The sequence below is a fragment of the Camellia sinensis genome, chromosome 4, assembly GCF_055761805.1.
Source record: "Camellia sinensis isolate YWXY chromosome 4, ASM5576180v1, whole genome shotgun sequence".
Lineage (NCBI taxonomy): Eukaryota > Viridiplantae > Streptophyta > Magnoliopsida > Ericales > Theaceae > Camellia > Camellia sinensis.
Window position 1 is genome coordinate 175,384,622 of NC_138964.1, and position 72,089 is coordinate 175,456,710.

General features: G+C 35.8%; 1 protein-coding gene and 2 non-coding genes across 4 annotated transcripts; 2 read left to right on the forward strand and 1 right to left on the reverse strand.

The window, feature by feature from the left end:
* Nucleotides 1-27,676: 27,676 nt before the first annotated feature.
* LOC114269685 (small nucleolar RNA Z103) lies at nucleotides 27,677-27,773 on the forward strand. Its single transcript, XR_003631702.1, has one exon. It is a non-coding gene; the product is annotated as a small nucleolar RNA Z103 (small nucleolar RNA).
* Nucleotides 27,774-27,910: 137 nt separating this feature from the next.
* Nucleotides 27,911-28,008, forward strand: LOC114269686 (small nucleolar RNA Z103). The gene has a single exon (XR_003631703.1). It is a non-coding gene; the product is annotated as a small nucleolar RNA Z103 (small nucleolar RNA).
* A 2,127-nt stretch (nucleotides 28,009-30,135) lies between these two features.
* On the reverse strand, nucleotides 30,136-39,974 carry SDG40 (SET domain group 40). 2 transcript variants are annotated; one of them, XM_082866976.1, is made up of 7 exons: nucleotides 39,704-39,974; nucleotides 39,452-39,599; nucleotides 38,882-39,013; nucleotides 38,591-38,731; nucleotides 37,929-38,240; nucleotides 33,301-33,903; nucleotides 30,136-30,493 (listed from the first exon to the last, which is right to left on the reverse strand). In XM_082866976.1, exons 1-7 carry the CDS (start codon nucleotides 39,934-39,936, stop codon nucleotides 30,464-30,466), a joined length of 1,599 nt encoding a protein of 532 aa, XP_082723102.1. In that variant the 5' UTR covers nucleotides 39,937-39,974; the 3' UTR covers nucleotides 30,136-30,463. The 2 variants fall into 2 exon arrangements, with proteins under 2 accessions (XP_082723102.1, XP_028066833.2); XM_028211032.2 differs by lacking the exon at nucleotides 30,136-30,493 and having other exon boundaries at nucleotides 33,224-33,903.
* Between the last annotated feature and the right edge of the window lie 32,115 nt (nucleotides 39,975-72,089).

Sequence of the window (72,089 nt, forward strand, 5' to 3'; positions counted from 1 at the left end):
TTTGCTACTGGCAAGTAGGCTAAAACACGGGTTTCGACGAATTATTCCAACTCAAGCAACCCAACCTTCACCCACAGGCATTCAGGCAGTTATATCACATAAACACATAGCTTCATGGTAAGCATGCTATCATGGCAAGCATGCTATCATGGCAATCACTCATACACATGCAAGGATGCTAAAGCATAAACACTTACCGAGTACTCCGAGCCAAAGAAAGAAACTAATTAGAAATCATGCATGGATCCTAACTATACTAAGAATGCCTAATGCAACACATGCAAAAATGCAACTACGATAGGCTCGGCTATTCTAAGATGGCATATGAGATTCAACAATCGATACATGTATTCAACTTGGAACTGAAATACAATGCAATTAGCATGATGCGCCGAGCCCGGTGCATGCAAAATAGATGAATGGATACAAGCATACGAGCATAAGGATGCTAATTTAAACGTGCCCTAAAACTAACCATCATAAGCTGGTAAATAAAAGGGAGAAAGACGTGGGGTTGGAAGACATACATCACACACACACACACACACTTATTACAACATTGCCCTCCTCGGAGGGTCCGAATAAATAATACACAACCGAATGAATAACGAATTACAGCTAATTATTACACAATCCTAATTAATTAACAAATTAACTAAAATAAATAAGCTAGCATACAAAACATATGAAATGGATTGCCTTAGCTCGGTCTTGAATGATAAGGAATGCATGCATGCTCGAGCCGCCTTGCCGGAAAATCCATCGCAATGTCCCGATTTGCCTCTGTTTGCAACTGGTCCCAGAACACCTTGTAGCTCAGCAACTCCAGCAGCTTCTGGACCAAAAATGTAGCTCCTCAACCTCTGAAAAAGGCCTCCAAGAAGCTTAGGTTGGTGTTGGAGGGGTTAGGCTAGGAGATGATGTGCAAAGGGCCAAAAACTTCACACTTTCTAAGCCTAAATGTAGAGATACAAAGGGAGAGATATATATTTGCCTTAACCAAAATCTGAACCTCCTGCAAGGAAGGGAATGCCTTCCTTTATAGCCAAGAGGGTCCAAAGCTTCTCAAAGAAGCTAAAAACAAGCTTGAAGATCCTTCATACACGTGTATGGAGGATCCCTTCTGTGTCTTCCAGCTAGCACAGCTGGCAACAACTCACAGAGACAAGACTGAGGGAGGCAGGCCGACCAGTTCAAGTGGTCGGCTGACTAGTTCAAAAGGTTCAGGTGGTCGGCCAGCCAGTTCAAAAGGGTTAGGTGGTCGACCAACCCATTTGGTGGTCTCCCAACTGAATGCAAGCTAGTGGTGTGGTGGGAGACCATCAATTGTGGCCCAAAAATGAGGGAGACCAGTTACCTGTCAAGGAAACCGGCCGGTGGGGGAAAAGTGGTCTCCAGGAGAAAAGGTGGTCTCCCACCCTTGTACCACATTCCAAACAATGAAAACAAGGTCCATGCCAAAAATGAACCAAGACGAATGCAAAACAAGGGTTCGGGGGTCAAAATGTGCAGCCGAAGGCCCCGAAAACTGACTGTTAGGCATTGAAAGTGGCCTGCGACCACGAAAGTGGTCTCCCGGGCTACAGTGTCCCTCTAGAGAGAGGAAACAAGGTGTGTGCCAAAAATCGGAGCAAACGGAGAAAGTTAAGCGGTCCTGAATCGAGGAGCACGGCCGACGGCTCCAAAAATCGAAAACTGGTCTCCAAACGGGAATAGTGGTCTACGACCACCAAAAGTAGCCTACGGCCACTGAGAGATGGTCTATGAGACCTCTCCCTCCCTTCGGGAAGAGAAAACAAGACCTGGTTCGCAAATCGAGGCGAAGCACAAAAGGGTCCCGACGTCCGGGGGTAAGGCTCTCAGTAGAGACTTTGTAACCTCAAAACGAGCACAACATGCGCAATCACTGAGCGCTCAATCGATGACGTCTGAGTCTTAAGGTCGGTGTAGACACCCCATTTTTGACCGACCTTAAGACTTAGACGTCACCAGTTGAGCGCTTGGTGATGTTGCATATCGCGCTCGTTCAGAAGTCTCAGAGTCGCGGCCATGAGCCCTGCCTCCGGACTTCCGAACCCTCTTCTGTGCATTGTCTCGGTTTGCGAACCAGACTCGGTTTTCTCTGTTTCTTTTCCTGAGGGGAGGGAGAGGTCCTGTAGACCATCTCTTAGTGGCCGTGGGCTACATTTTGTGGCCATAGGCCATTTTGCCCATTTCGGAGTCCGGTTTCCGATTTTTCGGGACCGTTGGCCGTGTGCCTCGGCTCGGGACCGCTTAACCATCTCTGTTTGCTCTGAATTTTGGCACACTTCTTATTTGCTCCCTTTTGAGGGACACTGGGGTCGGAGAAACCCATTTCGTGGTCGAACGCCACTTTCGGTGCTTAGCAGCTCATTTTCGGGATCCCGAACTGCGTGTTTTGGCTCCCGAGCATTCATTTCGCATCGATTTTTGTTCATTTTTGGCAGGTACCTCTGTTTCATCATTAGGAAGGTCACTGAAGGGTGGAAGGCTAGTAATTGTTGCAGCAACCAGTTATCTCTCCTCCGGAGCCTCCCGGCGCCCGTTTTTCCAACTTCCGGGCTAATGTTGAACACCCTAGGGTTAGTGTTGCCAACTTTCAACCACATATCTGTGATCTACACACATGAGAGGCCACTAAAAGTTGGTGGCCGGCCATTAAGGTTTCCTGACCCTTTTGACCCCTTTCTTCCGGGCTAATGTTGAACCCCTTGGGCCCACATTCTTGAACTTTCAACCACATATCTGTGATCTACACACATGAGAGGCCCCTAAAAGTTCATGGCTGGCCAGTAATTCAACTTGACCCTTTTGACCCCCTCTTTCCAAGCCAATGTTGAACCCCTTGGACCCACTTTCTCGGACTTTTAACCACGTGGTTGTGTTGTACACACATAGGAGTACCTCCCCAGTAGCTGGCCGGCCAGAAAATGTGATTGAACCTTTTGACCCCTAGCCGGCCGGCTAGGTGGTGTGGCCAGCCGGCCACCTCCAGCAAAAGTGATAGGCCGGCCGTGCTCCTCTCTCTGTGCACTTTACAGCTGTATACCCCTTTCCCCCAGAAAAGATCTGTATCCGGGGGATATTTTGTGGGGAAAGCTTACCTCCTTTTTGCCCCACCTTTACACCCTCTTTTTGTTCCTTTTAACCAGCTGCAAACATGCATTAGAGGGGTTAGAAAATTTCACCTTCAAGCCTCCATACACAACTCCATCTCCAAACCTCTCAAATCCTTAAAAAACTCTAAGTCCCTAAGCACCATTTCTTCTACACCACCAAGCTCTACCACCACCACCTCTTTTCCAGCAACAAGGGAGGCTTCTCAAAGGCAACAGAAGCTGCAAATTGGTCCAAGAGGCAAGAAAAGTCTTAGTTTTCAAGGGTGAGTAGCTTTTCTTCACTTTGACCCTTTTTCTTGATACATTTGTAAGCCATCCATGCTTTTTGTTTCAAGCTCCGGCCCTAACTGAGAAGGGCCCTCTTTTGAGCTCATTGTCACTTTTCATTAAGGGCTCAACCCTGTTTGAGCCCTCCATATGCTACTTGCTTCAATACCCTTCGTAAATACCGTTTTCTTGCATGCAATGGCAACCTACCATGCTTTTGTTTTTGGCCATTTTACAGGCCTAGAAAAGGTCTTATTTTGGCCCATTCTACATGTCTTATTAAGGGTCTTTGGCCGTTCGTGGATTATTTTGCATACCTCATGTTATAGCCTCTTTTGAGCCTTATTTTGCATTGCATTTCTAGCATGTTTTTACACTGTTTTGGCCATTTTACAGTTCTGGAAATATGCTTATTTTTCGTCCCTCTTCAATGTTGTAGAAGGGAATTTTTCAGTTTGGGCATTGTATATACCACTTGCCTCTTTGGCCACCTTTTGGTCCGTTTTCTTGCATGTTTTGTTATCCTACCATGCTTTTGTTTTTGAGGTTTTTACAGTTCTGTGATAGTGCTTATTTTTGGTCCCTCTTCAACATTGTAGAAGGGCCCGAACCTGTTTGAGGACAGTAGCTATGAGTTACTTCTTAATCTCATGTTTATTCTCCATTTTTGCATGCTTGTTTTGCCCTGTTTTTGCCCACTGTTTGGCCATGCTATAAACTGGAAAAGTGCTTATTTTGGGACTGCCTTGCTTCTTTATTTACATTCCATGTGCCAATTATGCATGTTTGGCATAGCTATAGGCCATTTCGGGTGCCTAAATTCGCATTTCGGGACAATTCCTTGCATTTCATGTCATTTCGTCTCATTTCGGGGCTGTTTTACCCCATATTTCATTGCTGAAATTCCATTACCATGTTTGCATGTCTTTCCATGTCATTGGCATTGCGTATGCCATTGCCTCGGTTTGCGTGCCCGTGTGCACGCATTTCGAGGCACTTCATTTTCATCGCTGGCATCTTATGTGAGTGCGGCTGAGGCTCTCTCATGTTAGTGTAAGCCCATATCGCATTTTCATGTCATTGGCATTGCGTATGCCATTGCCTCGGTTTGCGTGCCCGTGTGCACGCATTTCGAGGCATCTCATTTTCATCCGCTGGCATCTTATGTGAGTGCGGCTGAGGTTCACTCATGTTGGTATAAGTCCATATCACATTTTCATGACATTGGCATTACGTATGCCACTGCCTCGGTTTGCGTGCCCGTGTGCACGCATTTCGAGGCACTTCATTTTCATCTTCCGGCATCCTATGTGAGTGTAGCTGAGGCTCATTCATGTTGGTATAAGTCCATATCATGTTTTCATGTCATTTGCATCACATTCTGCCATTGCCTCGGTTTGTGTGCCCGTGTGCACGCATTTCGAGGCACTTCATTTTCATCAACCGGCATCCTATGTGAGTGTGGCTGAGGCTCACTCATGTTGGTATAAGCCCATATCATGTTTCCATGTCATTTACATCGCATTCTGCCATTGCCTCGGTTTGCGTGCCCGTGTGCACGCATTTCGAGGCATCTCATTTTCATAGCATTGTGTATGTTAGAATTGTATCTTAGTTGCATTTCATGCATGTCATGCATATTGCATCGTGTTCGGGATAGGAGTTAGCCCGGACACGGGAAACGAGGTACATTTCGTACTCCGAGTGACGAAATGTGTCTCAATTCCCCAGTCACCGACACTCCGGATTATCCATGATGGAGTTAGGTTTTAGCTGTAGTTTCATGAGCATTCATTTTATATTGAGTTGTGCATTTCGACTCCTCGGCCATCATGCCTCGGTATGCGTGATTGGTGACACGAGGATCGAGACATGCATATATCTGTGCAAATACATTGCTATGCCCCTTTCCTGCTCTCTGTTGCAGCAAATGAAGAATCAGCAAACTTCCGGAGTTTGGCACGCATTTCAAGAATAACTGCTAAACAGAGGCTAATTGGGGCATTCCGATGGATTTCCGCGCAAGACAACCCGGACATGCATCATCCATCAGAAGCAAGGCAGTCCCTGGCTTGCATGCCAGTTTTATTAAGCTTTCTTAGTTAATTTGTTAATTAATTAGGATTTTGTATATTATTCAGACTGTAATATTTGGACTGTAATATTCTTTTATTCGGGACTGTATATTTATTTGGACCCTCTGCGCGAGGGCACAACTGTAATAAGTGTGCGTGTGTGTGTTGTATGTCTTCCAACCCCACGTCTTTCTCCCTTTTATTTATCCGCTTTTGATGGTTAGATTAGGGCATACTTAAATTAGCATACAGTATGACAGCATGTTTGCATCATTCATCTGTTTTGCATGCACCGGGCTCGGCGCATCATACTAACTGCATTGTACTTTCAATTTCAAAAGTTGAATACATGATAGTTGTAACATTTCGTATGTCATCTTAGAATAGCCGAGCCTGCTATAATTGCATTTTGCATGTGTTGCATTAGGCATTTCTGTATACTTAGGATTCATGCATGGATTTCTAATAAATGTCTGTTTTGGCTTGGAGTACTCGGTAAGTTTTATGCCTTAGCATCCTTGCATGCGTGTGAGTGAATGCCATGATAGCATGCTTACCATGAGGCTAAGTGCTTACATGATATAACTGTCTGAATGCCTGTGGGTGAAGGTCGGGTTGTTTGGATTGGAATAATTCATCAAATGTTTGTTTTAAGCCCACTAGATAGTGGCAAAACCATCTTTTCTAAGCCCACCCGAGGGTGGCAAAATCTGTATTTTAAGCCTACTTGCGAGTAGCAAACCATCTTTCAAAAAAACAAACATGAAATGTTTTGTTTCAATTCGGGCGACCCGGTCTATACTTATATGCTGTGCGCATCACATAGTAACCTAGGCTAATAAACCGGAATAAGAACTCACAAAGTTTTCAAAAATAGATATCATGGTTAGTAGAGGCCGATCTTTGATCGGGCGAGCGGGGGTGCTCACGAAGTGACCTTCCCCAATCGTACCCAAGTTCCCGAGCCTAGGCAACTTTGGTGATGACGGACACGTGGCCTTTGGCACCGAGTCAGGGTTTCCTAAATTTCCCATTAAAAAAACATTTAGGTGGCGACTCTGTATCTGGCAAAGCAGTCCATGTTTGGCACTTCTTTCAAAAATCTGTTTTCTCAAAACGATTTGCCGAATTTTGGACTCTTTGGTTCAGACTTAGAACCGTGACAAATTTGAGAGTCCTGAGCTATAGTGACCCCAAGTGAACGGAACGGGAGCTCGTTCCTCCCGGGATGCGTTCGGGGACGTCTACAGTTTCTGGCGACTCCGCTGGGGATTTAGAGAACTTGACTCGAACTCATGATATCTGTTTTTGACTACACTTGTGTGTTTCTTTGCATTGCATTTTGCATTGGTGCGCCTAGGACACCGTGTTTGCCATCTGCTATTCCTGAACGGTTTGCCGGAGGCTTGTCTTGTCAAGGCATGACCATAAGGCTGACCGGTTGTGGGCTCTGCCAGTATGGGAACACAAACCCCGGTTTTACCGGGGCACCCTCTTTGACCATTCGACCTAGTGCATATTCGGATCCATAGTGACCATTCCAAACTAGGACAGGTTGCTTACCCGTTTATAGGTTGTTTGAAACCGCTGTGTGCATAGTGAAACCCTAGCTCCTGACAAAATAGGACAGGGAAACCCTACCCCTTCATAGGGGTGTTTTGGCTCTCACTTATCTGTTATGTGCTTTAGAGTGCGTCTCTACAGGAATGCATGTATCAGTGTATGAGTTTGGGCATCAGGCCTGCGGGCACCAGTTTGCGAATTTGGGCATCAGGCCTGCGGGCATTACTATCAGTATTTGGGAGTCAGCTTTACCTGTGGGTATCAGACTCAGACTTTGAGACCGAATTTTGGGGCAGAATTCAATAGAGGGCACACTCATTCAACTATGCTTGTACCCGTTCAGATGGAATCAGGCTGAGATGCTGTCTGTTTTCTCTTTTGCAGGGGGTAGTCTGGGAACCATAGCTTCAGGAGGCTCCGATATCCCCCGAGGTTCATCGAATTTGTGCTGATAGATTTTGCTAGATCAGAGATTCAGTTCAAGGGCAATCAGTGTTCCTTCGCCAGAGGCAAGGGATAGATACCGATCAGTCAGATGGATCAGCAGAACATGTCAGGGATGGAGGCCATGATGCGCCAGATGCAAGAAAGTATGAAACTTATGCAGCAGGATGCTGCCCGTCAGGCGGAATTTGCCAAACAGCAGGCTGCGATCATGGCTCAGCAAGCCGAGCTCATCACCAAGCTGCAACAGCAAAGCGACGCGTCCACTTCGCAGCAAGTTCCTCCCCCAACAGGAGCTCCAGCACCTGGGGAGACGCCAAATGTCCAGGAAGGTACGGACATTCCGGTAGGGCCGGCTCCGCCCCCAATTTTACCTCAACTATCCAAAACACCTACCAATCACCCGGACTCTCCATTCGAGGTCGAGGTTGATCATACAGCTCTGAAATTGAGCAAGCTGGAGAAGCTCTTCAAGAAATCCCAAGGGGCCAAGGCTATGCCGGATATCGGAGACGTATATACCGAGGAGGCCATAACACTCCCCGATAGGTTCAAAATGCCACCAATCGACCGCTTTGACGGGACCGGCGACCCCATGGTCCATATTCGACTGTTTGCAGACGTCTTGCGGCCAATGGGCCTAACACGACCACAGAAGCTCTCACTATTCGGCCGAACCCTGTCGGGTGTGGCCTCCCATTGGTACGCAAGATTACAAGATGAAGTGAAGAAGAATTGGGATGAAATGGCTGAGGCCTTTGTCACGCAATATTCATACAACACTCAGATCGAGATCACAACTCGTGATCTCGAAACGACAAGGCAGGAGCCGAAGGAGAGCTTCTCAGAATTCGTGACCCGGTGGAGGGCGAAGGCCTCGATGATGACTCTAAGGCCTACTGATAAGGATCAAATTCGGATGATTGTGCGCAATCTCCAGCCTAAGCTAATGCAGAGAATGATTGTAATCCCCTTTCCCACTTTCTCAGATTTACACGATATGGGGGTACAAATCGAAGATGCAATGAGGCAAGGTCTGTTTGACCAGGATAAGGAACAGCCCAGGAGGGCGTTTAACCGCAGTTCGAATACGACCACCAGTGGTGATGCCGTTGCAAGATCTTCTGAAGTGGGCATGGTTACCACCTCCCCATCCAAAACAGCTACCCCATTCACCGGTGCGTCCGGAAGTAGCTCGCAAGGAACCAAATACCCACCTCGAGTCAAGAGGGTTTTTACCCCACTTCACATGCCTTTGTCAAAAGCTCTGGAGGTCTTAATCCGGGAAGGGCATCTGAAACCGTTGGAACAACGCCCCCTACCTGATCCTATCCCTGCGAAGCATGATCAGACTAAGTACTGCGCCTACCATCAACAAACCGGTCATGACACCGACAGTTGCTTTCGTCTGCGCCATGATGTACAAGATCTGTTTGACAACGGGGTCATCCCTGCACCAAGTCCTGCAAAGTCGATCCGCACTTGATCAGTGAACTTGTGGGGGATAATGTGATGTGATCAAGGGATGAACCACCTGCGGATGGCGCTCAGATTACTCCAGCTGTGGTAGATGGCATGCACTGTTCTGAGCAATATGCAAATACCAGTTTTCGTGCTCTTCTTTTGACTTGGGTATTGAGTCAGTCTTGTTGTCCTGTATAGAGTCAATCTTTTCTTTTGTATTGAGTCAGTCTTTTCATACTGAGTCAGTTGGGTCTATCTTGTTGTATCGAGTCAGTCCTGTTGTATAGGAGTCGGATGATTCCGGGGGGGTGTTACCTCGGACGTCACCATTTTGTTTTATGCTTGTCTTTTCGTTTTGTTTTGAGTCTGTTTCTGCCAGGGAGCCAGTTGTGCCGACAGATTTAAATGAAACAGCAGTGGTTTTTCGCGCTCTTGTGTTTGCCTCGGCCATGTGCCAATTGTGCCAGAAAGTTTGAATGAAACGGCAGTACTTTTCGCCTACTCTTCTGCACCCCAGAATCATTGCGTCGACCTAAGTTTTCCAAAACCTTTTGAACACTGCAGTGAAAACGAAGAGGAAGGAATTCCTCGGGATTTGCAAAACTTTGATCATTTGAGAGAAAGAAAGGCGTGCTAAGCCCTTAATGAATGAAATCATGCTTGTTAGCGTGAGTACTGAGAAGGACCCTGGCTTGATCCAGATTGGTTCTACACTATCTTCAGCGCGAGCGATTTGTCGCTTTCTTAAAAATTTTCAAAAACAAAACATTTTGCGCGGTCCTGTGAAGACTTGTGTGGAATCACTCTTGAGACTGTGCAGCCTAGGATCGCTCTCGGCCTCGAGACTCAACCCCTTCGCTTCCAAACCTTGAACTTGAATTCAAAAGGTTCAACGGTCAACCACAATGTGAGGCCTGAGTGGCCGGATTCAAAGCAGCCCTCGAACAGGAGGCACCAAGGTCGGATCAGGAAGATCAGAAGATCAGAAGACGCTTACAAAGCAAAGCAGCAGCCATTCTCATGGATTCAGGTGACTCTAGGATCTCAAAACCATTCGACATGGACAAAGCTACACTTTTACCCTTGAGAGGCTCGCTGGGCCGAAAACCCGGAAGGGCGACCCAGGCAAAAGTTAGAGCAAGAGAAAAAAATACAAAAAAGAAGCAAAAAAAAAAATGCAAAAAAGAAAATCAAAAAAAAAAGGAAAAGAAATGAAAAGATACAAAAAAGAAGAACAAAGCTCGCAAGGTCGAAAACCCGCAACGGGCGCCTTGGCAAAAGTTAGAGCCTAAAAAGGAGAGGTTAATACCCGAGTGTACCTTAACCCCGAACTACGTGAGGCTTGATTCCCATATTTGGGATACGTAGGCAACTTCATTCTGAAGTCCAGCCGTAAAACAATTCGATTATGTCCATGCGATGGTTCTGGTCATCCTTGTCTTTTCTGTATCCGGGAGTTCGGTGGCAATCATCGCCCTGAGGACTGCCATTCAATGCGCTGCGGTGCCATTCAGACAAGGGGCAACTTCCCGTTGCCATTCAATGCACCGCGTTGTCATTCAAACAAGGGGCAACTTTCCGTTGCCATTCAATGCGTTGCGGTGCCATCCAGACAAGGGGCAACTTTCCGTTGCCATTCAATGCACCGCGGTGCCTTTCAAACAAGGGGCAACTTTCCGTTGCCATGCAGCGTCCTTCAGGCAAGGGGCAATTTTCCTTCGAACCCGAGGTTGTGCATCTCGAGAGTAGATTCCGTACTTGTTGAGCAGTGGTCGTTCGCAAAAATAGTTTTTGAGAATTTTTACTAAGGTTGACTAACCTTTTCGAAAAGTATTCCATTTTCAAAACTGGACCATTTCTTGGACCCAAAAGAGGAAAATTTTCAGTACTCACAGCCTAACTCGCATGATTTTAAATCAGAAAAATTGAACAAGCATGTTAATCTAACTCTCATTTTGGTCAAAAAAAATTTTTAGGAGAAAACTAAAACAAAAAACGGTCAAAATGATGAACTAAGGGCACAGTTGAGTCAGGCTTCCTGTCTTTCCCATTGTCAACATGCTTGCCAAGAAGGGTACTCTACTTGCCAGAAGAGGGCACAACTGAAGTTAACAACAAGGGGCTGAAAGCTCTCTCATCCTCCAAGCAACGAGGTATCAAGCCAAGTGCGAAGCACGAACCGGAATGGATCAAGATATTCCATTCCGTCATATGGACAGATCTTATCACGTCCAAACTCCCCAACAAAGCATCATCAACTGATGTTAGCTGCATATTTGCTACACACCCAGTTATAGCGTAACCTTTCCGTGGGAAGAATTCACTAACTGTGAGCGAAAGAAAGAGAATCTAGCAGAATGCTAAGGACACGAGCCCACAATTTGCTGTTTATCCATCAACCACCCAGGGGAGGGATGAAAAATGAGAGAATGAAGAATAGAGAGATGTGCGATGAGAGAAAAAGTGAAAAAAGGGCTTTTTCAGAAAAATAGAGCTTGAGGGCCGAGTGATGTGAGAACCACAAATGAGAAAGGGTGGGAAACACTACCCGGTGAAACAGGCTCCCTGTGCACGTCTGAGTGTCGTGTCTTTTTGTTTTACCTCGATTCTTGTTTTGAGTCGTTTCGAGTGTTTCTCGATGTGTCTAGGCTGTGTGCCTTTTATTTCCTTGTTGAGTCGCTTTGCTGTGTTCTGTCGTAGGCTCGATACCCGGTCAAAAGCTCATTTGTCAATTCAAAAATAAAATCGTTTCGTGCTCAGAGTGTTGTGCCATTCTTCATAATTGTGCAAAACAAGATTCGTTCTTTCATAAAACCGCAGGGTTCAACCCAGGTCACGTCAGAACAGTAAAACCAGGACCTATTTGAAGCTATATGGGTTCCAGACTGCAAAGCAAAAGCAAAAGAGGAAATGTCGAGCATCTCAGTTTGTTTCAACTTCTGTAAGTTCCAGGACTACATTCCGTGTGTACCTCTTCAAGTCTTGCCAAAGCTCCGAAGTATGAGTGTGCCTCTACCTCAAGCTCAAGATCAAGTCTGCTTCAAGCCAGAATGGCGATCGAAAGTGCTCTCCCTGAGTACCATTCCCTGCCAGAGGCATCTTGGCTGTGTTCACAATGAGTTCCTAGGAGACCAACTGCGACGGTGGAAACTAGAGTTCGAATGGCTGATGCCTAGAACACAAAGGTTCGGAATTTCCGAGACTAAAGTCTGGTTTAAATACCCAGAGGCGTGTCCTCGGCTTGAAATCTGTATGGAAGCTCCATAGGTTGAGATAGCGTGTATGCACCTCAATTCTGGATACTGAATCAACCTAGTCTGTCACCCCGTTGGAGAATAGGGAAAGTTGTGAATATGATCAGGAAGAAAAGCGACGTCCAAAGTGTTCTACATGAAGAACCCTTGTCAGTATTTCAGAGCCTTTGTGCTGTAAGTGAAGGTAAGTGTTCGAAGAGCACAGGGGAAGATCCCTATCGGAGCGAAGCGGTTCACCGCCACTCACCTCATGAGGTGCTTTCTAAAAAACGCTGTTTTATCTATTTATTGCTTTTCTTAAGCATCATGCATTGTATTGCATTGTACCTATCAAGTTTCTTTCTCATTCATGCACGATATTGTATGTACGGTTCATTCAAAGAAGTTCCGTTTGAGATCGTTTATTTAGTGTATCAATCACACTCTCTTCACACTTTATTCAGTTAGTGTATCAATCACACTTCATTTTCAGTATGTCAATCATACTCTGCTCACATAGTGCATCTATCACACTTTGTATTCATTTTCAGTATATCAATCATACTTGCTCACATAGTGCATCTATCACACTTTGTGTTCATTTTCAGTATATCAATCATACTTGCTCACATAGTGTATCAATCACACTTCATTTAATTTTTAGTGTATCAATCACACTCTGTTCACATAGTGCATCTATCACACTTTGTGTTCATTTTCAGTATATCAATCACACTCTGTTCACATAGTGCATCTATCACACTTTGTGTTCATTTTCAGTATGTCAATCATACTCTGCTCACATAGTGCATCTATCACACTTTGTATTCATTTTCAGTATATCAATCATACTTGCTCACATAGTGCATCTATCACACTTTGTGTCCATTTTCAGTATATCAATCATACTTGCTCACATAGTGTATCAATCACACTTCATTTAATTTTCAGTGTATCAATCACACTCTGTTCACATAGTGCATCTATCACACTTTGTGTTCGCTTTCAGTATATCAATCATACTCTGCTCACATAGTGCATCTATCACACTTTGTATTCATTTTCAGTATATCAATCATACTTGCTCACATAGTGCATCTATCACACTTTGTGTTCATTTTCAGTATATCAATCATACTTGCTCACATAGTGTATCAATCACACTTCATTTAATTTTCAGTGTATCAATCACACTCTGTTCACATAGTGCATCTATCACACTTTGTGTTCGCTTTCAGTATATCAATCATACTCTGTTCACTAAGTGCATCTATCACACTTTGTGTTAATTTTCAGTATATCAATCATACTTGCTCACATAGTGCATCTATCACACTTTGTGTTCATTTTCAGTATATCAATCATACTTGCTCACATAGTGTATCAATCACACTTCATTTAATTTTCAGTGTATCAATCACACTCTGTTCGCATAGTGCATCTATCACACTTTGTGTTCGCTTTTAGTATATCCATCATACTTGTTCACATTGTGCATCTATCACACTTTGTGTTCGCTTTCAGTATATCAATCATACTTGTTCACATTGTGCATCTATCACACTTTGTGTTAATTTTCAGTATATCAATCATACTCTGTTCACATAGTGCATCTATCACACTTTGTGTTAATTTTCAGTATATCAATCATACTCTGTTCACATGGTGCATCTATCACACTTTGTGTTAAATTTTAGTATATCAATCATACTCTGCTCACATTGTGCATCTATCACACTTTGTGTTCATTTTCAGTATATCAATCATACTCTGTTCACATAGTGCATCTATCACACTTTGTGTTCGCTTTTAGTATATCTATCATACTTGTTCATTAAGTGCATCTATCACACTTTATGTTCACCTTTAGTGTATCAATCACACTATGTTCACATAGTGCATCTATCACACTTTGTGTTCACTTTTAGTGTATCAATCACACTCTGTTCACATAGTGCATCTATCACACTTTGTGTTCACTTTTAGTGTATCAATCACACTCACATAAGTGCATCTATCACACTTTGTGTTCATTTTTAGTGTATCAATCACACTCTGTTCACTAAGTGCATCTATCACACTTTGTGTTCACTTTTAGTGTATCAATCACGCTCTGCTCACTAAGTGCATCTATCACACTTTGTGTTCACCTTTAGTGTGTATCCATCACACTTTGCTCACTTCACCCTTTGTATATCAATTACACTTTGCTCAAATAGTGTATCTATCACACACTCGCTTTGCTCACTTAGTGCATCTATCACACTTTGTGCTCACCTTTTTGTGTATCAATCGCACACTCTCGCTTTGTGTATCTATCATACTTGTTCACTTAGTGCATCTATCACACTTTGTGTTTACCTTTTTGTGTATCAATCACATGTTCGCTCTGTGTATCTATCACACATGCACACTGTATTTGCAGTGAGAATTCCATAATTTTCTTGCATCCTTTCTGCACGAGGTGTAGTTTGGCTCGAGTTTACTTGCTTGCCTAGCATTCGCTTAAAATGTTGCATTTATTTCGCATAATTGCTTCATTACAGCTCTCTTTGCATGATCATTGAGTTATGTCTGGCTTCTTGCATATCACTTGCACTTTGCCCCTACCTGCGGGCATGCCTGCGGGCACATTGCTGTTTGTCTTGTACGTTTGTCTAAGTCTTCGACCTTGTCAAAAATGGGTCGTCTCTGGGCTTTGACATTCACTCCCGTCATTCTTATGACTTTCGAGTTCTGTCAAAGAGGGGCAACTGTAGACACCCCATTTTTGACCGACCTTAAGACTTAGACGTCACCAGTTGAGCGCTTGGTGATGTTGCATATCGCGCTCGTTCAGAAGTCTCAGAGTCGCGGCCATGAGCCCTGCCTCCGGACTTCCGAACCCTCTTCTGTGCCTTGTCTCGGTTTGCGAACCAGACTCAGTTTTCTCTGTTTCTTTTCCTGAGGGGAGGGAGAGGTCCTGTAGACCATCTCTTAGTGGCCGTGGGCTACATTTTGTGGCCATAGGCCATTTTGCCCATTTCGGAGTCCGGTTTCCGATTTTTCGGGACTATTGGCCGTGTGCCTCGGTTCGGGACCGCTTAACCATCTCTGTTTGCTCTGAATTTTGGCACACTTCTTATTTGCTCCCTTTTGAGGGACACTGGGGTCGGAGAAACCCACTTCGTGGTCGAACGCCACTTTCGGTGCTTAGCAGCTCATTTTCGGGATCCCGAACTGCGTGTTTTGGCTCCCGAGCATTCATTTCGCATCGATTTTTGTTCATTTTTGGCAGGTACCTCTGTTTCATCATTAGGAAGGTCACTGAAGGGTGGAAGGCTAGTAATTGTTGCAGCAACCAGTTATCTCTCCTCCGGAGCCTCCCGGCGCCCGTTTTTCTAACTTCCGGGCTAATGTTGAACACCCTAGGGTTAGTGTTGCCAACTTTCAACCACATATCTGTGATCTACACACATGAGAGGCCACTAAAAGTTGGTGGCCGGCCATTAAGGTTTCCTGACCCTTTTGACCCCTTTCTTCCGAGCTAATGTTGAACCCCTTGGGCCCACATTCTTGAACTTTCAACCACATATCTGTGATCTACACACATGAGAGGCCCCTAAAAGTTCATGGCCGGCCAGTAATTCAACTTGACCCTTTTGACCCCCTCTTTCCAAGCCAATGTTGAACCCCTTGGACCCACTTTTTCGGACTTTTAACCACATGGTTGTGTTGTACACACATAGGAGTACCTCCCCAGTAGCTGGCCGGCCAGAAAATGTGATTGAACCTTTTGACCCCTAGCCGGCCGGCTAGGTGGTGTGGCCGGCCGGCCACCTCCAGCAAAAGTGATAGGCCGGCCGTGCTCCTCTCTCTGTGCACTTTACAGCTATATACCCCTTTCTCCCAGAAAAGATCTGTATCTGGGGGATATTTTGTGGGGAAAGCTTACCTCCTTTTTGCCCCACCTTTACACCCTCTTTTTGTTCCTTTTAACCAGCTGCAAACATGCATTAGAGGGGTTAGAAAATTTCACCTTCAAGCCTCCATACACAACTCCATCTCCAAACCTCTCAAATCCGTAAAAAACTCTAAGTCCCTAAGCACCATTTCTTCTACACCACCAAGCTCTACCACCACCACCTCTTTTCCAGCAACAAGGGAGGCTTCTCAAAGGCAACAGAAGCTGCAAATTGGTCCAAGAGGCAAGAAAAGTCTTAGTCTTCAAGGGTGAGTAGCTTTTCTTCACTTTGACCCTTTTTCTTGATACATTTGTAAGCCATCCATGCTTTTTGTTTCAAGCTCCGGCCCTAACTGAGAAGGGCCCTCTTTTGAGCTCATTGTCACTTTTCATTAAGGGCTCAACCCTGTTTGAGCCCTCCATATGCTACTTGCTTCAATACCCTTCGTAAATACCGTTTTCTTGCATGCAATGGCAACCTACCATGCTTTTGTTTTTGGCCATTTTACAGGCCTAGAAAAGGTCTTATTTTGGCCCATTCTACATGTCTTATTAAGGGTCTTTGGCCGTTCGTGGATTATTTTGCATACCTCATGTTATAGCCTCTTTTGAGCCTTATTTTGCATTGCATTTCTAGCATGTTTTTACACTGTTTTGGCCATTTTACAGTTCTGGAAATATGCTTATTTTTCGTCCCTCTTCAATGTTGTAGAAGGGAATTTTTCAGTTTGGGCATTGTATATACCACTTGCCTCTTTGGCCACCTTTTGGTCCGTTTTCTTGCATGTTTTGTTAGCCTACCATGCTTTTGTTTTTGAGGTTTTTACAGTTCTGTGATAGTGCTTATTTTTGGTCCCTCTTCAACATTGTAGAAGGGCCCGAACCTGTTTGAGGACAGTAGCTATGAGTTACTTCTTAATCTCATGTTTATTCCCCATTTTTGCATGCTTGTTTTGCCCTGTTTTTGCCCACTGTTTGGCCATGCTATAAACTGGAAAAGTGCTTATTTTGGGACTGCCTTGCTTCTGTATTTACATTCCATGTGCCAATTATGCATGTTTGGCATAGCTATAGGCCATTTCGGGTGCCTAAATTCGCATTTCGGGACAATTCCTTGCATTTCATGTCATTTCGTCTCATTTCGGGGCTGTTTTACCCCATATTTCATTGCTGAAATTCCATTACCATGTTTGCATGTCTTTCCATGTCATTGGCATTGCGTATGCCATTGCCTCGGTTTGCGTGCCCGTGTGCACGCATTTCGAGGCACTTCATTTTCATCGCTGGCATCTTATGTGAGTGCGGCTGAGGCTCTCTCATGTTAGTGTAAGCCCATATCGCATTTTCATGTCATTGGCATTGCGTATGCCATTGCCTCGGTTTGCGTGCCCGTGTGCACGCATTTCGAGGCATCTCATTTTCATCCGCTGGCATCTTATGTGAGTGCGGCTGAGGTTCACTCATGTTGGTATAAGTCCATATCACATTTTCATGACATTGGCATTACGTATGCCACTGCCTCGATTTGCGTGCCCGTGTGCACGCATTTCGAGGCACTTCATTTTCATCTTCCGGCATCCTATGTGAGTGTAGCTGAGGCTCACTCATGTTGGTATAAGTCCATATCATGTTTTCATGTCATTTGCATCACATTCTGCCATTGCCTCGGTTTGTGTGCCCGTGTGCACGCATTTCGAGGCACTTCATTTTCATCAACCGGCATCCTATGTGAGTGTGGCTGAGGCTCACTCATGTTGGTATAAGCCCATATCATGTTTCCATGTCATTTACATCGCATTCTGCCATTGCCTCGGTTTGCGTGCCCGTGTGCACGCATTTCGAGGCATCTCATTTTCATAGCATTGTGTATGTTAGAATTGTATCTTAGTTGCATTTCATGCATGTCATGCATATTGCATCGTGTTCGGGATAGGAGTTAGCCCGGACACGGGAAACGAGGTACATTTCGTACTCCGAGTGACGAAATGTGTCTCAATTCCCCAGTCACCGACACTCCGGATTATCCATGATGGAGTTAGGTTTTAGCTGTAGTTTCATGAGCATTCATTTTATATTGAGTTGTGCATTTCGACTCCTCGGCCATCATGCCTCGGTATGCGTGATTGGTGGCACGAGGATCGAGACATGCATATATCTGTGCAAATACATTGCTATGCCCCTTTCCTGCTCTCTGTTGCAGCAAATGAAGAATCAGCAAACTTCCGGAGTTTGGCACGCATTTCAAGAATAACTGCTAAACAGAGGCTAATTGGGGCATTCCGATGGATTTCCGCGCAAGACAACCCGGACATGCATCATCCATCAGAAGCAAGGCAGTCCCTGGCTTGCATGCCAGTTTTATTAAGCTTTCTTAGTTAATTTGTTAATTAATTAGGATTTTGTATATTATTCGGACTGTAATATTTGGACTGTAATATTCTTTTATTCGGGACTGTATATTTATTTGGACCCTCTGCGCGAGGGCACAACTGTAATAAGTGTGCGTGTGTGTGTTGTATGTCTTCCAACCCCACGTCTTTCTCCCTTTTATTTATCCGCTTTTGATGGTTAGATTAGGGCATATTTAAATTAGCATACAGTACGACAGCATGTTTGCATCATTCATCTGTTTTGCATGCACCGGGCTCGGCGCATCATACTAACTGCATTGTACTTTCAATTTCAAAAGTTGAATGCATGATAGTTGTAACATTTCGTATGTCATCTTAGAATAGCCGAGCCTGCTATAATTGCATTTTGCATGTGTTGCATTAGGCATTTCTGTATACTTAGGATTCATGCATGGATTTCTAATAAATGTCTGTTTTGGCTTGGAGTACTCGGTAAGTTTTATGCCTTAGCATCCTTGCATGCGTGTGAGTGAATGCCATGATAGCATGCTTACCATGAGGCTAAGTGCTTACATGATATAACTGCCTGAATGCCTGTGGGTGAAGGTCGGGTTGTTTGGATTGGAATAATTCATCAAATGTTTGTTTTAAGCCCACTAGATAGTGGCAAAACCATCTTTTCTAAGCCCACCCGAGGGTGACAAAATCTGTATTTTAAGCCTACTTGCGAGTAGCAAACCATCTTTCAAAAAAACAAACATGAAATGTTTTGTTTCAATTCGGGTGACCCGGTCTATACTTATATGCTGTGCGCATCACATAGTAACCTAGGCTAATAAACCGGAATAAGAACTCACAAAGTTTTCAAAAATAGATATCATGGTTAGTAGAGGCCGATCTTTGATCGGGCGAGCGGGGGTGCTCACGAAGTGACCTTCCCCAATCGTACCCAAGTTCCCGAGCCTAGGCAACTTTGGTGATGACGGACACGTGGCCTTTGGCACCGAGTCAGGGTTTCCTAAATTTCCCATTAAAAAAACATTTAGGTGGCGACTCTGTATCTGGCAAAGCAGTCCATGTTTGGCACTTCTTTCAAAAATCTGTTTTCTCAAAACGATTTGCCGGATTTTGGACTCTTTGGTTCAGACTTAGAACCGTGACAAATTTGAGAGTCCTGAGCTGTAGTGACCCCAAGTGAACGGAACGGGAGCTCGTTCCTCCCGGGATGCGTTCGGGGACGTCTACAGTCGGTCAAAAATGAGGTGTCTACAGGGGTGATTTAGGTACTGTTGTTTGTGAAGAAGGATTTAGTACGGGCTCAAGGACCACAACAAGACCTTAATAAGTATTAGGGCAAGAAATCTAGGGGAATCAGTGGAGTTTGTTTTGATTTTCCTAAGGCAATAGTGTTCTAAGTCAAACCCCAAGCCTAAAATCTACGAAAATGAACAAGAATTAGAGGCAAAAATCTGAAAAAACAGGCAAGAAAAACAAGACTCAGAATCGATCCAAGGTGAAACAAGAACACAAAAGAAAAAGGGGCACACTCAGTGTAATAATAAAACTCAAAATGCAAGAGATCCAGTGGGCAAAACAGTGGAAGCGTAAAGCAATTTTGAAACAAAACATAAGCAGATGGGATCAAGCACACAAAGAAATCAAATCAAAGGGATGAGCATAAACATTTATAATGTCTACAGTGGATTAACGGTGTATTCATGAATGGTGAAGATTCAAATACACAAATACAAATACAAATTCTACAGCAATATAAGCACAGGAGATAAATGTAGTAGAAAGTATATGGCAAATTCAAAGGAGAAATCTATTGAAGAATAGTAAAGAACAAGAATGAAAATGAGGAAATTGAAGACTTACAATGTGAAACCAAGGAAACGAACGCCAGGATGAAGGTCACCGGAGTCAGACAACGTGAACAATCGGAGTTACATGATGAAAAGAATGTCGACGGTAACGGATAGAGCAATTGCAGAGCTTGAGAGAGCTTGAAAATGGTGATTTGAGAGAGAGTTTAGAGAGAGAAAATTGAATTTATAGAAGTGAAGAAACAAAGAGAGATAGAAGGAGTTTTGTCAAAAATACAAAAAGGCGGCAAAACGTAATGAGATACCTTGGATGATATGCTTGTCAGGTGGCGTGGGCAAAAATTATGCGACCTGATAGTGCGTGTCGAGTACGAACCAATGAGAATGGAACATGTGGAAGAAGAGGTTGAATTGACTGTGTGACAACTCATGTGCAGTTGAAACTCTTGCAATTCTTGAAATAACGAGGCAATACCCTCAGCTAGAGAAGCGATCTCGGATGGGATGTTGGTTCTTGGTTCTTGATCCTTGATAAGGTAGGTAATTGACTCCTAATTACTTGAAGCCAGTGAGTCATGATCTCGGTTAGAGTAATAAATTCTTTTTGAGCCAGGATGTTATGTGGACAGACTTTGTAAGTTCCATCACCTCAGGTTGCCGAGGTAATAGAACCTAGGGGTAGTTGTGGGGAAGTATTTTGCGAATGACACCATGTGGCTAAGATAGCTTGGGATGTCGGCTAAGGTGCCATGTGGATGAGTCATGGCGTCAAGGTGATCATGGCATTGTGAAGATGTTTTGTGGTAATGTCGAAATGCCGAGGTATCCGGATAGGGGACAAGAGTCCTAGAACGGGGGAAGATCTCAGTTTGAATAAAGATAAGGGTCATGAGGAGTTTATCCCTGTCTAACCGAGAGTCCGGGATGAACATTGAGCCTGAGTCCAATAAAGTGAGGCTTCTAGGTGATCAAGTCACTACTGGTTATAAAAGTAAGTTCCCTCGTGGGTCTGAGGTAAGTTCTTGGGTCTGAGGTAAGTTCTTTCTTGTGAGTTTTGAGTACTATTTGCTATCTGTGAGAGATATAGTTTACTGACTTGATCGTCGAAGTGCCCCCAGGTGAATGAATCACCACCAAATTCTCATCTTTTTGTTAAGGTTGTTGGGCTTAATCTATTTTGCCGGTACTTTCTAGCTAAGTTCCCCCTTTGGTTGTGTAGTCGAAAATCTACACCCACAAATCCTATACCATAATTCTACTAATCAAACATGCCCTTAGTTACGATCTTTGAGTTAATGGTTATGATCTATTGTGTTATTAGTTATGACCCATTGTGATGTTAGTTATACCTCGCCCAATGTTTAATTATAACTCAATTTTTTTTAGTTACAACTCCCATAGTGTTAAATTATACCATTTGTGATAAGCAAACTCACAAATAACATAATTTGCATATGGTACACACCCATACTTTTTCCCTCAAACAAATTTGAAAGGGCATTTGACAACATGTATTTTGAAATCATTTTCATGTACATATTACAAACTTAGTAAAAGTTAAGGTTACTTGCACTTAACATTTTTCTATTTTCATTAAAATTTTATTTTAATTTTCTTATATTTTAATTATGACAACTAATTTTTTATATTTTAAATTAAGTTGTAATGTTATTATTCTGTTCATATGTTGTTGTTGACGGAACTTACATTTTTCTTGCTTTGTTAGTGCACTGCACTTATATTTTTACTAAAATTTCACTTTAGTATTTCATTTTTATAAAATATCTCATTTTACATTTTTCATTTTAAATTTTTTTAATTTCACGGTTAGCCTGTGGGTTTAAAGCCACCGCCCACAACACCAGATTGTCGCGGATCGAGTTCAGGAGATTTACAAACCACTGCCCCCGCTCCATATCAAAAATATAAATATTAATAAAAATTATGAATAATAATTTATAATTAATAAAAATTAAAAGATGAAAGATGATAAATAAATGAATAAAAATGAATACTAAATGTAACATTTTAGGTTTTAATTTTACCATATTTAAAAAAACGAATTAGGAAAAGCAAAATCCATCTTCACCAAAATCGTTCTCGAGACGAAGAAAATCTATGTGGACTGGTGTGGGGAGTGTGGGGCAAGAAGAAAATCTATGTGGTGGACCAAAAGGTCAGTGAAGAGCTAGACCAGCTCCGAGACGAAGAAAAACAATTGAGAGCTACCATTCGAACCCTAACCAAACCATTCGAACCCTAACCAACCAACTTAAAAAACTAACTCTAGAAAAAGTACCTACTCCATTTCTTGACCCAAAAACCCGACAACTCACCAGTGAGGAATTTGAACAATTAAGTGCTAGAATGTATTTCTTCAGGCATACACACATTTGATAGATACAAACAAACCTAAGGATTTATCCATATGTCAAATTTTTGAACCAAAAGTCCAAAAGTCTAGTTAGGCCTAGCTATAGAATTTACAAAATTTCTATGCAATAACACTAACTACTATGCTAGATACGGATAACAAAATTTTATCAATAAAAGGTTTGGTTGTCTACGCTTTCCATGAAACCTATACCTTTTATTCGGATCTGGTTTACTACGTCCTATATTGGTTAATGGTCTTCTTCCTCCTACTACATAATGCATTGGTTCTACTGGATCTTCTACCGTATGTTGTGGATTACTAGTTCTTGTGTTTTCTGTTGTTTGAGTGCTTTAGGAATAGGACCTAGAATAGTTTTTACATTCCATAGGCTCAGAGAAAAATGCATAGAAGTTAAAATACAGAAAGATTTAAAAAAAAAAAAAAAAACTATGGTTTCTGTAGCAGCATAATATATACTCCTCAGCAATATGAAGATAAATATAAAAGGAAAAAATATAAAAAATATGGAAAATACAGAAAAGAAAAATATTGGAAGAAAAAATATATTGAAACAGTTTATAATCAGATAAATCAAATAGCTAGACAAATAGAACAAGTTAATCAAATTCAAGATAATTTAAAACAGAAATTAGAAATTTTAGAACAACTAATAAGATCTTAATTTATGAGCAGTGATAAAAAGGCTAATAGAGACTACCAAATTATTTTAAAACAAGTAGAAGACTTTCATAATAACCTAGAGGGAATCAGTAACTATCAGGGAATAAATCAATCAGATAAAATAACATAGATAAAAAATAAATTTTGTTGTAATTTTGAAGGTACTTTTACACAGCAGCTCTATAGCGAACATAATTCTTAGCTAAATAGTATCATAGATCATCAGATTAATTTTGTAGAAAATATTAAAAATGACGTAGATAAAATTAGTAATCTCTTTACTTCATCTATAGACCATCTTCGTAATACTCGTAGTATAATTAAAACTCAAGATAAAAAATTAGATTATATCCCAGATCAGTGTGTAAGGGTTTTGTCTGCAAACTTAATGACACAAGAAATCTTAACTAAATTTGGCTTGGGTATAACAGGATAATTAAATGGTAAATGTGTATTATCTGACATTCTAAAAATTTTGCCCATTTTACGCTCATTAAGTTTATTATGAAATCTAACTATAGCTTCACAGTCTGTTCTAATCGTAAAGGGCTTGTGTAAAAATAATCTAAATTTGTTTATTGCATATATTATTCCTAATAATTTCATCCTTATTTTTAGTGGCTAGAAATAATTTTTAAAAATTAAAAAATATTTTTTTGACATTTATTTTTATCAAATTAGTTTATATTTTATCAAATTGATAATTTTGCTCTTGAAATTGAGCAATAGTATCTTCAATTGTACTTATTTGGAATAAGATTTAAAATTCAGGGTCAAATGTGTCACAACTGAAAAGTTAGGAACCAAAATGACACAAGACCCAAACTATAGGGACCATTAATGTAATTCGCCCAAAACAAAACATGACCATTCCTAACAACACTCGAACCGATCTTAAAAAAATAAATAATAAGAGATGCACACGTGGTGCCTCCATATTCTACTAACATATTGCATTTATTATACCCTAATTTTATTACCAACTCTCAACTTTTTTTTTTACTCCATTTATTTCTCTCTCTTTGTGTAAAGGAAATTACTGAAACCATTTGAGAGGGTAATTTATAAAGAAAAATTGGGCCGAGCTACGATCATTTAATCTCTATTTTGGGCCGGACTAAGGGCCGGGGTATGGGCTTCGAGTAGCTCGGTCCCATGTTGTCTAGGTACCAAACTGGGCAAAGGGGTTTGACTAAGCTGCCTAAAAATTAGGCTTGGTGGCTGGCCGAGGTGTTTGTAAGAAAGAAGGCCGAGCTAGGTGTAGCTCGATCGAATGTCATCTACATCATTGCTTAGGTGAGAGCATGACCGAAATAATCTAGCTCGGTTAGGTTACACCAGCTTAGACAAAGGAGAAAACCATCTTACTTGGTTGGTAGTAAATAGAGTGTTATCAGGATAGACACTCTTCACTAGGAGTGTGATTCCTAGGAGGACTCTAATGAAGAGAGTTGAAGTCCTACTAGAATTGTGCCAGGCAGAATCTACAAAAGCTCATGACAGGACCTATGTACAGATATCACAATTTCTACTCTAAAAAACACAAAGCTTTTTGTCTATTGTCTATTTGCTGACTTAGACATCGAAGAGGTATCTGACACATACCTGCCGGCTACCTCACGTTTGTGTTTTCAGGAAGTAAAGCGACGACGTTTAGAGGAGTGCAAACTTAATCAACAGGATTATACGAGAAGATTATTCCGTGCTTGTACACCATCAACCCCAGCCTAGGTAGTATTTGAAAAAATTAAAAATTAATTGTTAAAAATTAAATGTTAAATTTTTTAAATTGAAAAAGTTATTTGATAAAAAATTAAGTGTTGACCAATAAAAAATTGTTTGATATATACAAGATTAAATTTGAAAATTTTTATATTCAAATTGTATGGCTTATAATGTTTATATTGTAATGGAAAGCGGTAGAGGAGGCAACAATAATGTTAGTTATGACTCTAATGGCAATAGTAATAGAGATTAAGGGATAGTGACTGTAGTGATGGTAGAAGGGTAATATTGTAAAGATAAAAAATAAAATAAAATAAAAAGGGTAAATTACAAACACACCCCCTGAGGTTTAATTAAATTACAAATTACCCCCTATGATTCTAGAAGCTATATTATGTCCCCTAAGATTTCTAATTTTATAACAAATAGGTCCTTTTGTTAATAAATCATCAAGTTAATTAACAGTTTTTAATAATGTTAAAATTTTATTTCAATTAATAATTCAGATAATTCTATTATTGTATAAGTGTACAATTAGAAATTTCACTTTTTTTTTAATTAATTCTATTAAATAAAAAATTCTGATAGGGATGTATTTGTAATTTTTCAAACTATAGGGGATAATTTATATTTTAAGCAAACCTTAAGAGATGTATTTGTAATTTACCCAAATAAAAAAGATGGCAATAGTTGTGGAATGATGGTGGTCGTTATAACAGTGGCAATGTTTATGGAGGTGAAGAGTTGTAGTTATTATTTTAATGGTAATAGTAATGGCAATAGTGACGGTGGTAGTGGTGTGGTGGCGACAATGTTGGTAGTGGTGATTGTGATGGTGGTCTGGTGATGATAGTGGTGGTTGTGGTGGTGGTACTGATGCCAACAACGACAATGTTAATAAAAGTGGTGGTAATGACAATGACAATAATAATAATAATAGTGGTGATAGTGAGTTTATATAATGTATGACAATATTTGTATTTAATATTTATAAAATTCAATAAGAATTAAATAAATTTAATCAGTGGCTGTCCTAGGACTACGGATACCATGGCCCCCAGATTTTGAAAAATTACACTACTACCTCTATTTTTGTAAGTATTTATAAAACATATTATAGAATTGTCTCTTAATTTTTTAAAAATCATTTTACTAACTTTATGTTTCATTATTATTTTACAATGTAAAATGAAATGATCTCTATCTATTTTGTATGCTACTTAAATAGCATCAGTATGATGTACTCAGTTTTATTTATACAATTAAGTGTATGCCATTTCTTTTTATTTAAAAAATATATAAAAACTACCCATACTTTTATTCACTAGATATTGTTAATTAATAAAATGGCTTTTCATTAGCTTTAGAAAATAATTTTAAAAAAAAAACTGTTAAATGTTTTTTTTCTTCTCATAAAGTAATTTTTTTACAACCTTTATGTAAAAATAATAATAATAATAATAATAATAATAATAATAATAATAATAATAATATATTAATAATGTACCAAAAAAAATTTATTTTATTTTTTATTCTATCACCCTGGCCTCTTGAACATAATTTTTGGTTCCACTCCTGAGTTTCATATTACTCAAAAATATTTAAAATTTTTAACCTACATTTTGTGAGACATTTAATTTTTTTTTAAAGTCATCAATTGTGATTATGAAACTGGTTTAATTAATTATCACTTAATATATGTAATTTAAAATGCTGAATTAAGTTATTAAACAAACTAGAACCTATTCTCTCATTTTACAAAGTGAATTTTTTCTCAATAAAAATTATATAGTGAAGAACAAAATTTGAACATAAAATTTTTAGTCTAATAAACAATATCCTTATCACTTGAATTACAAAAACAAACTATATATCTATTTAATTTAAAATTAAAATTTATATTTTACAAATTTAAAAATATACCCATCAAGTGAACAGACACCCTCTAAGACTAGATCATACTCCTACATCTAACTTCTATTAATAATTTTATTTTTTTAATTATAAAATAAACTGGCCTCAACCCGTTTTGTTGCCGAATATGATACAAACACGGGCAGGGCGGACGCGCCCGAACCGTTGTGACATGAAAGAGATAATCTCTACCGTACACGTGTCTTCATGAGCCAACCTTCGGCCACTGATATTCCAACTCTCTTCGACCTAGGGTTTTGAAGCCGTACTGCTACTCCATCCGCTATATATAACACAAAACCCCCAATCCCAATTTACTCTATGGCTTGGCTGCTCCGTTTTCACGTTCTCTACTCTCTCCTCTTCCTATCCTCTAATTAGGGTTTGATTTCTCTTATTCTCAGCAAATAATTCTTTTCTTATTTATTGGTCTGTTAAGAAACTATGCGTCGAATACTGATTACCAGCACTCTCTCTGCTAAAGAAGAATGGGTGTTGTGTATGAGCCGACGCCATATTTGTCGCTGCTCCGATTCTGCCTTGAACCCTAACTTGTTAGGGGGACTCTTGAAATGAGTCCATTAGAATCAGATTCGGAGAAATTCTTTATATATATATATATATATGTATATTTTAATTTATTGTTTTGAGCTTGAAACATTGTATGAGATTGATGGAAGTGATGAATATTTCCCCAGATGATCGAAACTGAAATTAACGAGCGCTATTCTCTTTCAGAGAAAAATCCAAGCCAGGATATTCTGATCCATCTCTCTTTTTATATGTATATTTATGCGTGTATATATACATATACCTAATCTAATGCTTGTGGATTCTATTTTGATCCGTTTCTGTTGTGTTTTTACTGGATTTTTGTTGATAAGTAACTGAATAAAAAATTATTTCGATGGAGGTGATGATTATTTCCCCAGATGATCTACGCTGAAATTACCGAGCGCTCTTCTCGTTTATCGAGAAAGTCCAAGCCAGGATATTCTGATCCATCTTTTTCGATTAGATAATTCTCAATTCTTGATTTATTAATTAATGCGATCTAATTTTTATTTTTGGAATTTTTTACAATGAAAGTAGGTAGTTATCTTTGTGTAGGTAGGTGACGATTATGATGATTTGGGGCAAACTTAAAAATGTTTGTAAATTCCAATGGTTAATCGTCGCAAATAAACCCAACTTCAAAATTGAGCAGTTGAGGCTCCTTTTTATCATTAGGAGAATCCTGCATTTGAAGGGAGGCTTTCATATCCTATCGCCTTGGGTAGCAGAGTTTCTGCCATTATCTCTTGGGATATGCCATGAGAATTACATTACATACTCTTTCAGATATATGTCAATTACAATTATAAACATTTATGCCTTTCTTTCGTGGCTTGCGTCGTTTTCTCTATACAGGTTGGTGCTAGCTTATGGATGCTTGCATCTTTGGGGATGATTAAGTGTTTAGTTTTTTTTGTTTTAGTTTTAGGCCAGCTTCGGGAGGTTCTGTCCACTCGTTCCTGTTAATGTTGTTTTCATCTATACTTGCCTTTTTGTTTGTTTAGGGTTTTTTTTTTTTTTTTTTTTTTTTTTTTTTGTAATAGTCTCCCCTTATTATGTTCTGTTTTTTATATCAGTGAAGTTCTTCATTCTGCCAAAAAAAATTGTGACAGTAAGTGATTTTTTTATATCAATCATCTTGCCAAAAAAAAAAAAAAATGGGTAACAATAATGTAATTCACTCTTTCATTCATTTACCAATAACAAAGTGATGAAATTTGCTTATTTCCTTGTCATTGTGTAACTGAATTCATTTTTGGATTTATTTGTGTTTTAAATCAAAGTTTTAAAAATTGGACAGACGAGTAAATTAGAAAAGAAATTAGACAGTTGTGTTATTGGTTGAACTATTAGTTGAATTGGAATTGAATAAATATATTAAAATTATATTTAAATAAAAATAAAAATAATAAAATTATAAATTTAAAAAAAATTGAAAATTTTGAATTATCTCAAATATTTTTTACTAAAAAATATAATATTATATTTTAAAATAATATTAATTTTAATTTTTGCATTTTAATTTAAATAATTTGATTAAAAGAAGAAAAAATGCCTGGAAAATATTAAAGTTTTAAATTTTTTTTCTAATAAATTTAATTGAACATTACATGAATTTATTGAGCTTTTTTTTTTAAAGAATTTTCTTTTTTATATATAGGTAGAATTTTTTTTCAATAATTTAAGTTCTCAATAAAATTTTTCACAAGAAAAGATCCTTAAAAAGAGTAAAGAGTTTTTAATCAATGTTATATATATAATACATATATCTATATATAAAGTAAGAAAGAAATAAAAGAAAATTAAAAAAAAATAGTTAAAAAATATCAACAAAAAATTAAAATTTTTAATTTTATCAACCTAGCGGTTTGCCTAACCTTGTCTCTAGGTCATTTGATTTGACAGTTTAATTGTCAGCTTTATTGGTTCTCTCTAAATAGGTTGATTTTTAACTTAAAATGGTTTAGAGAGTATATTCAGACCAAAATTATTCAATTAATTCAGAAAATTTTCTACTTAAAAAATTTAAGTTATTCTATCTATAGTCTATAGGGGTAGACGTGGGTCGGTTGTGGCCACAGAATTTTTAATTCGCCATTCCTCCGCTAAAGTGACGGATTGGAGAAAATTAATCTGTATCCGTCCACCAATCCGGCGGTTGTGGATTGAGCAGATTGGCGGTCTGGCGAATGGATGCGAATCGGTTTGGTGGTTTAAAATTTTATAAATTTTTAACATAATTTAACTTGTGTACTTTCTCAAAAAAAAAAAAATTACAATCAATGACTTAAAAAAATATTACAATCACTGCATGCCTCATTCAAAAAAAAAAAGTTTGAAATTTTAGAATATCATAATTACTGCATGCCTCATCCATATACTATAATCCACATACATAAAGTATTACAATCTGTAGTTCTTAAAATATAAAAACAATTCAAACTACCAAAACTATGAACAGAGTATATCTTTGTATTGTTACATCTATATCTGTTTTTGAAAACAAAAATTAACCAGTATATATTATATTTTCTATTTATTATTTTTAGAGATAGATTTAAAAACTAAAAAATATAAATAAATAATATGTTTATTTTTTTCAATTCAAAAAAGATATTCAAGTTGAAAACTTTTTTTTCAACAGAATATTTGAACTCTTTTTTAATTAAAAACACAAACAAAATATTTAAACAAACTGAAAACACAAAATTTTATAAATTACTAGGAGTGCTCGCGGTTTGGCGGTTTGGTTGCAGCCAAAAGAATCTCAAATCCGCCATCCGTCTGCCAGATTGGCGGATTGGAGAAAATCAATCTGCAACCGTCCGCTCATCATCACGCATCCGTCCAAAATGCGGCGGATTGGTTCGGTTCGGTCGGTTTGGCGGATTGGTATATCCACTGCTCACCCCTTAGCCCATTTTGGATCTGTCAACTATAAAAAAAAAAAATACAAACGGACAAAATAAGCTTAAATAAGATAAAATATTACATTTAACTCATTTATTATATTTTTTTCTTATAAAAGTTAAAAAAGTCAAAAAAATTCAAATCAAACGAGGCTAAAAAAGTCTTTAACACAAAAAAAGTTAGTTATATTAGCTAATACTAAACAAAACTTTAAGGATCATCATTATAAAGTTAAAATTGAAAAAATAAAAAAAATAATTAAAGTTTCGTTTGAAAAGTGGGTTGATTTTTTAATTTTTTTTGCTATTTTAACCTGGGCTAAAAAGTTTAGTTTCGAAAAGGCTTTTTGATTTTTTTTGGCTTTTTTTGTGAGAGAATAGTGTAATGATTATTAGTTGGATGTATATTTTGTTTGTTGTGACTAAAATAGCCTATTTTGTCTGTGTGACTAAAATAGTCAAAAAAAATCTATAAACCATCTTCCCAAACGAAGCTTTAAGTAGATGAAAGGAAGAGTTAAATGTTGCAATTTTTAATTCAGTAGTACAGGACAATAGTTATGGGAGGGTAAAGTGTGATTTACCCTACTATGTTAAACATAAATAGCATGCTTGGTTTGGCTTTATAAAGTGATTTTGGAAAAAAAAAATTTTAAAACTTGTTTGGTTTGTAATTTTTTCAAAATAATTTTCAAAATCACTCTTTTTTATATATTAATCAATCACTTTTTCTCTCTCCTTCTAAATTAATTTTTTCTCTCACACACATATACTCAATTACAACAAAATATCAAATCATTCTAAATTCCTAAACTCTAAAACTATTTTCAAAATATACAACTAAACAAATCAAAAAAAATTCTAAACTCTCTCCCCAAAACAATTTTAAAAAATTACTCTTTCAAAACCAAACCAAACCAAACGTACCCTTTCTAGGACAAATTAAATACTTATAATAAGACTGACTCATAAGTTCTCCATGTTTATAAGCCCTTGCTCTGGTCATAGGAATCTACTGTGTGTGATTATTGCAAGTTCAAACAATAATTCATTTTTTTCTTAATTTAAGTTGTTTTTCTTCCTAAATAAAAAAATATGCATATCAAATAGTTGCCATAACTCTTTAAAAAAAATCATAGTAGTTAACTCTGACTAAAAAGGGTAGAAAAAATGATTGAGAGTTCTAATAAAGAACTTCTAATGAGCTTTAATAGAAGTGGATCCTACTGTGATATTATGCCTGTTTGGCAGAGCTTAATTACAGCTTATTTAAGCTTTCAGCTTAATTTAAGCTATTTTGATGTGTTTAGTTTAGCTTATAGCTTATAGCTTTTTGGAAGTCAGAAATCAGCTTATTCTTTAAGTGGGGCAGGAGATGTTTTAAGAATAAGCTGAAAATCAGTTTAAGCTGAAAGTTATAAGCTATAAGCTGTTGAGGCATAAACTATAAACACTTTCCCACAACTTTACCAAACAGGGCCATTATGTTTTGGCCTTAATTTTATTTTATTTTATTTTTTTTATTCTCTATCACATTATTAGAGTTTCAAAATTAGAGAGATTTATCATTTGCTCAAAGGGTAGTACAATTCCTATTGATGAGTCATAACATAACCAGCCAAATTAGTGTACGTGGTGGTTGTGGTGAAGGCTTGCGTGTGTTGGTCCCTCATTTTGATTTGCGTAAAACATTTGGATTTACCAACAATGGCTCTCAAAGTTTGGAAGTTGAACTAACCACTAGTGTTTCTCAACTTAATTCCCCCAAAGTCCAACCACATCTCATCAAACTCATATTAATCTTTCCAAATCAGTTGTGCCTTTCAACATTTGTTCTCTATAAAATACCCTATTAATGCATGTTCTCTTCAACACACAACAAACTTGTTTAGTACAGAGCCCATCTCCTTCAAAACTTTCTACTCCAATCAAACAATAATGGCAGCTTTTCATAGTTGTTTGGTTGTATCTCTGATCATGGCATTATCACTTTCAAGCATCCAGGCAACCATGGCGGCTCGGGCTGCTCGCCAACTACTGCAGACAACGGTGCCTTCAATCCCATCTCTGCCGAAAGTCACACTGCCTCCATTGCCTACAATGCCGACCATCCCTCAAGCCACATTGCCACCATTGCCGACGATGCCTGCTGCCCCAACCTTACCAAAAACCACATTGCCGCCTTTGCCAAGCACCCAAATTCCATCATCTTTGCCAAATCCAGCATTGCCAACTACCATGCCTACACTTCCTAAGGTGACTCTGCCACCATTGCCAGCTGCTTCACTACCCACCATCCCAACAACAATTCCTTCATTCCCAACCATTCCTACAACCATGCCATCAATTCCTTTCCTCTCACCACCACCATCTAATTAACTAGTCCTGAGCTGAGCTGAGACACCAACATCGTAATCATGCCCACAACTCCTCTCACCACCGCCATTAACCACTAGCCTGAGTCTATATGCCACCATTTCTCATTCATTTATTATGAATAAGTTTGATTCATTGGTATTTTGGCAGTTTGAATCAGTTTATAGTTTAGAGTCAGTTTTCCTGCTTGTATGGATTTCAGTTGTTATTTTGTACAATTTTGCACTTCTGTCAGGGTTTGTTGTTTATGTATGGATTTCATTATTTGTGTTGATCATGGCAATGATTTAACCAAAGTCTTCAACAAGCATAATCATCAAACCAAATGAACTGAAATGAATAAATCATATAATCATCAAACCAATATGAACTCAAATAAATAAATCAAAAATTTTCACATTGAATTATGAGTAATTATCATGGTTGAATCATTTTCAGAAGAGAATTTGTCAATTACCTTAGAACAATAAGCAATGCAGTCAGCTAGGGTTTTCTTGTACCCAAGTCTCCACTGAACTGCCAATTTCCATCTATCCATGTATCTCCTCATCTGCCTCGATTGAAGTAAATTTACACCAGTCTCTGCATTGATAAGACCCTTGCTTTCTGCAAAGACACGAGCCTCACCTTCAAATGCTGACAGGAGTCTCTCAAGCTCTGTGGGAGTACAAAAATCTTGCATTTTGTCAATGGTGTGGAGGAGTAACTTGTCTTCCTCAATTGATGTCACAAATTTGTTCAAAATTACATTGCAGTTCGTCACAATCCATCCCATGACAGTTATCTCGTTCTTCGCTGATAGTTGAGATCCTGAATAAACAAGGTGTCCAACAGATCGCCTCTGGCTTGGAGGGGTTAACCATAACCGCAGAGCAGAGAGTAGGGTGAAGGATGGCTTCCCATTTGGGTGAATGTATAGTGAGTCCTTGGGCCATGAGCACGACGAATAAATTTCAGGTTCTAAGGGAATAAAAGCCTTATCATTTGGGTTTTTATCTAGAAGAAACCCGTAGTGCTCAAGAAGCTCCAAATTTGTGTATGTCCCGTAGCTTAGAAGGACCTGCAAACAAGAAGCCAGTATAACTGCCCTATACGCCAAACCAGAAATATTTTCAGGGAAAAAAAAAAAAAAGAAACGCAAAATGGTGTGCAAATGTCTCGATGAATACAACTTCAACCCTAAAAAACAAGACATGAAATTAAGCCACTTGGAACTCGAAGTACAGACCTATTATAAGGTTGAGCAAAGTAGCAGCCAAAAACTAGCATGTGGTTCTTATTTTATCCTTTCATATCCTATAAGGTTTAATAAATTATTAACGTGTGTTTGTTTGGGTGGACATGACCTTGAGATTGGACTAATAATCCAACAAAATACATAATTTCACGTTTGGCTAAAAAATTGAGGTCTGGATTAGTAGTCCATCCGGACATGGTATCCTGCATATGGAGGACTATTGAATCCAAAGGAAAGGGTGGGATACACAATTGAAGGATCAAAGGGAAGTACAGATTAACTAGTGTTGAAATTATAAAAAAAAACCCTGGCTATTTAGTTGCTTCTCCTTCATGTAATACATGATTTTAATTGTTCGTTAGATTGCCAATGAAAGATACCTTCTGTTGCTATGCTACTATAAAAGTGATTCTTGTATGTTCATTGTGTAAATCTCAAACAACAGATCAATTGACTAATTAAATTTTTAAAAATATGTTTAATTATGTCATAACATATATATATTTTACATAAACTGTTTTGTTTGTTTGTTTTTCCTTACAGATTTTTTTTTTTTTTTTTTTAAATGTAAGGAACTGTCTTTATTTAAAAAGAAATTGTTTCACTGTTTTTCAAGAAACGCATTTGTTTTTAAAATAACACAAATTGTTTTTAATAAAACAGAAAAACTGAAAGAAAAAAAAAACCCGTTTTTTTTTAATAAAATTGGAAAATTGATATTTTACATTTTTAATAAAACAAGAAAGTAGGAAAGCTGATTGAGAAGAGATTGAATTGATCACATTTGTTATGTTTGTTAGGAGTTGTTAAATGTCAAAATTGTACATAGGCATGTCTTTAAAAATAATAAATGATGGAGCAAAAAAAATTCTCATAAATTATAACAGGGTTATTATGGCTACTACACCATGTATTTACTATTATACCCATTCCAAACCCCTCTGCCTCCTAATCCCAGGCCAATCCAAACATGAAATAGGATTTACTATTCAAAAGAATTGATAATCCCCGAACTAACAGCCCAAGGATACTAATCTCATCTAATCCAATCAGTTCAACCAAACATAGCCTTAGAGTAGGACCAAAAATATTTCAAGGCCTGTCTTATTATCATCTCCAGATTTATGGCACTTTCTCAGGAATTCTTTTATTTCGTTTGTAACAGCTGCTTCCTAGGATTTACCTTTTGTTAGTTTTAGCCACTAGTGCTGAATGTCAATCAATACTTCCTCTGCATTTATCGTAATTACATAAAGTTCCAATTTGTTAGGGATTTTAGGTGAAAGCTTTTGTTTATCTAGGATAAGTTATAGATTGTTGCTTAATGCTATCCCAAAAAGCTGGCTGTCACATTTTCTCAATATCTACACATGTAACAAACTGTTTTGCCTTAACATTGAACCTTTAGGATGATGTAAACATGAAAGTCAATTATGATTTATGATATCTTCAAAACATTCATGTTGTAGTTCTACCAAAGTTCATCTTCACAGGTGAAATATACTTGACAGGAGCAAGACATTAAGCATATATGAAAATAATCAACTTCATGAAATTATAAAACCATAAGATCAAGCCCTTCTGAAGTTAACATCAAAATAAGAAGCTTCGATGGTCTCCTGATATGGCAACCTAGTGTAGAGGACAATTGAGGTTAAGTCATTATAAGTTACATCCAATATCATGAATCACTAATGGATGGAGATGTGGAGCATGCTAACAAGACAAATGAAAAACCTGAAATCTACATAGTCAAGAGCTCAAGACATTGTCTAAAAAAGGATTGGTTGAAATTGAAGTCTGATTTTCTGTTTGTTGTTAGCTTGCTGCTAACTTAGTTTGTTTTTCAATGTTTCAAGAGTTATTTGAATTTTTGTAATTTCCAAATTTGCTAGACATGGCTGTCGTTGTGGTCCACAGGTTGTACAATGGGTCAAGTTTTTGTTTTTGAGTCTCAAATGTGGCCTATTTTAGGTTATGGATATTCTAATTGTTCAAAGTTTCTTTGTTTTTTTTATTTGTAGTGTTAACCTAGTAGAATTAGGAGAAGCACAATCACCTATAATATTCATGTACTCATCTTCTTATTTAATGCAGTTGAACTTTGTTAACTTGTGAGAAGATTTTAAAAGCATTGTGCGATGTTTAATGCAACATTACCATCAAAGGCGATCCCTGAATTTTTTGATTGGGATTCTTAGATTCTTCTTTCCTCTCAAGTTCACTTTCTCGAATTACTATTCACAGGTCTAGAACAACCCTCTTCTATCACCAAAACTTGCTACTATCAAGATCTTTTAGCCCTAACCCTTTCTCCTCTCTTTTGGCCTATAATTAATAACACCTTAAACCTTAAGATACATGCCATCTAGAATTTTCAGCAAGCTATTTACTGAAAATTCAGCAACTCTTCTCCTTTAAAACCAAGCCTGTTCTGAGCCCTTTCTATCTACAAACCCTACAATTTTTATTCCACCCTTTCAAAGCCCAAATGTACAGATGTTCAATAACTTTAGCCCACCACAAAATCAACTATAGATGGCATTATTATAAGTTTCCTTGTGCTACATCGGACGGTGACATTAATCATGAGACATCTACGACAGGGTGAACACACTGCTACAACTCCATCAGCACTAAAATGATGAGAACAGTGTTGACTAATCTGATCACAAGCTAGATTCACCTCACTTAACTTTCCTAAAGGATAATCAGTTGATTAAAGTAGAATTAATGTCTCCCACACATAAGCTATCATTCAGTTTGCACAAAATATAATGCTTTTTTTTTTTTTTAATCCTTTAAATTCATAAGTATCTCTCCAATAGCTTCAAAGAAAATGAAGCTTCTACCCTAGTTCATCAACTAAAATAATCTCGTAAGAAAATAACATGCATCATGGGACTTCTACCCAAAACTTCCTCGTAAGTTCTTTTATGAGAAAGCTAAAAGTAAAAAAGCAAAGCCGGTCCCTTAATGCAAGCCTATTGGGATTTATTTATTCTTTTTCCATTAAATTGTTCAATCACTCATTGTGCACATTCTTTATCAAATCAATATACCGTTTGGGGACTTACTTTTTTAGCCAATTAGCCAAAAAGTTACTAAATTAGCCAAAAAGCCAACAACTCATACAAAAAAGTCAAAGATTCTCTTTTCTCTCTACTTTTTGCACATCTTTTCGTAATTAGCCAAAAAGTCATCCCAAACATACAAGTTTTTTTTACTTACCTTTTTAGCCAAATAGCCAAAAAGTTATTAAATTAGCCTGTTCCCAAACGAGGCCTTAGTTTGTGTTTGATAAGTATCACAACAATATATAAGTATCTAACCTATACCCCTTTTCTAAATCTAACGACTAGCCTGAGTAAAAACTTCATCTGTTCAAATTCAGCTCCTTTTGCCACAAAACTTGCAAGTCACACCTTCATTCAGACTACACTCTACCACAAGCAGCTCCCAGTTAATCGCATTTTTGGTTACTCCTACAGAGTGTAAGGCATAATAATATCATTAACAGTAAGACAATCATTTGTTAATACTTCAACAATTGCAGAGTTAACGCATTCAAATTTCATTTGAGACATCTCATGTCACTCCTATAAATGTTCAACATGTCGGAAACACTATTTGGAAGCCCTGATTGACATTTGACCAGTTACTTCACAGGCTTAGATTTTCAAATATATGTGTACACAATCTATACACTAAATGATATACCAAAACCAGGGCCACAAGACCACAAATAACCGCTAATGGAATAAATTATTGAAAAACCACATATAGCTGCCATACTACCTAATATAATGCATTATGTTCTAAAAGGAAACAAGAATGATTAGCAATACCTGCTCTCCTTTTTTATAGTTTCTTCTAGCATAGAAGCAATACGCAGAGACATTATCCTCATAGCCACCATCCGTTAATCTCAGTAAATTTGGATCAATCTGCTCTACATCAAATTGTTCTGTGGTGTCTCCATTCCATGAAAAATTTACTTGCATGGAAGAGGCATTTTTCCTACTACTTGAGTCTTCAAAGACAAAGGGGTCTTCAGAATCAAAGTCCTCCTCCCCAGGTGCAGCATAATTGAACAAGTCCCCCACAGGGCATAAACACCCAGCATTATCCCATGGTACATGCAATGTACGGGAGGATATCTTCAAGCATATGTTGAAATTATCAAATTCTAAAAGTTTGAAAATTAGATGGAAAGAATTGAGAATAACAATCATAGAAGCTATGAATTACGCCCAAAGATACTATCACTTCCAATAAGTAATAAAACAATGAATCAATCAATACAAAAATGACATATTATTTTGAGCATTCCTTCAATCATTTAACTTAACGCATTAACTTTTTTCCTTAATGGTGTGAAACCCTTGATCAAAGCTAGATAAGTTTTAGCTCCATATGGCTGACTGACTCAGAAAACTGCATCAACACACCAATGGACAACACATTTTGCAGGGCATTATTTATTACAAAAAGCACCAAACGTACTTACACTTGCAGAAGCCCAAAGCCATGCCCTAAAAGTTAGGAGACGACGATTTAACTTTAGTTCTTTCATAAGGGAAATAGCTTCTTTCCAATCGAATTCAGCCTTCACTGTGGCCTTTTCTGCAGCCCAGATAGCATCATTCACCTGAAAATCATGTCAGATACTTGAGGAAAACATTTTCTTCTTTTCATTTTCAAAAGCAAGTAGCATCTTAAATAAATAACATTTGATATTAACAAAAGCACAATTACTATATTCAAGGAAAGAACAAATTTGTAATCTTGGAAAACAAACTTGGAAAGCTTGTGTCTCAAATTGACCAAAACATGGTAGCGTATCGTAACAGCGGGGTAACTGCATCAGGTAGGGATACCACCAAGAACTCTTTCCCTTGCCCATTTCATATAACAAACAAACAGTCAATATCTGCATTTAGAAACAAAGAAGAAAAAGAAGAAATTTAGACAAGGGTAAGTATTCAAAAATGCAACAGAGACAACCAAATGAACTATCACTACCCCAATAAAATCCCTATTTGAAAAACTTTGATTTTTCTTTACAAAAGTTAGAATTTGAATGCTTTATCCTATAATTAGCTGAATAAAGACTCGGACTTTTTGATCCTCTGTTTATTAGGAACTACTAATTAGAAGATTAAGCAACTTCAAAGTATTCATTTCCTTTCTTCTTCTTCTTTGCTATAATCATCATTTACTCTGTAAAATTAGAATTAGATTTTTCAAATGATACAACCGAATACGTGAAACATGATATGTAACAACTAAGCAGGCTCAGCTAGTTGGTTGTAAAATTTTCTAGGAAACCAAACGGCGAATAAGGAAAAGATTAGTGAGAGTGTGAAACCTGAGTGGAGGAGAGAGAAGGGTGTTTATTGATGGAAAGAGAGAGTGGCTGGTCTTTGAGTAGAATTTGAGTGGTGATTAGGGCTGATTTTGGAACTCTGAGGATCAATTCGCCTTTTCTAAGATCACGGATAGCTGCTAAGCCTCTCCTGCACCATACACATCCAATCACACATGAAAATATATACACATAGATATAGATATAGATATGATTGAGAATTTGAGATAGAAGATTGGGAATTATTAGATATACCCGCCAGAGTCAGGGAATTGTGAGACGGAGAGAGATTGACCGAGACATGAGGAGGAGGAGGAGGAGGAGGAGGAGAGAGGGCGGTTCGACGATGGAGAGTCTGATATTCCGATCTCTGCAGCCCATTTCAGCAAGCTTTCTAGGCTTCCTTCTTCTTCTTCTTCTTCCTCTTCCATATCTCTCTCTGTCTCTGTGTTCTGCTTTTTCACAGTCGTGAAATAGCACTTGGACATTGGGTTTTTTTTTTTTTTTTTATAAGCCTGAATTAGGAATCATGAAATCCGTAATCTGATCCAATTAGTTCAGTCTAAGTCTAATTTAGCCTCCGTTTAGAAAGTGGGTTGGTTTTTTGGTTTTTTGGTTTTTTTTGGCTATTTTAGCCTGGGCTAAAAAGCTTGGTTTGGGAAGATTTTTTAGTTTTTTGGTTTTTTTGACTTTTTTTTGTGAGAGAAGAATGTAATGATTATAGGTTGGATGTGATGTTTTGTTTGTTATGGCTAAAATAGCCTATTTTGTTTTTTGTGGCTAAAATAGCCAAAAAAACCTGAAAAAGCCCTTGCCAAACACAGGCTTAGGTTTGAATTAGTTTTTGAATTCGTGGTTCGGCTTTGAATTGAAAAATTAAAAATTCGTAGTTATTTCGAATTGAATCCTATGGTTCCGAATTAGAAACGATCCATAAAAGTGTATATTTTTATTATATACCATTCTCCATAGTATTTTATCTTATTTCATATAAAATTTAAATCCAAAACTAAACTCGCATAATATCTTTTTTTATTATTTTTGTTTGCTAGTTTTTACCGTTAATTTGTAATGATCTAAATACTTATGATGAAATTAATTTTCTTATGATTGTTTAAATTTTAAAACAATATGTCGCTATTATGAAAAAACATGTTGTTATTGTGAAACTAATATGGTGTTATATTTATATTTTTATGAAATTAAAGTATTATATATATATTTTTTGTTATTTAATTATATAAATCTGTGATCCTAAACCGATCTAATCCGTTCTTAAATGAATTAGTTCGGATTGATTCTACGATTTAAATGGATTGGATTGATTTCAATTTTTTAGAAACCGTAAATAATAGATTGATCACAATTTTACTCCAATCCAATTCAATCTGGACCATACTTTCCCTAATTTTTTTTTTCTTCATATATTTCCCATTTTAGCTGATTTAGCAATTTCTCAATTTTGAGTGACCGACTACAAAACCCATTTTTAATAGGGCAGCGAAAAGGTCGGTTGACGTAAAACAGCCCCAAGAGTAGAAGTGGTTTTTTTTTTTTGGTTTTTGTTTTTGTTTTTTGGTGGGGGGGGGGGGGGTTGGTTTTGGTTTTTGTTTTTGTTTTTGGGCGGGGGGGGGGGGGGGTTTGTTGTGTTTAATTTTAAATTTTTTAAATAGATTTAAAAGTTTTGTATTTATCTGTCTTCTTTTTTTCATATATCTTTGCTTTTTCTTTTTCTCATATCGGCGACAATTACAATTACGTTTTCCTTCTTTTCTATCTCTTTTTAATCTATAATCACCGGCAACCAACGACCACTATTGATTAGGGTTCATTAATAACCACCGAGTATCGACTCATTACTTCGGGCTCATCAACGACGAAAGAGATGAGTTTCTAACAAAGAAAATGAGTAAATCTATTTATATCTGTTGTAGATATCAAATATCTACATTACATCTAAGCAGATTTATGTTAGATCCGGCTATATCTAAACCAAAAATAGTTACCGAAGTACAAGTTGTTGAAAAAATGGTTTAATATAGGCATATTTTTTAACTCATTTTTAAGTGGGCCCCGAACGTATTTTGGGGCGGGTCCGAAGAGGTGAAGTGTTCCTTACCACGTGGCAAGTCACACGGTGAAGACGGAACGTCAAAACCATTTATGAGTGAATGGAAAGTTGACGTCCTTTTCGAGTCTAACATTATTTTTTTTAGATAAAATTCATTTGAATTTTTTCAATAAAAAAAATATTGTGAGAATTTAATTTGATTCTAAGTTTATTTTTTGGTTTCCTTAAGTGGTTTCCTAAAAATGATTAAACTATTCAAATAGTTATATATATATATATATTCAAATAGTTTAATATATATATATATATATAAATAGTTTTATATATATATATATATATATATTTCAATAGTTTAAATTAAATTAAAGTTCCTTCATGTTGACTTAGTCCACTACGGTTCTAAGGCCTCGTTTGAGAACAGGCTAATTTAGTAACTTTTTGGCTGTTTGGCTAAAATATGAGCTAAAAAAAACTAGTATGTTTGGCATGACTTTTTAGCTTTTTACGAAAAGATGTGCAAAAAGTAGAGAGAAAAGAGAATCTTTGACTTTTTAGTATGAATTGTTGGCTTTTTGGCTAATTAACTTTTTGACTTTTTGGCTAAAAAGTTCGGTTGCCAAACGAGGCCTAAGTTTGAATTATTGGTGTTGGTTGTGCAAACGGTCCGGATTTGTTTGTATTTTAACAGGTTGCAATTTTGTTTAAAAAAATAAATTTGAACTAAACCTGTTCAATTTTGTTATGCACCTGTTCACTTCAAGGAAGCACCTTTTCGGGTCTAATTTTTTGCCTATATAAATATAGATACTTTTTCAGCAGGTGAGAGGATCCCAAAAATCAGTCTGAAATATTATTTGCTGTCCAGTTTGTTATCTTTGGTGCATTAGTGCATTAATCTATATTTTTTTAGGAATAAATTTCAAAGAGTTAGGACATAGGTTTGGTTCGCCGAACAAATTGTTTGGAGTACTACTACAATTTGTGAAGATCATTGTATCCTGGGAGATAGACGCCGCTCAACCGTAAGTACCGTAGCGGGGCGAATCTGTCTTAAGGACAGAGTGTCACACACTCGATTTGGTCTTGAATTATTTATTCGGTTCAACGAAATAAATTCTGTAAGATTTATTTATTTTTGTTTGTTTATTTCTAGTTATTTTATTTACACAGAAGATTGATCCAACAATCTTATGACAGATTCGAATTATTCTGTTTACAGAATTTTTCGTTTGTTTTCTTTTTTTTTTTCATTCTTCGTAAAATAATTTCGAAAGAAAATTATTTTCTGTGGATTTACAAAATAATATTCTGGTTGGAAAAATAAATAGTGATTATATGCTATTTGACAGAGAGTAGTAATATACTGTCTATTTTCTTTGACAACAACTAGTAGTACGATACTGGTGCCATTAATAATTCAGAATATATTTTTGTGGAATTTTTTCAGAAATTAATTTTGGGTTTTAGAAATTATTTTCTGAGTTTTCATTACTTAAAATTCTGTTTTAGTATTTTAATTATTGAAGTGCTATAGAAATTAATTTTCTGTGTGGAATTAATTTGGTTGAATAAAATTTTATTTTATTTCCAAATTAATTGAAAAATAAAAATTATTTTCTTATTTCTTTTATTTTACAGAATTTAATTTCTTGTGGGGAATTAATTTGGTTAAATAAAATTTTATTTTATTTCCAAATTAATTGAAAAATAAAAGTTATAGTTTTTATTTCTTTTATTTTACAGAATTTATTTTTCTGTGTGGAATTAATTTGTTTAAATAAAATTTTATTTTATTTTCAAATTAATTGAAAAATAAAAGTTACATTTTTGTTTCTTTTATTTTTACAGAATTTAATTCTGTGAATTTGGTTTAATTTTCTGTGTAGTGAAAATTCTAACTATAAATTTGTTTTATAAATTAGAATTGATGGCTACTGAAACAAATGCCCAAACAAGTACTACTGTGGTGGCTGCAATTGCACCAACCCCCTCTCCTGTGATGACAGTACCAATAAATCATGGAGAGAGAAGCCAGAGAAGTTCTCAGGAACTGACTTTAAAAGATGGCAACAGAAAATGTTGTTTTATCTTACAACTCTGAACCTGACTTGTTTCCTCCGTGAAGATGCTCCTATCCTGAAAGAGGATGAAACTGACCGGCAAGTGGTTGCTGCGGTTGATGCTTGGAAACATGCCGATTTTCTTTGCCGGAATTACGTCTTGAATGGACTTGACAACATATTATACAACGTCTACAGTCTAATCAAGACAGCAAAGGAACTTTGGGAATCGTTGGAGAAAAAGTACAAAACGGAAGATGCCGGCTCAAAGAAATTTGTGGTTGGCAGATTCTTGGATTTTGTAATGGTTGATTCAAAAACTGTGATCAGCCAAGCTCAAGATTTCCAACTCATTCTGCATGACATTCACACAGAAGGCATGTCTCTAAGTGAATCCTTCCAAGTTATAGCCTTAATTGAAAAATTACCAAAAGGCTGGAAGGAATTCAAGAACTACCTCAAACACAAGCGCAAAGAAATTTCTATAGATGAGTTAATTGTGCGTTTGAGGATTGAGGAGGACAATCGCAATTCTGAAAAGCGGGCTGGTAAGAATCCTATAGAGTCTAAGGCAAATGTGGTGGAACATGTTTCAAAAACCAAGAAACGAAAGTCTTCTGGAGAAAGTTCATCACAAGGCTCTAAAGGGGGGATAATAAAAAGTACAAGTTTAATGGCAAATGTTATATCTGTGACAAAGAGAGACATCGGGCCAAAGATTGTTGTAGCAAAGGCAAAAGCAAAAGAAGAACAAGCAAGAAGCCTGCTTAAGCCCATATGACCGAAGTGGACAATATTTCCAATGGTGTCGATGACATCAATCTTTCTGCAGTTGTTTCCGAGGCTAATCTTGTCGGAAATGCTAAAGAATGGTGGGTGGACATTGGTGCTACTCGCCATATTTGTGCCGACAAAAAGATGTTCACATCTTATTCTATAGTGGACAATGGTGAACAACTCTTTATGGGCAACTCCTCAACTTCTAAAGTTGAAGGACAAGGAAAGATTGTACTCAAGATGACATCAGGAAAGGAACTCACTCTCAACAATGTGCTGCATGTATCGGACATTCGCAAGAATTTAGTTTCTGGATCTTTGTTGAGTAAGAATGGATTTAGGCTAGTTTTTGAAAGTAACAAGTTTGTACTTACCAAAAACGGGATGTATGTAGGAAAAGGTTACATGTCTGATGGCATTTTCAAGTTAAATGTAATAACCGTTGTACCCTCAGTTATTAATAATACTACATCTTCTTCTTACTTGCTTGAGTCTTCAAATTTATGGCATGGTAAACTAGGACATGTTAATTATGGATCTTTGCGTAGATTAATTAATATGGAATGTTTATCTAATTTTAACATTGATTCAAATCATAAATGTGAAGTTTGCGTTGAAGCAAAATTATCTAAAATTCCTTTTCATTCAATTGAAAGAAGTATGAAACTACTTGAATTAATTCATAGTGATATTTGTGATTTTAAATCAATTCAAAATAGAGGTGGGAAAAAGTATTTTATCATTTTTATAGATGACTAAACTAGATATAGTTATGTTTATTTAATTCGAACCAAGGATGAAGCTTTGGAAACTTTCATTCAATATAAGAATGAAGTTGAAAATCAACTTGGTAAGAAAATCAAGAAACTTAGAAGTAATAGAGGTGGTGAATATGAATCACCTTTTGGTGAATTTTGTAAAGAACATGGAATAATTCATCAAACTACCGCTCCTTACTCACCTCAGCAAAATGGAATTGCTGAAAGGAAAAATAGGACTTTAAAAGAAATGATGAATGCCATGTTAATCAGTTCTGGATTACCTCAGAACTTGTGGGGGGAAGCAATACTTTCTGCTAATTATATTTTAAATGAAGTACCCCGAAAGAAAGTGAATCAAACACCTTATGAAATGTGGTATGGTAGAGTACTATCCTACAAATACTTAAAAGTGTGGGGGTGTTTGGCTAAAGTAGCTATTCCTAGTCCTAAAAAACTAAGATAGGTTCTAAGACCATTGATTGCATTTTCATTGGTTATGCCAAGAATAGTAGTGCATATCGATTTTTGATTCATAAATCAAAACATACCGAAATGCATGTAAATACTATTATTGAGTCTCGGAATGCATTTTTCTTTGAACATGTATTTCCAAAGAAGACTGGACAAGAGACTAGTACTAATAAAAGATCTTTTGATGCTATTACTAGTCAGGATCAAGAACATGATCAAGAACAAGAGTTAGACCAAAATGAGGAAGAAGAACCTAGGCGTAGTAAACGTGCTAGAACCTCAAAATCTCTTGGTCCAGATTTTCTAACATTTTTGTTAGAAAATGAGCCTTTAACTTTTAAAAAGGCTATGTCCAGTCCTAAAGCTCCTTTATGAAAAGAAGCTGTCAACAGTGATGTTGAATCCATCGTGCAAAATCACACTTGGGAATTTGTGGATTTGCCACCAGGTTGTAAACCTCTTGGGTACAAGTGGATTTTCAAAAGAAAATTGAAAGCGGATGGATCAATAGACAAATACAAGGCAAGACTTGTAGTCAAAGGTTTTAGACAAAAAGAAGGTCTAAATTACTTTGACACATACTCACCGGTTACTAGAATAACATCCATTAGAATGCTAATTGCCATTGCATCTCTATACAATCTAGAAATTCATCAAATGGATGTTAAAATCGCTTTCTTAAAGGTGAGTTAAATGAAGAGATTTACATGGAACAACCAGAAGGGTTTTCTGTTCCAGGGAAAGAAAAGAAAGTGTGTAAATTGGTTAAATCATTATATGGTTTAAAACAAGCGCCAAAGCAATGGCATGAGAAATTTGACAAGGCAATGATGTCAAATGGATTTAAAATTAATGAGTGTGACAAATGTGTTTATATTAAAAACACGGATAAAGGTTATGTCATTGTATGTCTTTATGTAGATGATATGCTCATCATAGGTAGTAATAATGACATGATTAAAACTACCAAGAAAATGTTGAATAAACATTTTGACATAAAGGATATGGGCATTGCTGATGTAATTCTTGGTATGAAAATTACCAAAACATCAGAAGGATATGCTTTGTCACAATCTCATTACATTGAGAAAATACTTGACAAATTCAGCAAAGATGATGATCATCTTGCTAGAACACCTGTAGATGTTAATTTGTATCTTTCTAAAAATGTACAGGAAAGTATTTCTCAATCAGAGTATGCCCAAATTATTAGAAACTTAATGTACTTGATGAATTGCACTCGCCCAGATATAGCTTATGCAGTAAGTAAATTAAGTAGATATACGAGTAATCCGGGAGTAGAACACTGGAAAGCAATTATAAGGGTTCTAAGGTATCTCCGATTTACTCGTAATATTGGGCTGAATTATACTAGATATCCAGCAGTACTTGAAGGATACTGTGATGCAAATTGGATTTCGGATACTAGAGACTCGAAGTCCAACAGTGGGTATGTCTTTACTCTGGTGGGGTGGCTGTATCTTGAAAATCTTCCAAACAGACTTGTATTGCTAGGTCTATTATGGAATCTGAATTCATAGCTCTAGACAAAGCAGGGGAAGAGGTAGAATGGCTTCGCCACTTCCTTGAAGATATTCCAATATGGCCAAAACCGGTGCCTGCTATATGCATACATTGCGATAGTCAATCTGCAATAGGTAGAGCACAAAGTCATATGTATAACGGTAAGTCACGACACATTCGCCGTCGATATAACACCGTAAGACAACTACTCTCTAATGGAATTATTTCTATAGAATATGTTAAGTCTAAAGACAACATAGCGGATCCACTAACCAAAGGGTTAGCAAGAGAGCTAATTGAGAATTCATCGAGGGGAATGGGACTAAAGCCTATGAAATAAGAGTTACCACAATGGCAACCCAACCTAGTTGACTGGAGATCCCAAAATCTAGGTTCAAAGGGACAACCAAGTTGTGAATGACTCAGAAGGATCACTGGGGAGTCTAACTCCTACCCATTTCTTTGATGAAATAGTGATGTCTGCAGCGGTTTAGGTTAAGTAATACTTTTAATGATTCTTATATCTAGGTAAACCTAGTGGAGTATGGCAGGATACTTTTCATAAGAATCACCTACGTGAGTGTGAACTGGGCCGGTTCTATAAGATTTGTGAAGGGCTACAAGTCTTTAGAGCACTCATGAAAGACCAGGATGTTCAGGGCCAAAATGAACACAATAGTGAGAACTAAACTGTGTCTGGGGATATACTGTGTGAGTTCTATTGTCTTGGTTTACACAAACGGCTGAACAGTTCAAGACATCATGTTCACTGTTTAGCTAGTAAATCCGATAGTGTCTCACAAGGGAAGGTTCAAAGCCAAAAGCTACCTATCCTATGCAGAATATTACCAATTTCTGTACTCTCTGTAATTAGATCATGTTGTTGCATTTTCTCTCCGTCAAATTCCATTCATGTAGGGGATTATTGGAAAAATGGTTTAATATAGGCATATTTTTTAGCTCATTTTTGAGTGGGCCCCGAACGTATTTTGGGACGGGTCCGAAGAGGTGAAGTGTTCCTTGCCACGTGGCAAGTCACACGATGAAGACAGAACGTCAAAACCATTTATGAGTGAATGGGAAGTTGACGTCGTCTTCGAGTCTAACATTATTTTTTTTTAGATAAAATTCATTTGAATTTTTTCAATAAAAAAAATATTGTAGGAATTTAATTTGATTCTAAATTTATTTTTTGGTTTCCTTAAGTGGTTTCGTAAAAATGATTAAACTATTCAAATAGTTATATATATATATATATTCAAATAGTTTAATATATATATATATATTTATATATATATATATATATATTTCAATAGTTTAAATTAAATTAAAGTTCCTTCATGTTGACTTAGTCCACTACGGTTCTAAGTTTGAATTATTGGTGTTGGTTGTGCAAACGGTCCGAATTTGTTTGTATTTTAACAGGTTGCAATTTTGTTTAAAAAAATAAATTTGAACTAAACCTGTTCAATTTTGTTATGCACCTGTTCACTTCAAGGAAGCACCTTTTCGGATCTAATTTTTTGCCTATAAATATAGATACTTTTCCAGCAGTTGAGAGGATCCCAAAAATCAGTCTGAAATATTATTTGCTGTCCAGTTTGTTATCTTTGGTGCATTAGTGCATTAATCTACATTTTTTTAGGAATAAATTTCAGAGAGTTAGTGTCACGACCCCAAACCGCGCCTAGTAGTTTGGTGCCGTGATGGCCAGTAATCCGAGATTACCGAAGGCTAACTTTCAAAATTCACACACAATCAGAGTATAAATATATGGGGCTCACAAGTACGGAAGCAATAATCTAAAATACAAGTGGTCCATAAGAGCAGTGTATAAGTCAAATGAAATGACATACATCTTTATATAGCTTTAAAACTTGAATACAAATAAAATAAAGTACAAAATACATGTTACATCTTGATAAAAGGCTTCTCAAGCCGACATGTTCAAAATACATAAGCTTCAAGATTGCCGACATAAACAAAAACACTTGAGCCACAAATCATGAAACATAATCTTCTAGTTTGCCAACATCCTCACTGCCGACATAACATACATGCAAAACAAACATCTCAGCGTAGCCGACTTCTTGCTTGATACCTACATACATACATAGGAAGGGTGAGCTTGGATACTCAGTGAATGGTACAAGTAATAAAGGGGTTAAATGAATGATTCCCGAGGTCTTTTCAAAACAATACATAGTATATCTTTGCCAAAACCATACATAACATAGCTTAGCTTGGCTTGAAACAAAACATCATTCGAACCTTAGTCTTTCAAAACTTGCTTACTTAACATACGTCAATTCAAAACATGGGGTGATGACATCCCGGCAAAACAAAAGCATAACCTCAGCATAACCTTGGTCCTTCAAAACTTACTTACTTACTTACAAGACCCACACTGTAAACCGTCAGTGGCAAAACAAGACAAAGCAAGGGAGATATCTCAAACAAGGGTGCTGCGAAAGTTTAGAGTCCTCCAGCATGAGGGACCTATGTTACAAAGGCCCGTAGCCCTTTAACACTTGGGTGCTGCGCAAGTTTAGAGTCCTCTAGCACAAGGGACTTATGTTACAAGGGCCCGTAGCCCTTTAACACTTGGGTGCTGCGCAAGTTTAGAGTCCTCCAGCACGAGGGACTTTCCGAGAATGTCGTCAAAACAAAGCTTACTCGATACATTGCCATTCAAAACAAAGCTTATACTTTATACATAAAATAGGGATATCATTTATGCTTAACAAATACTTTTATCAAAACAAGGCAAAGCTTTATCAAAACCTTAAGAACATAAATTTATTAAAAATACCATTCACATAGTTCTTGGGACGTCGAGATCAAAGCAAAGGTCCAAGTCCTACAAACACATAGCAAAGCATACTGAACGTACTTCTCAAAACAAGTCTTACATGCATGCAAATGATCTCGGGAAAACATGCTGGAAGTCAAAACACTGTTTTACATGTCAGGAAGACATGCTGGGTACCAACCAGGTCTTTGCTGAGGTCCCACGCCTCCTGGCCGAGGTGTGGCTACCTAGGCTTTTCGACGTGCGGCTGCATGCCGAGGTGCGCACAAGACAACTAAAGGTGTAAGTGATCATGCAAGGTAGGCCAAGATGAGATACGATGCTTGGCCTAAGTGTGAGGTCTAGGTAAGAGTGATCTCGACGACTACACTTCGAGAAGTGAGGCCTAGAGATCTGGGTTTCCACCCGTGAAGAACAGGAAGAACATGAACATGAAGATCATGAAGAACATGGATGCCAAAATCACAACTCCTTTATTTACAAAATCTGGGATTTCATGCTATGAGTTCGAAAACATAGACCTAGGTACCCATACTTGAAAATCATGTGAAAACAAACACAAAAACATGAATCTTGGCATGAACTTTCGGATCAAAACATGGCTTTTCTTGAAGAACACATGAATGCTATTTTCTCTTTCTAAAACCGAACTTCAAAGCAATACATGGTTTACAAATCATATTCAATCATGCAATGCAATAACATGAACATGAAGAACGACAAGAGCAGATCAAGAATCTAACCTTAGAACACGGATCTAACGGTTCGATCTCTAGGGATCAAGCTTGGAAATCTACTCTCCCTAAAGAACTCTTCTTCTACCTCTCTCTCCTCTTCACAACAAGATACAACAAATGATAGGTTTCCTCTCTCTATCGGCTGACTTAACACTCAGCTCGGACACGTGGCAACGGCTGGTTGGCTCTCCTAAAAAAGGTGATAGATTTACAAGACAAGACTATGACAAAGCGTATCTAACAAGCTACCCGGTAAGGCACTCCGGCAAGTGATGACATCGGCTAAGGACAAAGCTTCGGCAACTAAGGTGACAATGACCTCGGCTAGGAAGGACAACACCTGACTAAGTTGTGCCACACCTTGGCCTAGATGTGCCACACCTCGGTCTAGGTCATACCACTCCAAGACAAGATCACTCAGGTGCAAAGGTAACATCTCGGCCTTGGTGATTCACACCTCGACCTAGATAATGACATCTCGGCCAATATGTCAAGGCGAAAATGGAGGTCAACAAAGGGGTTCCAAGACACTTCTAGACTGAAGATGATCTCGGCTTGGAATGATCTAGGCTTAACATAACAGGAAAGGGACAAAGCATGCATACAATACTTAGACAAATCACATAAACACAAAACAAGACAAGATTCATGAATGCAAACTTATCGAGACAAAGTTATGTAAATGAACATGAATATGACCATGACATGAATATGGGTCGTTACAGCATCTTAACATGGCAAAACATACAAATGTATGCAAACATGACTAGAACACAAAATGTGGGTTGTTACAGTTAGAACATAGGTTTGGTTCGCCGAACAAATTGTTTGGAGTACTACTACAATTTGTGAAGATCATTGTATCCTGAGAGATAGACGCCGCTCAACCGTAAGTACCGTAGCAGGGCGAATCTGTATTAAGGACAGAGTGTCACACACTCGATTTGGTCTTGAATTATTTATTCGGTTCAACGAAATAAATTCTGTAAGATTTATTTATTTTTGTTTGTTTATTTCTAGTTATTTTATTTACACAGAAGATTGATCCAACACAAGTCTCTCTCTACATTTGTCTTTTTCCTTCGATCTCTCAATTTTATTTTTTTTTTATTTTTCTATGCTGTACACTTCTATTTTCCTGTTATAATAGAGAAAATTTTTAATTTTTGAATAAGTTGTTTTCGAGTTTTAATTACAGACGGTGAAAACTATAAAATTTTACAGTTTCAATTTTTTTTGTGCTTAAATGAATTATTCTTTAGAATTGTAAAATTTTACAGTTTCATAACATGTTTTTTAGTTTGATTAATAAGGATAAATGCTTAATAGAATTATATTTTAAAACTATAACATTTTACAGTTTCAAAACTTACTTTTCATTTTAATTAATACTAGCACAGGTATAAATAAAATAATCAAAAATTAATTTTAAAATTAAATAATAATCTAAAAAATTTATCTATAATAGCAAATATGATTTAAAATCAATTAAATTTTATTCATTTTTATCACAGTTACATATAAGAGATTTTTTTTTTTAAAATTCTTGTGTCATTAATTGTGTGCTCTAATTTCTTAATAACAAATATATGTCATAATTTAAGTGGTAAAAATTAAAAAATAAATCACAAAAATTATATTTATGATAAAATATAAATACATTTCGTCTTATGAGTTTCGTAAATATAATTTATCATATGATAGTGGTAAATAACATTTGTCAATATAGTAATTGTTTCATGTTTTGTGAAGTCTGAAAAATAATTTGTCTTATGTTATATGTAACAATCCGAAAATTTAAGGTAGTGTTTGGTAAAGTTTTAGAATTACGATTTGAGAATAGAATTGTATTTTGAGTTTGTGAGTTTTTGAATTATGATTTGAGTATGAAAAATTTGTTTAGTTATGGATTTTGAAAAGAGTTTTAAATTGAGTTTGAATTGAGTGATGTGACATATGATATTTGATACAAAAATTTACAACTCATAACCAAACACACAACCCAAAATTCTATTCAAAGCTCATAAAAAAATTTTTAAAAAAAAATTCACAAATATATTTTTTTTGTAATATAAAAATAATAGGTGCAAAAAAAAAAAATCGAATACTGTTTTGGTCAACTGACCGGACGACCGATGAGACGACCGGTTAGTCCAAATTTTTCCGCCTTGGAAAAAGTTTTCAAAAGTGAGTGTGAAATTAATTTTTAAAAACGCTAAACAAACACCACATTCAAAAGTGAGTGTGAAATTATATTTTCAAAGTTCCACCAAAAGGAGTTGTCTCTTAATTTTCTATTAGTATTATTTAATTATAAATGAAAAAAATATAATTGTATGTACGATTAATTAAGATCAAAATATAATATATATATATATATATACATCAAATATGTTTAATTTAATAGTTATATGTGCCAAAAAATAATTTAATTAGAGGATTATTGTGTCCTCTCAAAAAGATAATATATAATTATGATATTATTTGGGTCAATGTGTAATTAGGCTAAAGTAATTAATTGAGCTTGAAGATAAGTATTTGTTAGGATAAGAATAAGCTGAGATAAGGATAATGAATGAAATAAGGTAGAGTTCCTTACTGAGCACGACTAGTTCAGTATAAATACTGGACTTGTGAACACAAAGGAAACTCAACAAGGTGTAGTAATGGAAGAATATGGGGGTAGCTGAGGCAAAAATTAGGAATTGATATTAAAGTGAGTTATATTATATTTTGGGTTATTATAAAATGTTTTACGTATATCTTCATGGTTTATTTTATGCAACTCATATTTATATATTATGCTAATGTTTCGATTATATTAATTATTTTATGAATCTTTTTTGTTTAAATTAAAACTCATGGATATAATTTGACAATAATTGTTCAAACATTTATTTTGTAAGTATCAGCACGATGATTATTCAAATATTTATTAAAGATTGTTCAAATATTTATTTTGTAAGTATCAGCACGATAATTATTCAAATATTTATTTTGTAAGTATCACCACGGGAGTCCCATGACCATTAGCCTCTGATTAGTCACTTTAGTAATCCTCTATTGTCATGAATCCATTGACCTCTGTTTTAATCTACATTGTGGTTATGATTACATATTTTTGTATAATATCATATGATTTCTGAGACGTATTTCTGTTATAATATGAGCAACTTATTTATTCTAATAGAAAAGTATTATATTATATCTATTTTACGCGTAAAACTTATCCATGATAATTATACTCTCAGTATAATATGTCTCACTCTATAATGCGCTTATAGTTGTTTATCAATTTTCAGGAAACAATGCAATTCAGAAATAGTTTTTGGAGAGTCTTAGATGCAAGATTGCGGAATAGACACACATAGCATTTTTATAGTATATATAATTCCATTCTTCAGATGTACATATTAGCCTTTTGGCCAATAAATTTTGTTATAAAAGTAGAAGTTTCGATGATTATTTTGGTACCTTCACTTAAATATTATTTTCACTCGCGTTTATTTATTTGTTCAAGAATTGGCCGTAGGTAACTTTAGTAAAAGAAGAATAGGGAGGGAGCTCAGATGAAAATTAGGAATTGATATTAAGGTGAGTTATATTATACTTTGGGTCACCATAAAATGTTTTATGTATATCTTGAGATACCATGGTTTATTTGATGCAACTCATATTCATAAATTATGCTAATGTTTCAATTACGTCAATTATTTTATGAACTCATTTTGTTTAAATTAAAACTCACGGATATAATGTGACAATGATTATTTAAATATTTATTTTGTAAGTACTACTATAAGAGTCTCATGCCTTGGAAGACTTAAATAACCATTGGCCTATGACTAGTCACTTTAGTGACCTTCTGTTGTCATGAATCTATTAACCTCTATTTTGCATAGAGCAAAGTGTTGTACGGAGCTAAGTGCTACACTATTGTGGGTGCCACCTCTAGAATCCGTACGAGTCACCTCTTGAATCCATACCTCTGTATTGTCATGAATCTATTGACCTCTGTTCTGTTTTACACCGTGATTATGATTATATATTTTCGTATAATATCACATGATTTCTAAAACGTATTTTTGTTATAATATGAGCAACTTATTTACTCTAATAGAAAGTATTATATTGTATCTATTTTAAGCTTGAAGCTTATCCATGGTAATTATGCTCTCAGTATAATATTTAGCTGTTTACCAATTTTTAGGAAACAATGAGATTCAGAAATAGTTTTTGGAGAGTCTTAGACGTGGGGCTGCGGAATAGACACACATAGCACTTTTGTAGTATTTATAATTCTATTCTTCATGTATAAATATTGGCCTTTATGGCCAATAAATTTTGTTATAAAAGTAGAAGTTTCGATGATTATTTTGATACTCTCACTTAAATATTATTTCTACTCGCGTTTATTTATTTGTTCAAGAATAGGCCATAAGTAACTTCAGTTATTGGTCATCACGATACTTAACCCTTAGGTAAGGGGAGTGGGTTGTGACATTATAAGATTTACGTAAAAATAAATTACGATTCACTTGTGATATTAAATTTGGGCTTAACATTAGATTTGAGCGTACTTGTCCTTCACCTAAACATTAAAAATTGTATTGTTATGTTCCAACTTATATAAATCATTTGACTTATATCTTTATTAAATTAGTAAATAAATATTTGTAAATATTTTTTATAATAAAAATAAGAAATATGGACTTAATTTGTGCATACTTATTAAAAAGTTTGAACTATAGTTTAAAAAAAAAACTATATATTTATGTTTAAAATAATTAAATGAATAGTTATTATATATATATTTATGTATTAAAAAATTATTTAAGTTAAAGCCACCCTAAATTGTAGGTCATATTCTATTCCTAATAAATTTAAATTATATCATAGTTTATTAGTTCGTGACTGATGAGTTAATTTGGGATTCTAATATTGGATTAAACACTAAAAAGTAGTCAAGAAAATTTAATTCAAGTCGATTTTGTTTGCCAATAATTCTTTATTTAAGCCTAATCCTTAGAGAATCGCCTAGTTTATGTCCAATCCATGAATTAATAGACTAACCTATTTATTTAATTTTTAATTAGTAAATATATTTTTTTAAAAAAATTATAACAAAAATAGGAAATATGTACATATTTGTTTGGTATATTTATTAACAATTTCAAGATTAATTAAGAAATTATGTACTTATTCTTAAAAGGATAAATTACATTGGTAATCTCTATATTTTAGCTCTTGTGTTATTTTTGTCCTTGCAATTTTAATTTGCTCAATTTTGACCATAAATTTATAATTTTGTCTCAATTTGGTCCAATTGTGATAATTACTAGTGCTTCTTTTTTTTTTTATTGAAAATAAATACATGAGTAGCACCTGTTATACTTTTATAGACAAAATTATAAACTTGTTCAATTCAATAAGTTAATCTCAACCAACTCAATAACTATTTGCGTTCAAAAATATTAATCGACATTATCAATTGGACTAAATTAATACAAAATCTAAAATTACGGGTAAAAATTAAATTAATTAAAATTACAGAGACCAAATTGACACGAGAGACAAATTGCGGAGACTATCGATATAATTTATCCTTTTTAAAATATGTCTAATATTGATTGTATTAATATTAAGATATATTTATATCTGAAAAACTATTTAAGACTAGATTAGGTTAGAACCTGAATAAAAAATTAATGGCTTATTAAAAATATTTAATAATTATAAATTCAAATTTGATCAATTTTTCATTTAAATTTTTTCATAGAATTAGTTTGTTTGATAATTTTAATTTATAATTCCAATTTTTCCTTGTATTTTATTAAAAATATTTTAAAATTATATATAATTATAATTTCTTTTGAAATTTCCTTTTCAATCTCAAATTAGTTATAACTTGAATTTGGTTAAAATTTATTTTTGACTTCTCATCTACAAAACCTAACAATAAACATAAATTAATTTTTTTAACATTGTAAAAAGGTAAATAAAGAAATATACTATCAATAATAATAATAACAAACAAAATATATTTTTATTTATCATGTGACGTCTCACCACTGCATTGATAATAGACATTAATAATAAAATTCATTACGATAATACAACAATAATTTATCAAATGATAAGTAACATGTGATCATAATAATTTTTGATAGTTATACAAAAGTACCCAAAATTATATATCAAAAACAATTTATGATTTATATTCAATTTTTATATGGTAAAATTCACACTTAATGTCAACCACACATTAGTTTTCTAAATCAATTCATCACCCAAACTATCTACTATTCTTTTAATTTCACCTTTTCAAAATCTACCCAAACAATGCTCTGGCCAAGCTCATCATCACCCTTATTGTTGCCGTGCTCACCGCCTTCACTAACCATTATGTAACTCCGGTCTAGTTTTTTATCTTTGTAAATATAAAAAGATAATGTTGTGGAAATAAAAAAGTACTGTTAGAGTTTTAAAGAGTTTAAAATGAAAAATAAAAAAATATGTGATTTTAGGTTTTCTTATTCCATATATGGGTGTTAAATTTTTTTTTAAATCCATAAATTATGGAATAGTGTTAATTATTTAAAATTTTATTTATTGATGGCAAGTCAATTAAATGTTTTCAATTTTTTACAAATAAAAATTTGAAAGTTTTGTTTAAGAAATTTAAAAAATGGCCAAATCATAAAAAATAATATAAGACGCCTTATTCTATAAATAAATTTAAAAAAAAAACTCATAACTATATTATCAATTCACATATATCAAAAGAAATAATAACAACAATATAAAAAATACACAAAAATCCACCCCCCCCAAAAAAAATTCAAATCAACTCTCAAAACAAAGATAGTTAACATATATATATATATATATATATTTATTATCAATTTAGTTGGAAAAAAAATACATTGGAAAAAAAAAGTCATATAGAGAAAAAAAAAATACTCACACGAAAATATAAATTTACAAAAAAAAAAAAAAAATCACAAACAAACAAACTTGAAATAAGTTTGGACTATTGACAAAGAGAGAGAATAACCAGTGCATCATTACATTTGAGGAGGAGTGGTCCGGGCTTAAAAAGGATCAAATATTGAGTATTTTAAAGAGAAAATTGTATTGAATTTTTAATTTGATTGAGTTTTTTAAATTTTAGATTTATATTATTTTCGAAAAAGGTGAGAGTGGGATGAAGGTGGCTTACCATATTATTTTGAATTTTGAAATTCAAAATCATAGATAATTAGTGTCTTTATTATTTTTTTAATTTGAATTGTTTTAATCAACATGTTTTTTGGAAAGAGTGAGGGTGACTTATCATATTGTTTTGAATTTTAAAATTCAAAATTTTAGATGATTAGAAATTTATTTATTTATTTTTTACTTAAGGAAATAACCAATAGTTTTTTTTTTAAAAAAAATTTCTTTAAAAATTAACAAAATTAGTTTGGGAGTTTGGAGCTTCTACAATCATTGTTCGTAAAAAAACCATTTTCCTTATATGTATAGACTACGGGTATAAATAAATAATCAAAAATTAATTTTTAAAATTAAATAATAATCTAAAAAATTTATCTACAATATTTAGCAAAAATGATTTAGAACTAATTAAATTTTATTCATTTTTATCACAGTTACATGTAAGAGATTTTTTTTTTAATTTTTTATTCTTATGTCATTAATTGTCTACTTTTAGTTCTTAATAACAAATATATGCCATAATTTAAGTGGTAAAAAATAAAAAAATAAATTACAAAAATTATATTTATGATAAAATATAAATACATTTCATCTTATGAGTTTCGCAAATTTAATTTATCATATGATAGTGGGAAATTACATTTGTCAATATAGTATTTTTTTTCATGTTTTGTGAAGTCTGAAAATTATAATTTGTCTTATGTTATATGATTTACGTAAAAATGAATTAGGATTCACTTGTGATATTAAATTTGGGCTTAACATTAGATTTACGCCAACTTGTCATTCACTTAATCATTAAAAATCGTCTTATTCTGTTCCCAACTTATATGAATCATTTGACCTATCTATTTATTAAATTAATAAATAAATAAATATTTGTAAATATTTTTTATAATGAAAATAAGAAATATAGACATATTTTACGCATACTTATTAAAAAGTTTGAACTATAGTTTAAAAAAAAAAAAACTATATATTTATGCTTAAAACAATTAAATGAATAGTTATATATATTTATGTATAAAAAATTATTTGAGATAAAGCCACCCTAAATTGTAGGTCAGATTCTAGTCCTAATAAATTTAAATTTTATATTTAATTATATCATAGTTTATTAGTTCATGACAAATATGAGCTAATTTGGGAGTTTTAATATTGGATTAAACACTAAAAAGTAGCTAAGAAAATTTAGTTCAAGTCGATTTTTTTTGTTGGTAATTCTTTATTAAGCCTAGTTCTTAGAGAATCATCTAATTCATATCCAATCCATGAGTTAGTAGACCTACCTATTTATTTAATTTTTAATTAGTAAATATATATATTTTTAAAAATTATAACAAAAATAAGAAATATGTACATATTTGTTTGGTATATTTATTAACAATTTAAAAATTAATTAAGAAATTATATACTTATTCTTAAAAGGATAAATTACATTGGTAATCTCTATATTTTAGCTCTTGTGTTATTTTTGTCATTGCAATTTTAATTTGCTCAATTTTGACCATAAATTTATAATTTTATCTCAATTTGGTCCAATTGTTATAATTGCTAGTGCTTTTTTATTTATTTATTTATTGAAAATACACACATGAGTAACATATATTATATTTTTATAGACAAAATTATAAATTTGTTCAACTCAATAATTTAATCTCAACCACCTCTAATGCAAAGTCAAATCCCAATATAATAATATATTTTTTATGTTATGTAGCAATTAACGTGACATTCTCTATTTAAAATTGAACAGAATCTAGTTTAGAAAAAACTTAAGAAAAATTTGAAATATGAAGAGTTACAGTGAAAATAAAATAAGATTTAATGGTTAAAGTGAAAAAAAAAGCTAAATGTAGAGGTGACAAAAAAAAAATTATTCTTACAATAAGATTTTTGTAAACAGGAATTTTTTTTAAGCTCTATTTAATTAATTAGAATGAGATGATACTGAATGATCATTCATTAATTTTTTATTTTTATTTTTACGAAATGATAATTAATAACTTTATTTATAATATATTTATTATTATTATTTTAATTAACTGTAACGTCCCGAAAACTGAACAGGGTATATCTATTTATGCTACAAAACCCACCTGATAGACAAACACATATATATATAGCTAACTATTCCATACATCCATTTCTATTAAATGCCAAATACATGCTATTCACATCTCAATACCCCAGTTCCAATCCCAAGCATACATTTTACAACAAGTATGAAATGGAAGCCAAACAGATAATAAGTGCCGTACAAGCTTACAAATTTATCCAAGAACATTCTTGGTTAAACTAAATGGAGTTTCAATTCAACGCAAATACAGTGCTGGGCTTACATTCAACAAATAACAATAAAACAAAAATAAAGTCTTAGCTTCGAGTCCTCCCAAGTCGATGCCTTGGCAGAGGCATAACACCTGTACTTGAAATGGTTTCCCTTATAGGGTGAGCCACAGTCCAGTAGAGATATACTACACAACATATGAACCATGACAAGACTAAAGAGGAGTATGCTCATGCCATGCTCATAATTAAACAATTTATCTCTCTTTTTATAAAGCATGCAATGCTGAGATGCAATAACAGATATAAAACCATTTTCATTTAAACCATATCTGTTTCATGAATACAGGCTTTGTGAATCTCTAGGTGAGTGTTTGCAAATAGGCCTAAATGCACTACCACTGCCATTTTTACCAGTAAACTGGAAGACTCAACACCTAACCGCGCGGTTGTACACCCCCTACCCAGATTCACCAAGTATTCATATTTTCGCAACTAGATATATTTCCAAACATTTTTCAAAAACAGATACATTTCCAATGAAATGAATGTAATGCAGTGTCCAATGCAACAAATGAGGAATGTGGTTCAATTTACTTAAGTCTCATGCATTTCTACAACAATCATGGCTATCCTCCACCAATAACCCAAAACAGATATTTCTAAACAGATATTTAAACAATTAAATTTCAAAAAAAATTTCGATAAATACAATCTATTCCATATCTCATCAAATATGAACAACCACACTAGTTTTCATATCACAATCACGTCCGGTAACCTCTCAAGGTCCATTTTTAATGGTGTCGGTTTTATTCTAACAAATACATGAAGCAAAATAATACCGTTAATACCCAAGAAAACATCATTTTCTTTCCAAACTCATTCTTCAAGCATTATTCAACTATGACATCATATTTTGATCAAAAGCCCCAAAAGTTAAACATAACTCATTTGTTTTCTTTAAAAATACTCTTTTCGTAGCAAATCGGTAAAAATTTCAAAACTGATCGAGTCGAAATCCGTTTTTGTTCAAATTTAAAATATAACTCTTTCATAACCTTACAAACATATTCCAAGTTTACACTTTCGCAATTTGGGCATCAACTCTTTATTTTTCTCAAAATTTCTCTTTTAAGCAAATAAATCACAAATTTTTCAAAAATTCTAATTAAATTATATACAACTCTAAACTTCATATAATCAAGTAAAAGTGCATAAAGAAGTGTAGAGAAAAATCCCTACATCAAGCTAGAAGAGGAAACAAGCAAAAACCTCAATTTTCGGTTGTGTTTGATTTCGATCTCCACTGGTCAAAACATTACTCTCGCCAAGCTCTTCAATTTGATCTTAAGAACTATGGTCTCAAATCTAATAGATTTTGGTAGATCAAAGACTTTATATGATAGAAATAACACAAAAAAAAATTCAAAGAGAGAGAGAGAGAGAGCCGAGAGTCGAGAGAGAGAGAAAGAATGAGCTGTGCAATTGTAAAGAAGAATGAAAGAAGTGAAAATGAAGTTAATTGGGATTTGGGGGCAGCCCTCTACGTGGGCTTGCTGCCTCCTCACATTTTATTCTTTCTTTCTTTCTTTTTCTTTTTTTTCTTTTTAAAATCAATGTACACCCGTGTATACATATATATATATATATATATATATATATATATATAACCAAAGGTATAATTTAGGAACATTATAATATTTTGTAACATAAGCAATAAAATGATATAATTATTTTCTCACCACAAAATATATTTCGTTTAATGGTGTACACCATAAATATTTGTAATTCTCTCAAGATTATAAAATAAATAATAATAACAATAACAACAATAATACATGGTTACAAACGAGTTATAATTCAATCAACTGGGTCCAAAATGAATGGAGTTTAATAATTTAAAATAAATCTCCAACTGAGATTAAAATATAAATAAATTTTAAAAGACTTAAGATGGTCCCCACCATTCACATAATTAAATATAAACCAAAATGATTAAGCATGGGCTAATCAAATAAAACCCAAAAATTGAATTTATATCTCATTTATTACTCAAGACCCAGGAATCACTATAACTAAAACTAAAAAAAAATAATTTTGTCAAGCAGGCTTTACGAAGTCGAAATCAATAAGTAATTCAATTTATTTTCACCAATTTAAATAGAATGGTTCACGACACTACAACAATAATAATAAGGGAAAAAATTCAATTTGATTCTACCCGTTACAACCTTCCCCCTTTAAGGAATTTCGTCCTCGAAATTCGCCTTCATAAAAAGAATAATGGAATTTACTCTTAACAAAATTACTTGAGCCTTAAACTCTCAATAGTCATTTTCACATTGAGACATTCTTTCAATACCCCAAACACGTACTAAGCTCACTCTCAAGAATTTAACGCTCTCTTACCTTCCATAGTAAAAGACACTGTAACTGAAATTGAAACTCTCAAACTCACTTTAATCATAGAGCTGTAAACACAACAATAACTCCTCAATAATGGTACTACTATTTCTTATCGCTTGAATCAAACAAAAATGACAAACGGTCTAATCCAATCAACCCTACCATCGTGATAACATCTTATTCTAATTACATCCGCAAAATTATTTTACCAATATGAAGTAACAAATTTTCAATAGACTCAAAAACAAAGTTTCTACACCCACCAGTTATCCATGATATTCAGATACATTGTTCCAAAGAAGCCACCCCTCAACTTAAAGCCACTCGTACTAGAATTTGGACAAACAATTTATAATAGAAAGGAAAATGTAGGTGATTCTTGCAACAAATAAGGGGTTAATCAAAATCTATCGAACTCGCAATTGAATACAACCGTACTCGCAATCTCACTTGAACATGTTCAAACACACCCACAAAATTTGCTTACTCCACACAACTAACTCAACAGGTCACAACAACAAAAGAATCCCACTACTTTGAAGAGCACTCAGAAAAGTATTCAAATATTACACACTATGAAAGATGACTCACCACAAACATTTTTTTTTCTTCATAATCTAGTGCAATAATTTACTTAATATCCATCTAAAGTGATTATCTCAAGACTCTTAACCAATGAGAGCACCCCCCTTTAAAGACACAATTCAATGATATATTTTGTAATCGCAATAGTCACACGACAACTAACTCATCTCAATATTAAAATGAATCTATACGCGGTTACCCAATTGAATAAAACTATCACAAACAATGACTTCAAATATTTCATCCCATGAGAACCTCCACTCATTCCCTAGTACAATCATATTCTTCCCTGAATTATTTCAAAAACAAAATTCACAGATCACCTTAGCCTCAACTGTTTCACTTGAACAACAAGAAACACCAGCCCTTATGAAACATAATGCACTCATGCCAAACACACTATTCGAAAATTCTCAGCCACAACTTTAATTATCCAACCAAGCAATTTCTGTATTATTTTTACCTATCCACTCTATTTCTTTCACTCGACGAACTGACTAACAATTTACGCAAACTTGTCTACATCCACCCACACAATTTCACTCCAACATAGAATTTACCCAAACGCTCACACAATGCACTTCGAGTCCACATAGAATTCATCAAGACTAGATACACATTCTAACAATACTAAGGTACTCCCAACAAATACTCATAGTTGTAGTGACTTTGAAATCTCCTTTGAAGTCTCTAGTCAGCTCGCTTCTACTCAAATTCTAAAAGATATAACCACAAGCTATGATGCCACTCATTCACTCTAAAAAAAATTTCTATATCAACAATAGTCATTCCATAACAATTTTGCAAGACTAACCAAAATAGCAAAAGTACTTCATACCAATTTATTCTCCAACAAGGGGTCCGCCAAATAACTTCTTATAAAATAATACCATCACAATACACCATGGAATAAAATTAAAATAAGGAATTGCCCTCTATTAGGCAAAACTAAATATCTTTTAATTTAGGAAAACCACTTACCACTCAAGGTCAAATACATCCAAATTAAACCCAATGATAATATTAGATCAACATACCAATAGCACAAATTCTCGCCACACTTATAGCAAAACAAAGGATCAATATAAGGGGTTCACAACTCTTACACTGATGATACAAAACAATCTTATAGCTAAAGGACAAGGGATACAAAATAACCTCCATTTGAATTGCATGAAAATCATCGTCACTACACACGCCAAACTTAACTCAAAATGCTCACTTATACTTCTCATATTCACAATTTCTAATCCATAAGTAAGAGTAACTATAAAAATTAACATCAATCACTCGCAATGGATCAAGCACTATTTTTCATGAAAATACTCAAATCATAGTCACATCAACCATCTCAAGGCACCTAATCATAATCTCCATAGAATCACAACATTCTCACATGATCATTTCAAAAATTTCTTTAAAGACGGTTTGTTAACATAACTCCCAAGACATCAATTACATCATATCCCCAAACGCTTATTGCACTTGGATACAATCAACAACTAACTCTAAGACAATGGACTCCACCAATCTCGAAGGCACTCGAAACTTGCCTACATAGTCTAAAATATTGACTCACGAGTCAATGTTGTTACTACTAATAATCCCATCAAATGGCGTAACCTAGATCAAATTTAATCTCATTCCAATCTATCTCAAAATTAGTCATCTCATTTGCCCTCTTAGGATTTGCAGTAAAATTATGAATAAAACAAACTCTCTAAGAAACACATTTCTTACTACATGCTATAATTTCTATGATGCTAAGACCACGTTTATTTCCAAACACATACAAAATAATTGGCCTAGGGCCCATCACTAACCTCACAAGTAGTCCATCAAGCAAGTGAAACAATCCAACTATAATTAACTTCGCCTATCCCAAGAAAATTTAGAACTAGTTTTACGTGTTCTAATGTCAACAATCCAAAGCATATTATCTTAGATTACTTTAATCATCATTAAAGTCACAACCAAACCATATTATTACAATAAGGTTAATCTTTAACTCATTTTACTTCTAAGATTTTTCATCTAGTCCACTTCCACAAACTTGATATAAAATTGAAAAAAAAAAATTAACTCCTTATAACAACAAATCAGTTGCTACACAACACAAACTCTAAGAGACAGAATTTAGCTCAGAAGTAAGTACTTCACACTAGTTCTAACATGTTGCATACGGATTAAACATAAACCTACACATGTATCTACATCACATAAGGCAAACCATATAAGCACATAGTCACATAGAGCACATACGAGTTACCCCTCCAAAATATTGACTCGTTCCACAAACATTCAAAGACTTCCAAATATAAATAGCATTGATTAGGTGCTTTTCTAAAAGGACCTCAAAGAATTTCATGGACGCAAATCACATCTCAGAAGTTTAACCCTATACCCATATAGTCACATAAATATGTTATCACATAGCACATAAGATATGCAACATTTCTCACTAGCGAAATGAACCCACTGTAGTAAAAACCACTTCCTACGAGCCCCAAGTATTCAAACCCGGTAGCTCTGATACCAAGTTGTAACGCCTCGAAAATTGGGCAGGGTATATCTATTTATGCTACAAAACCCACATGATAGACAAACATATATATATATAGCTAACTATTCCATACATCCATTTCCATTAAATCTCAAATGCCAAATACATGCTATTCACATCTCAATGCCTCAGTTCCAATCCCAAGCATAAAATTTACAACAAGTATGAATGTAAGCCAAACAGATAATAAGTGCCCTACAAGCTTACAAATTTATCCAAGAACATTCTTGGTTACACAAAATGGAGTTTCAACTTAATACAAATACAACCCTAGGCTTACATTCAACAAATAACAATAAAACAAAAATGAAGCCTCAGCTCCGAGTCCTCCCAAGTCGATGCCTTGGCAGAGGCATAACACCTGTACCTGAAATGGTTTCCCCTATAGGATGAGTGTAACAACCCCTATCCGTAATTAGCCACTAATCCGTATTTAATGATGTTAATGAGAGGATTAAAATAAATTATGTGTTTACTCTGCACTTTATATGATTTTGGCTTTCTATCTGTTACTTATAGAAATACCTGTCTAGAAATCTGCTTTAATATAAAGATTGAAAGCCTTATCGGCATCTGAAAACGGAATTAGTTACATTAGTGTGTTATTTGGAATTTTTAGAACACCATGGCAAATTTTATTAAAAATTGATTTAGTCTGATTCGTTAAGTCGCGTTTTAGCAAGCCTTATGTTCTAATTAGTGTATTTTAGCATCATAACTTTATATGTGAGCCTTAAGCTCATTTTTGAGCTGAATCCTTTTGCCCCTTAGTGCTAAAATCTGGTGAAACGTTTTAGAGAGAGAGGGAGCACAATTCTAGAGAGAGAAAGGTAGAGATTAAGGAGGAATTGAAGGCTATAGCTTGAATTGATCAAAGATTGTGCAAGTACCCAGCTAATTGAAGACTATAGGTATGAATTCAACCCCTAAATTATGAATCTAAGTTATCAACATGAAGATTATGTGTTTAAGGGTGTGTATTGAGCTTAGAAGGAAGATTTGAGTGGCAATTCATGCATGCATGTACATTTTCTTGCAAATTGAGCATGATTTCCATGAATCCTCTCTTGTATGTTTGAAATTCATCTTTATTTGGGAAAATCATCAAGTTTTAAGTTGTTTTGTGGTGTTTGATCATGTTTTGAGAAGTTTGATACAAGAAAAATTCATGCATGATGTGTTCATAAACATTCATCATGTTTTAAGTTGAGATTGTGAGTTTTTAACAAACTCCTGGGCCATGATTTTATGAAATGATCCTAAATTCTTCATGTTTTACAAGTTTACTATGTTATCTCAAGTTTTGGGGCCCAAGAGATGTGTTTTGGATGGTTGAATTCGAGTTTTGAGCTTAGGAGGTCAATTTGGATTTTCCAGAAATTTGACCCACGCTCGAGCGGGGACTTTCACGTTCGAGCGTGAACCCTGAATTCATGCACCATGCTCGAGCGTGGGTCTGTAGACGTCCCTGAACGTCCCGGGAGGAATGAATCCTTGCCGTTCTGTTCGTTTGTGGGTTTACTACAGTTCGGACTCTTGAATTGTCACGGTTCTTAATCTGATCTCACAATGTGCAATGTGAGATTGATAAATCACCAAAGAGTCCAAATCCGGCAAATCGTTTTGAGAAAATAGATTTTTAGAAAGAAGTGCCAAACATGGACTACTTTGCCAGATACAGAGTCGCCACCTAAATATTTTTTATGGGAAAATTTAGGAAACCCTGACTCGTTTGCCTAAGGCCACGTGTCCGTCATCACCAAAGTTGCCTCGGCTCAGGAACTTGGGTACGATTGGGGAAGGTTAGCTATGAGCACCCCCGCTCACCCGATCCGAAGATCGGCCTCTACTAACCATGATATCTAGTTCTGAAAACGTTATGTGTTCTTATTCCGATTAATTAGCTAATCTTACTATGTGATGCGCACAACACAAAAGTATAGACTAGATCGCCTAATTTGGAACAAAGCATTGCATATCCGCTTGTTTGGGAAATGGTTTGAAATTTGCTACTCGCAAGTAGGCTAAAATACGGATTTCAACGAGTTGTTCCAACTCAAGCAATCCAACCTTCACCTACAGGCATTCGGGCAGTAATATCACATAAGCACATAGCCACATGGTAAGCATGCTGTCATGTTAACATTCACACTCATGCGAGATGCTAAAGCATAAATACTTACAGCGTACTCCGAGCCAAAACAAAGAACATGTTAGCAATCAAATGTATGATCCAAGTCCATGTTAAATGGCTAATGCATCACAGGAAAAATGCAATCTAGAATAGGCTCGACTAATCCTAGGATGGCATGTGAAATGCAACAAGTAACATGTATTCAAGTTGGATTTGAAATACTATGCAGTTAGCATGATGCGCCGAGCCCGGTGCATGCAATACTTATGAATGAGTGCACGCATGCATAGCATAAGGTATGCTAAATTAAATATGCCCTAGTACTAACCATCAAAAGCAGGTAAGTAAAAGGGAGAAAGAAATGGGGGTTGGAAGACATGCACACACACACCCACACTTATTACACATTCGCCCTTGCTCGGAGGGACCAAAAGAATAATACAAATTAATTAACCTACAAGCTAATTAATTATTATAGACCACTTAACTAGTTAAGCAAATTAACTAGAAAGTAATAAAACAGCCTCGGGAAGAGGGTCCAATGCATGCGTGCTCGGGTTTGCTCGGAAATCCGTCACCATGCACAAGCTGCCTCTGTTTACCCTGTTCTGCTCTTCTGAAAATTGCACAAGTCCTAAGGAACACTCTCTGAACACTGTGGAGCATCACCGACCAAGGGGAAACATCACCGACCATGGTAGAAGGGCCATCGACCAAATATTCAGCTCTCGGCCATCCATCATTGGTCGATCGGCACTTTATGCAGTCAATCGGCCATATTTATCTGCAGAATCCTATTTTGATAGCAGCAGAGGGCAAACATGGCATGGCAATGCATTTCAAGCAAATGTTTGCACAAACACCCTCCTTATCATATTCATGACTCAAAGGAGGATGGTCCTCGACCCTCGGGCCACCAATCGCGCATTTCAATGCATGATGGCCAAAGAGGCCAAGTTATGCATTTTGATGTCAAATGAAATGCAAACCAAATAAACACATAAGGCCCAACCTCTATCACTTGATCAAGAGACAAGGCATGCATGCTCAATGCAATGCAACCTAGACATGTGAGCTAAGTATGCAATCATGAGCATGAAAACAAGTAATGTATACTAAGCACACAAACAAACAAACATGCAAGGCATGTAACAACATGTGCAAGCTAACAAGCATGCAATATGCAATGCGAACATGCAAACATGCAAGACACGTAACATGTTAAGCAACCAAGACAAAAGGAAGAAAACATGCTAAATGCAATGTGATTCAAGCATGCAACACATGCGATAGACCAAGTATGCAACAACACACAAGGCGAGCATGCAACAACATGCAAAGGAGAGACTTATACCAAGATGGACAGCTCTCTACTACGTCCAAAACAGTGGCCAAATGCTAAGGAAATGAAGGCCAAAACACATATAAACATGCATGCACTCATGGCCCAACTCTTAAGCATAAGGAAGCAACCTTTAAGCACACTTAAAAGGGGATAAACATGGACTAATGGCAAGCATAGCAAGCTCTGAAAATACATGAGGAATGATGCCAAATCAACCTATCAATGCAAGCAAGACATGCAACTATGTCCAAAACTCAACGTAAGCCAAGGGACTTAAACCATAGCTATATGAAGCAAGTCCCAAAGGGCCATGGGGACCCAAAACCACCCTAAGGCAGATCAAAACAAGGTCAAAGGCACACCTAGATGGCATCTAAATGGCCTAAGTCTAAAGACATGCAAAAGGGTTCAAGCATGGAGCATAAGATACCAACCTCTTGAAGCATTAAAGGAGCATCAAATGCAAGCATACAAGTATACCACAAGGACTGAAATGATGTTATAAGTGGTGCCAAATCACTGAAATAAGCCAAGTAATGCATGCTCAACACTCACACACCCAAGGCTAACAAGCCAAAATGCAAGGTGGCTATGCAAAGCATGTCATGGATGGCCAAAACAACTCCAAACAGACCTTAAGCATACTAAGACATGCATAAAAGCTTCACAAAGCTAGGCCAAAAACATGCTAGAAACAAGGCTCAAAGCACAAAGCATGTTAAGGCAATTTATGGCATTACAAGACAAGTATGCAAATCAAGCATGGTGTGTCTAAACCAACTTAAAAAAGTGCTATATCATGACAAAATAAGCACAAATACTAGCTAAGACATGGCCAACATGAACTCAACAATGGTGCTCACACATAAGACTAAAATGACAACTTTTGAAGACAACAAGGACAGGGGATGGTCCCCTCCTTCTTAGGATCTCAAAGCCCCATCCCCACTACTGAAATCCTTCTGGATTTCAATGGTGAGGAGGCCCAAACAAGGTGGTCCCGGAGCTCACCAAAATAGCACAAAATGGGGGCAAACAAGGCCTAAGAGGGGTCAAACAACCCCAAACACCAAAACAACCTTAAACAACTATTTTAAGTAATTAAAATTAGAACTTTTATATGTTATAAGTTAAGCTTAAAAACAGATGCAATGATGGCTAAAAGCCTATCCAAAAATGAGAAATAAAAGGGTAAAGTTCTTACCCTTGAAGACCTTCTTCACAAGGACCACTCCAGCCCCTTCTCCAAGCTTAAATCAACTCAAGAACTCTGAAAATCACTCCTTAGTACCTCAGTAGCCAAAGGAAAGTGTAATTCTAGGTGTTTGTGTGCAAAACTATGAACAAAACACCTTAATACACACACAATATGGAAGAGAGGGAGATATAGAGATAGAATAGATACAACTATGCTAACCCTAATCCTGAGCTCTGGAACTCAACCTTCTAACCCTTGAGGAGGGAGGAGAAGGCCTCCATTTATAGAGGATCACTCTTGCAAAGCTTACAAAACAAGCTAAGTAAGAGTGAAATCCCTCCATACACGTGTATGGAGGGGGTGCAAAGTGGGTGCCAGCTAGCACAGCTGGTACAAAATATCTACCGAAAGCAGATGCACAGTGGTCGGCCAGCCAAAACTGCCAAATTGACCAAATAAATGGTCGACCGACCAAACATTTGGCCAATGGCAACAAAACAATGGTCGGTGGCCTCAAGCCATGGCCGGTGAGATGTGGGGATGGACAACAAGCCATTCTCTGCTCCTCAAAAACAAAACACAAGTGTTTGGTGCAAAACCAAACACAAAACAGGCAAGTCGAGAGGTCTTGAGGTAAGGCACGTGGCCGAGACCTCCGAGAACTCAAGATGAACACGAACATAGATGATCACCGAGTGTTCAAACGGTGACGTCCAAGTCTTGAGGACGGTCAAAAGTAGGGTGTCTACAGTTGCCCCTCTTTGACAGAACTCGAAAGTCATAACAATGACGGGAGTGAGTGTCAAAGTGCAGAGACGACCCATTTTTGACAAGGCCGAAGACGTAGACAAACATGTAAGACAATAAAGATATGCGCCCGAAGACGGGGCAAAATGTAACTGACAATGCAAGAATCCGTACATAACTCATGATCATGCAAAGAAAGCTGTAACGAAGCATAACATGCAACAGTTTTAAGCAAGAACCCAGCTACATTACAATGCAGAAAGGATGTGAGAGAATTATTCAATTCTCGATACATCTCACACGGAGAATACAATATCTGTGCGGCTCGTTTGGTTGCACCAGCTTCAAATGAACCGTACATACAATATCGTGCCTGAAAGAGAAAGAAAACTTAACAGGTACGATATCATTAGCAACATGCATAACAATGCAATCTAAGCTGCGTAACAACGCAAGTAAAGGAGTGCATGACAATGCAACCTATGTGTGACAACGCATAACAATGCGGAATGGATGCAAAATGATAATGCAATATATACAAAACTATATATAAACAATGCAAATGATATGTAATGCAATTGAAACATGATCAAACCACAAGCAGTTCAAAACCACACAAATATCATAAAGATGATGGAGATGCAAAGTCCGTCTACCATAGAAAAGGTGCCGACACCCTCAAACCACAATACCAGCAGTGGAATAGGCGCGTACACATACAAAACTATGAGTGTGTAGACGGAACACAAGATACAAGTAATTGGATGGGATGATATAAGTGGGGAATGCTCTGCTCAGGAGAGATCGTGATCCTAAATGCTGGATGCAAAACACTACACTACAATGTAATGAATGGAATGGATATTGCGCGCGACCAAAACATATCTTGCCTAGGAAAGGCATGGACACAAACAAACCACGTTTAACACAGAAACGGTGC

Coding starts and splice junctions, on each gene's coding strand:
- SDG40 (XM_028211032.2), bottom strand. CDS start 39,936: ATGTCCAAGTGCTATTTCACGACTGTGAAAAAGCAGAACACAGAGACA. Junction 39,600..39,703: donor CAATTCCCTGACTCTGGCGG/GTATATCTAATA, acceptor TGTATGGTGCAG/GAGAGGCTTAGCAGCTATCC. Junction 38,241..38,590: donor GGCTTTGGGCTTCTGCAAGT/GTAAGTACGTTT, acceptor ATATGCTTGAAG/ATATCCTCCCGTACATTGCA.